The following is a 72,089-nucleotide window of genomic DNA, read 5'->3' as shown; positions in this document are numbered from 1 at the left end:
GGAAAAGTGTTGTGCATGAAAAGCAGTTAGTACGCTAGTAACACGTAATTGAAGAGACTATACAACATTTGCATTTTAAAAAACATCTAAAAAATAAATCATTTTTTGGGCACTTAATAAAATATAAAAGCCTGAATGTTAAAATAAAGAATCTTTGGGCATCTAATAAAATATATAATATATATATATATATATATATATATATATATATATATATATATATATATATATATATATATATATATATATATATATATATATATATGTACGAAACCGTGGTATGTGTACGTACCAGGAATTCGTGTTTGTGCACTAAAATTGTATCTTTACCAAGGTAACAAATATTTTTATTAGTTTCCGTATTATAATAATCTATATTTTGGACAAAGGTAACAACTATTCTTTAACAAAGTTACCGAATCATATGTATATCAGTATTTTTTTTTTTGTTGGTACCATATAATCGTTTGCTAGCAATGTACCATATATAACATCTGTATTTATCATGCGTTTTTTCTTTGTTTGGGGAATATTTGTTAAGTATGCATTTTTATTTTTTTAATGTGCCTATTTGAACATTCTTCCTCATTTTGTCATGGCTAAAGTATATATATATATATATATATATATATATATATATATATATATATATATATATATATATATATATATATATATATATATATATATATATATATATATATATATATATATATATATCCAGTCACACTCCTAGTAAATATATTTTGACGTATTGTTAAATTTTCAAAAATTTAGGTAGCTGACCGAGCTAATGTAATATATAGATATTTCTTGTTTAAAACACATGACCTACAGGTCACTGTGGAAGTAAGAGAAGTGTGAGAAATGCCATAGTCATATCATAAGCAGGATGCAAATGCCAAACCTCAGCAATGTAACATTTTTCATGTAGAGTAAACACAACCAAGCCCGTGAGTAAGAGTTGTCTATGAGAACGGAACAAGTACCTTCCGGTATTAATGTTGTGTTTACTATAATCCATTAAGTGCTGAGATAACTAAGTAAACTTTAACGTGCATATGGATATTTGTGGCAGTTCATTTTGAGATGTCATACGGAATGGTCATCCGACCAAACCATCTATACTCCTGTGATGGAGATGTTAATACTGTTTTTAAAGAATAAACTATTTTAAAGTTAACTTACCTAGACTTTACTTGAAGATGTAACATACCAAATCTAATATATAACACATTGAAGATGACATTTGAAGGGAACCCAAATGTGTGTTAGTAACAGTAGCACACCAATAACTGTACTTGAATGGTTGGTGAGATTGTTCAATATGTGTTTTGTATTGTCAATGGTACCAGTAGATTGAGTTTGTGCATGTATTCTACCACTATATAAGGGTAAGCTAGATGTGCATGAGTGTTGTAATTCAAGGGGGATTAGTTTGTTGAGAGTAGTTGGAAAAGTGTATGGTAGAGTACTAATTAATGGGATTAAGGATAAAACAGAGAACACAGTCTTAGAAGCCTATGATGATTTTAGAAGAGGAGAAGAGGCAGGGGTTGTATGGATCAGATTTTTACAGTTAGGCAGATATGCAAGAAATGTTTAGCAAAAGGTCTGGAGGTGTATGTTGTGTTTATGGATCTGGAGAAAGCATATGATAGGGTTGATAGGAAAGCAATGTGGAACGTGATGAGGTTATATGGAGTTGATAGGAGGATGATGCAAGTGGTGAAAAGTTTCTACAAAGTTAGTAAAACGTGTGTTAGGATAGGAAATGAAGTGAGCGATTGGTTTCCGGTGAGAGTGGGGTTGAGACAGAGATGTGTGATGTTGCCATGGTTGTTTAACTTGTAAGTTGATGGAGTGGTGAGAGAGGAGAATGCTCGAGTGCTTGGAAGAGGATTGAAACTAGTAGACGAGAATGACCATGAATGGGAGGTAAATTAGTTGCTGTTTGCAGATGATACTATACTGGTTGCAGAAGCGGAGAAGAAGCTTGGCTAATTAGTGACAGAATTTGGAAGGAGGTGTGAGAGAAGAAAGTTGAGAGTAAATGTGAGTAAGAGTAAGGTCATAAGATGTACGAGTAAGGAAGGTGGTGAAAGGTTAAATGTCATGTTGAATGGAGAGTTACTTGAGGAGGTGGATCAGTTTAAGTACTTGGGGTCTGTTGTTGCTGCAAAAGGTGGAGTGGAAGCAGATGTTCATCAGAGAGTGAATGAAGGATGCAATGTGTTGGAGGCAGTTAAAGGAGTGGTAAAAAATAGAGGGTTGGGCATGAATGTAAATAGTTTTCTGCATGAGAAAGTGATTGTACCAACTGTGATGTATGGATCGGAGTTGTAAGGAATGAAAATGACATACAGACAGAAATTGAATGTGTTTGAGATGAAGTATTGGAGGAGTATGGCTGGTGTATCTAAAGTAGATAGGGTTAGGAACGAAGTAGTGAGGGTGAGAACGGGTGTAAGATATGAGATAGCAGGTAGAGTGGAGATGAATGTGTTGAGGTGGTTTGGCCATGTTGAGAGAATGGAAAATGGTTGTCTGCTAAAGAAGGTGATGAATGCAAGAGTTGATGGGAGAAGTACAAGAGGAAGGCCAAGGTTTGGGTGGACGGATGGAGAGAAGAAATCTCTGGGTGATATGAGGATAGATGTGAGAGAGGCAAGAGAGCGTGCTAGAAATAGGAATGAATGGCAAGCGATTGTGACGCACTTCTGGTAGGCTCTGCTGCTTCCTCCGGTGCCTTGGATGATCACTGAGGTAGCAGTAGTAGGGGATTCAGCATTGTGAAGCTTCATCTGTGGTAGATAACGGGTGAGGTTGGGCTGTGGCCCTCTAGCAGTACCAGCCAAGCTCGGTTGAGTCCCTTGTCAGGCTGGGAGGAACGTATAGAGGAAAGGTCCCCTTTTATTCATTTTTTTTTATGTCTGCTAACCGCAAAAATTGAGGGGAAGTGCCCTGGTATATATATATATATATATATATATATATATATATATATATATATATATATATATATATATATATATATAATTATTATAGCTCATTATGGGATATCAGAGATATTTTGAAATATAAGAGAAAAATATCAATGTGCTCAAAATTTTAAACGGAAAATATACTCGATCCTCTTCCATTATCAAGCCAAAAGAAGAGGCATCAACAGTAGCTCTTCATTTTGAATAGTGATATTGTCTTGGACACAATTTATATTATTTCTTTTAATATACTATCAGGTAAAATCTGGAATAGATTTTCAAATAATAATTACATTCAAAAGGAGCTATACCTCATGGATGATCTAAGATGACGTTCACCAAAACGTTCCTTTTATTTATAAACGTTTAGAATTTTAGAATATATTTTCTCGCTCACCGATAAAACTAAAAAATATCATATTGAATTTACTTTCTAAAAACCTTCGTGTATTGCATATATGAAATAAGGAAAACGCAGATTTTCTAAATATATAAAAAAGGTTCATAAATATTTCTAATTATATTTTAATTAAATTAAATTATATAAAGAGAGGAGAACCAGAAACATCATCTTGGAGAATTGTGTTGTTTTTGTAGGAATTATCCCAGTCTCTCTCTCTCTCTCTCTCTCTCTCTCTCTCTCTCTCTCTCTCTCTCTCTCTCTCTCTCTCTCATTAGTTTCAATAAAGCAGGCCTTGTGCCAATACGGGTACCTTCCCAAAAATATGCCTTATTCCCAGTAATTGACACAGTGTAAACTTATAAATTAGGCCTAAAAAAGTGAATACCTCTCTCTCTCTCTCTCTCTCTCTCTCTCTCTCTCTCTCTCTCTCTCTCTCTCTCTCTCTCTCTCTCTCTCTCCCGACTAGCAAATATTAAATCTTGGTAAGAATGAAGTCTCTATCTGTTTTAAAAAATTAAAATTGATCGTATTGAATATAAAAGAACCTTTAGAGTTTCTTCTAGGTTACATCATCATCATCATCGTCATCATCTCCTACCATATACCTATTAACGCAAGGGGCCTCGGTTAGATTTCGCCACTCTTTTCTATCTTGAGCTTTCAAATCATTACTTCTCCATTCATCATCCCATATTTAACGCTTGATAGTCCTCGGCAGTTGAAAATTTAACTTTCATACTTTCAAAAATGTTACAATAGGGACTGAAATATCTACACAAGAACTCAGTGTTCATATTGTTAGATACAAAAACTATAAACGTAGAGTTTCCTTGATGATGATTTATAATACTTTTCCTTTGTGTCAAAAATTTAATAAAGAAATAGTGGCTATTTTGTGGCTCCTAGCTTCCATAACCTAAAACCACAAAATTCCTCAGTGTTATTCTTACATTAAAATTGTTTGTATTTTCAGTTGATTGGAGGTTAAAAAACGGGTATGATTTCATAAGTTATCTTTCAATATTTCTCTTTACCACTTCTCCGATAACTATCAGTTATGTAGTATATCTCCGTTTAACTCTGTATATATAATATTCCCTTTTATATCTTCCTAAACTTCAAGACATATTAAGATTTATTTCAAATTCGTTGCCTTTGTTTCTTGGCTGGCTTATTCAGAATTTCGCTCTCTCTCTCTCTCTCTCTCTCTCTCTCTCTCTCTCTCTCTCTCTCTCTCTCTCTCTCTCTCTCTCTCTCTCTCTCCAGATGATGAACCTCGTTACGGGCTATTCAAAAGAGGGATGTGCAATATTTATTCAAAGGTGCTGAAAGAGATTGTAGGGAGAGGGGTTGGGGGGTAACTATATAAATCTTGAGATGAGAAAAAAGGAAAGTAGGTTTTGAATGTGGAAGTAATAGAGCGAAACAGAAGTAACACTTTTATAAATATGTCACCATTAGCTCTATCTTTTTTATCATAATTGAGAGAGAGAGAGAGAGAGAGAGAGAGAGAGAGAGAGAGAGAGAGAGAGAGAGAGAGAGAGAGAGAGAGAGAGAGAGTTAAAAGTAGTTAAAAGGATTTTGGATGTCTCAAAGACTTTTTAGTCGATCCACGGAGACGCCATTTGCTCTTGGAGATGTGTAACACTAGTAAAGTGTCTCTGCTTGTGTATTTGAATTGTCTCTTTATGTAACATATTAGGATTTGTACTTCCTTTTCAGCTTTTATGCTCTGTTTGGTGAACTTCATATCCTTGCTCATAAAAATACCGAGATCATCTTCCTTGTTCAAACTTTCTATCACATTACTCAGCAGTGAGTAATCTCATTGCGAGTTACTATAAGCTACGTGCATGACTTTCCATTTCCCACAGTTAAAAGGCATTTGCCATTTTCTGTACATTCTTGTAGCTTCATTACATCCTCTCTTCAGGCTTCTACGTCATATGAGTTCGCAGCATTTATTCCTAGTTTAGTATCGTCGGCAAATCCTAAATCTATGCCATTAATCTGAATCAGAAACAGCAATGGGCCAAGGACGGATTCATAAGGTACACCGCTTGTAACAGCTGTCCACTCTGAAGCTTTTCCATTGATTACAACTCTGTGTGTTTTGTTTATTACCCAATATTCGATCCATTCAGCTGGCTAATCAATGATGCTTAGTGCTTTAATTTTGACCATTATTTTTGTATGAGGAATTTAGTCAAAAGGCTTTGGAAAGTTGAGATATACAAAGTCTATTGCCCTGCTTTTGTTATGAATGCTAAACCTGTGGTAGAAAAATCCCAACAGATTTGTCACACATGATTTCTTTTGTCTAAATTCATATTTGCTATCTCTCAGAAGATTGTTTTTCTCTATATGTTCTAATACTGAATCTATTATAATTAATTAAAAAAATTTGCAAGGCACTAGAGTTAGACACCCAGGTCTGTAGTTGCCGGGTTCTTCTTTTGGTCCCTTCTTGTAGGTTGGAGGAACATTATCTAGTTTCCATCCCTGAGGTGCCTTTTTTTTTTTTTTTTTTTTTTTTTTTTTTTTTGTTGGCTGTCTTTCGGAACATTTTGTAAAAGTGTAAGGTATCTTTTCTTCTAGTTTCATAGTATCTCTTGGAAGAATATCTTCTGAACCTGGTGCCTTAGATTTACTGAGTCCTTTTATTTGTTATAAGATTACCCTCCGATTCTCTTTTTGGGATAATGTGGTTTTTGATTGTTTTTCTACAGTTTATATACGCAATTTTTTTTGTGTTTTCTTTACTAAAGCCACTCTTTTCTATTAATTGATCTAGGCCTTTCTAACTACTCTATCTACTTTTCGGCTTAACTTCTTGTGCTTGGAAATTTCATGAATTGAATGCCATGGACTCGTTGATTTATGTCTCCTGTCTCTGCTTCTTATTGTATTAGCTATTTCTCTATTGAACCATTTAGGTTCTTGAGTTCCATTTGGTAAAATTCTTCTATGCGGTATACATTTAGCCTTATTCCCCATATATGTTTTTAAATATGAGACTCATTGTGTATCTATGTCCTCTCTTTTAGATGCAGAGTATTTACCTGAAACCTAACTATTTAGTGGTAACTTTTGCCAATATTTTTGCCTACTGAAACACTGGATACTAAATTTTCATATATTGTTAGCAAAATGTCTAGTATGTTGTTTTCCCTAGTTGGTTTATCGACCCACTATTGGAGGCATTCATTGTTGACAAATTTTAGTAGCCTACATCCCTCTGTGTTTGATGTGGAATTCATAGTGTTCCAGAGAGAGAGAGAGAGAGAGAGAGAGAGAGAGAGAGAGAGAGAGAGAGAGAGAGAGAGAGAGAGAGATTATTACAAGGTGTTGCAAGGATTCGGGATGTCTCAAAGACTTTTTAGTTCATCCGTGGAGAATCCTTTTGCTCTTGGGTAAAGCCAATTATTTTCAGTATTTAGAGAGTTTTCATGATCTTGTCTAACATATTCTTAAATTTGTTTACCGTGTTAATGTTTATTACCTAGGCTGGAAGCCTGTTCTATGTAATATCTATTTTGTATGTAGAGAAATTACCACTTTGAGTGATGTTATATCTTTTTCTTTTTAGTTTGTATCTGCTGCCTCTGGACTGATTTGTGCTAAGAGTAAAGATATCGTTATAGTCTACATTATTTATCCTTTTATGAATTTTGAATGTCTCTTATTATCCTTCCCCTGTGTCGTCAAGTTTGTAGAGCAAATAGGTTCAAAACGTTTCAAAAGCATGATGAAAATAATGCTTTTCCCGTAGTAAATAATGTGTACCATTTGAATTTGAAATTAATTTCAGCCGCTTATCAACCATTTTCCTGTGACACGCAACCCTTGTCAACTGGCCAGATTGGGAACCAGGAATCTAAGTCGGTGTGAAGAGGAAAAAAACATGACTATTGCCGACTGAAATAAGGGAGAACACACGATTAAATCTAGCAAAACCCGTTTCTATGATGGTTTCTGCCTTTCCGTTGCTTGCTTCACTGGCAAAGAACAAAAACATAGCTGTTCCTATGTACAGGCAAGTGGTACTTACAGAGCTGGGATCTCCAGCCCCATGGGTCATTATTTCGGGGATATTTTTAAAAAACTCTAACAGTGTTTCCTTAAACCTAAGAAAGGACTCACCTTATGTTTGAGACGTGGAAGTTTGGGGATCATTGGGGTCTTCTGCCAGTTGTTGGTGTAGTTAACGGTAGAGACGACTGGTGATAAGAAAAATAAATGATGCAACAACGCCTCTTTTGGGTAGTGGTGCATAAAGAAAAATCTAGAAAAGTATTGCCTAAAATACTTTGTTTTATAATGTTTGTAGTATAACACTATACAATTTTAAGATACTGATATATACACTTTGGGTACCACTGTAATTGCCATGGAATTTTCGTATGGGTTTCACGTACGAGTAACTATAGCCAATACACATTTTTAAAGGACAATCCATATGTGCACTACTAAACAGTTTGGCACGGACAAAGAAACTAAAGTATGCCCACCTAAGGTGGGGCCTTGGACAGTGGTTACAGAGATAACAAACGAAGGAAAGCATAGCCAAAAATGGTAAGTTTCCGTATTTCACGCTGTAATTGAATAACGGGAAACTCAGACTTAAATAGAACAGTGTCTTCTGAGTAAACTTGTCAAAAGCAGTTAGTTATAGTATGAAAATCAAATATAATACTCGAACCACGGAAAAAACTACATGAAAGAACTTTAATCGTTTGACGCTTATGACCTTAAAAAAGTCGGGTGAGGTACAGTTAGAATCAAAAGAACGCTGACATATGGGGGAAATCTTTCGTCAGATGTTACTAGTGTTCCTATGAAAAAACAGACAAGGAGTTGCTCTTCTTACAACTTCTAGGAAATGGGCGGAGTCTATTCACACCTTAGGGAATCAAAGACAGTAAAGGACTGTCTTTGTTAGCAAAACCATACAAAAGTTACAAATCGAGTTGCCATATTTCATTCTGTGTTATCATTTGACTTCTCAAATATCCACTATAAATACTGAATACACAAATATGCACATGCACAAACACAGATATATATATATATATATATATATATATATATATATATATATATATATATATATATATATATATATATATATATATATATATATATATATATATATATATATATATATATATATATATATATATATATATATATATATGTATGTATGCATATATATATAATCATTAACCCACAAAATCATGTAAAAAACCTTTGAGTGTCGTAGCTAAGCAATTCCTTCCATTAACAGCTACATTTGATTATTTTGACATTAGTCTTCTTCAAGTTACTGATGAAAGAAGAAGTAGTTTTAATTATGATTCAATGTTATAGAATATTAATAAAAACACCACACATGAGTTATACACACCTAAAGGACATTCAGAGAGAGTGTCAAGTTACATACAATTTAAAACAAAATAAATTTTCAGAAAGGGGGTAAGACAGTGATTAGGCTGCAATTCAACTAATTGTATTTAGGTAAAAAGTTACATAGTTTTCTTGAGCACACTTAAGTTACTTGAAAATTCAGCAGAGTCTTTTTTTCATAATAATAAGTGCTCTTTTTCATTTCAAATATCACAATACTATTTTTGGCCGAACAAGCAGCGAAGAGACGAAAGTAGATATATAAAATCATATTATTATTACACACACTTTATCTGTCTACTTTAAAAAAAAACAAGTATAATTTTACACAAAGTTCTTATGGTGGTGGCCTTGAACAACAGAGTAATTACGAGCCCTTTTACTTTGACAGTGGCTCCATCCCAACTGACTGCAAGGCATGGCACACCGCTAGACGTGGCAAATGGCGTCCATGGAGAGATGACACTTGTCCTAGGGGTATCGAGGTAGTACTCCATTTTGTCACTAACCAGATGCTTATCCAGAAGGCCTTCGTCTCCTGGCTGTTGCTCTCCCAAGCAATCTGTTAGAACAACGAGGTGACAGAAAAAAAACCCTTTGTCCGCAGATTGACACGGTGACAGAATCCTGTCGCCGGTGGAAGCTGAGACAGCATGCTTTCCCAGGCAAACCAGCAGGCAGATGGCATGTGCATGACCTCCAACAGGGGTTTCAAGTGGGGTCTACGTGACAAATCCCCCCTACCAAGTTACAGTTACTCCTGTGGTAAACTAAAAAAAAACAGTACCATCAAAATTAACTTCAAATTCAAACCCCAACATTACTATTCTGCCGCAGTTCGCTCTGGGTGCACAAAATCTCAACTTCTCCAAAAAAAAGCTCAAACAGCAACAAACTACATTTCTGAACAAAGCAAGTTCACATATTTCATTACAGTAGTTGTGCTTCTAATTATGAGTAAAATATGAACTATAACCACATAAACACACAAGATATATAATGTGATTAAATGAAACCAAAAACTACTCAAAAGGATTACATACTCAAAAAAGATTATATATTAAAAAAAGATTATATACTCAAAACAGATTATATACTCAAAAAAGAAAAAGAACAAAAACGGCAGTAATTAACTCTGAAAACCAATACATATGAGTAAATATGAGCAAACAAATTAGTGAAAACGGTTACATAGGTATAAAGCAAAAAACTGTAGCAAGCAATTCTGAGAACAAGCAAGAACTAAGAACCAAAATATCCAAAGGTTACACATTAGCAACTGAAATCCGAAGACTTCCTTGAGTAAAACAAATCATACAAAAAAAAAAAGTACTCAACCTAGGAATTTAATCCTCAGGCTCACCTAAGCGACAACTTTGCTACTCTTAGGTCACAGGGGATGCGTTACATGTCTCAGTCTCACTCTCCCCCCTGGATTCTGCAAATAGAGACATGGTATAATAACAGTTGACAAAAAATCACAGTACATAAAACCAAACCATTCCCTATGGAAAAGAAAAAATATATAGATTCACAGAGACATCAAAAATAAAAAAGGTAAAATGAAACATACAGGATGGCCATCACATATAAAGGAAAAAATCACCAAAAAGATTATCAATCATAATATTCTCATATAGCTGTAACACACTAGCAAAGTGTTTACAAACCAAAGTACTAGTATAGAAAAACAGAACACATCTGTGTGCGCACTCAACCTACAGGCGACACCAACTGGGCTGTTACATCTTCAAACCGTGCCTGTGACGGTATGTTCATCCGTACACCTGAAGGCTCATTTGGACACACCAGAACCCCACCCTGTGTAGGAATGTTCCCTCGACCTTCGCCAGCGTGAGACACCTGGCAGGCGGTCCTCCTTGGAACTTGTGTTTCTACAGACAAAGTTTCCTTTACCGGTGTAAAGGATTCAAGTTACCCCCAGTTTCAAACTACCCCCCGGTAACTTGAAACCGGTTTCAGATTACCGGGGGGGGGGTAGTTTGAAACCGGTTTCAAGTTACCCCCTCTGTTTTCTAGTTACCCCCTCATCAGAATGATAAATAATTCATGTGACATCGCAAATATGTATCATGCATTTTGTTGTTGGCTTCGCAGCAGTAGGAAAAGTAGTTTAATCTGGTATTTAAGACCAAGTATTGTGTATAAGTGAATTATATGACACGTTAAAAGTCACAGACTGTAATTCAAGGTTTTGTGATAAAGGAGAGGTAAAATTTTATTTTATTTCTGTTCGTGTGATTGTCGACATTTTCGTATTTAAGAGCTAAAGTGTCATATAATTCCCTAATACACAATATTTGAAGTTACAGACTTTCATTTAAGGTTTAGTGATCACGGCGAGGTAAAACTTTATTTTATTTCAGTGTGCGCATGATTGTCGAGATTTTATTTTTTTTATTATTTTCTATCTTCTATAGATTTCATTCATGTGCTTTAGGTGCATGAGCTTCGGGCGGCAACATGCCTGGAGAAATTGACACAAAAATCACTCAGAATATATGGTGTTGATTATTCTATTACTTATACATATATATATATATATATATATATATATATATATATATATATATATATATATATATATATATATATATATATATATATATATATATATATATATATATATATATATATATATATATATATATATATATATATATATATATATACACGTCTTTTGAACAAGATAATAGTTAACAAAATTAATGAGTAGTTGGAGTTCGTTGTCATTCTTGGCAATCAGGGGTGACTTGGGTCCTGTCCACAGACGGTTTCTACAAGAGAACGTGCAGTCTGTTTATCGGTCTTGGTGCGCTTCTTGGGTGTAGCAGCTGGGTCGTCGGTCTGGCACCTTGATATCATCTGCGGTTCATTGTACCTCACCAAATTGGCACCGTTGACCTTTTTCTTCAGTTCGACGTTGTTGTTTGATAGCTTATAAGTGTTCTTTCCACACACACCTGAGATGACGTATGGCCCAGCGCGCCGTTCCTGGAAACGGCCACCTTTCCTGTCAACTCTAACAAGATTTTTCAAGAGGACTTTGTCCCCTACATTGTATGATGTGTGTTCGCGCCGTTTGTCGTACTGCAGTTTCTGCGTCTGTTGTGCGGTGTTGATGTTTACTGTAACCCTTGACAACATCCTGTCTCGAATCGATGTCATGGCATCAACGGTCGCAGCAATCATAGCTGCTTGGCAGTCGTCCGGATTTTCCTCGATGACCTCGTCGTCACGGGGCTAACAGTGTTGTAGCTCAACGGGAAGGACGACCTGCCGATTGTAGACTACCTTGAAGGGAGTAAGCTTTGTCGAGGCGTGTATTGACGTGCGATATGCGAAGAGTACTGCATGTATACAGTCTACCCAGTTCTCACGGTTTTCAAGGCATTTGACGAGAGAATCCTTGATGGTCCGGTTATGGCGTTCGACGAGGCCGTTGGCTTGAGGATGGTAGGTGCTAGTAACGTGCTGCTTCGTGCCTGGCATGTCATGTAGAGCAGATGATACCTGATTTATGAATTCACGTCCTTGATCGTTGATCTGGATGTTGACACACCCCTGACGGCAGATGATTTCTTCGAGCAAGAATTTTGCAACGCTCTCGGCTGTGTGGTCTTTAAGAGCACGTGCCTCTGGCCATTTTGAGAAATAGTCCACGGCGACAACAACACAGCAGTATCCGTCTTCTGTCTTGGGCATGTTAATGATGTCGACGCCGATTTGCACCATTACCTCACTCGGGACAGGCACAGGATGCAGTTCAGCAACTTCCGTTTGCTGAAGGGGGTTTACTTTCTGGCATCTGTCACATGCAGTGACAAAATCACGGACATCGGCGCTCGCGTTTTTCCAATAAAAACGTTCCAGGATCTTTGCTCTGGTCTTGTGTATGCCGACGTGACCGCTCATACATCGTGCCGTGTCGCTGTTGCCAGCACCTTGGTGAACACTGGCGATGATTCTGCGCTGTTCTTCTCGGTCTCGGATGACGAGGAGTTCTACATCACCAGCGTCAGACGTAAATGATGATCTCACAGTTCTGTGGTGGTAGTATAGCTGACCACAATTAGATGAGTATTTTTTTGCTAGTCTTCGAATATTGGCTTTTTCGTTTTTCGAAGCCCCGTGTGGGTAATTAGAATTAACTACGTATTCAAAGATGATGTCGAGGTTGTCGGATTTCCGTTCAGCAGCCATACTGACGACCTTTGGACAAATGATACTGTGATTTGGTTAAGTTGTAACATAGAAACATCCAACCATAACATAATGATTTCATAATCAAACATTCACAAGATTTATTCACATATCAGAATTACGAAGAAAATAAATACATATATACTTTTTGTTATTTAGTAGAAAATAGAATATACTACATATCTATATACATAATATATATATTTTAAGTAAAAATAAATCATCTAACAAATAAAAAAACAGCTTGAACGAATATTTTTTGACAAAACTTCTTTACTTGAACATTTTAAGACAAAACGTCTTTACTTCAACAAATATTTTATGACAAAAAAAAAATCTTTCAAAAGATGTTCTTTTTGATTTCTTATTATTCGCTTTGTGCTGGTATCTTTTTTTATCTATAAGTTTTTTTTTATCTAAATCGCATATTCTGAAGAAAATACTGATTTTAGCAAAGATTTCTAAATAACTTAAGCATATGAGGTGTATCTGCAAAAACAAATATTTCTCTATTTGCTGTTGAGTGTTTTAAGTGAAATTCTATTCGAGTTGATCGGGTTTATAGAAAAATGCTTCCATATTCTCATATTAGAAGGTCCTAGGCCACAAACAATAGCATCAATGAATTAATTGATGGCACAGATGTGCTCTTTAAGCATTTTGGAGGAACTCCACGTATCTGGGACTTTACATCATCTTCAAAATGTTGGAAATGAAGGGAACAAACTCGGGCATGTTTTACGTTACTTTTGTCGAGGCGTCTGCAGCGAATTACCCAGCTGAGAGGTTCCATTAAATAAACACAAAAATATCACAAAATATGAAATCGGGAAGAACTACACACGCACTATAATTACCTGTTAATGGCGATAATGTTGAACGACTGTAGGGACTCAGAGTCAGGACGGGTAGGCCTATACTGTTTTGCTTGATTGCCGTGAGCACACTACAGCAGAGTCAAGTTCAGTCAAGTTGGGTCAACTGTAGCTATACTGTCTATTGCAAAATTGAAAGAGAAAGTAAGAAATGTAGACACCAAAATGTGGAAGTCGGAAATATAAGAGAAAGAAACACTAAGAATATATAAGCATTATAAGAAAGAAATAGAAGTTAACTGGTTTAATAACATGTTAAAATCCAAGCTGTTGATAAAGGCAAGAACAGACACTTTAGATCTAAATTGGAGAGGCAGATACAAAAATAAAGATACAAAATGTATGTGTGGCCATGAAGAAGAAACATTGGAACACTTTATATATTACACTGCAAGATGTACACGGAAACAAGCGAATTACCCAGCTGAGAGGTTCCATTAAATAAACACAAAAATATCACAAAATATGAAATCGGGAAGAACTACACACGCACTATAATTACCTGTTAATGGCGATAATGTTGAACGACTGTAGGGACTCAGGAGTCAGGACGGGTAGGCCTATACTGTTTTGCTTGATTGCCGTGAGCACACTGCAGCAGAGTCAAATTCATTCAAGTTGGGTCAACTGGAGCTATACTGTCGAGTACCTACTATATATATATCTCTCTCCCGAGAGAACTAAGGCGGATAAAATCTTTATTTTTAAGGAAAATTTGACCTTGTCGATCTGAGTAAGCTTTAAGTTAATCCTCTGTCATTTATAAACATCTGGTGTTTAGAGGACCCTTCATCAGTAAAGGATACTAAGCCAGGAACGCTAATCCAGGTGTCTGTGACTTGTCGCATTTATATCTTTCAAGGACATACTTCTTGAAAAACATTTAAGAACACATACCATCATTTAGCATCACACACAAATATGAGGATAATGTACGGTATATCTTTTTCTATAATGTATGGTATATCCTTTTCTATATTATACGGTATATCTTTTTCTATAATTAGTCAAGCACCGTATATTACCTGGCATGCTCTTCCAAATGAACAGTTATAATACCAACAATAGATTTTTGCTTCCAAAAAAACACAGTAGAAATCATGACGAACATTCAGTTTTGCACAGAAATATCAAGCGAATGAATGTACGGTATGTGTATTTCTATAATAAATAAGGCAATACATTAACTGGCCTTATCTTTCAATTAAACACAAACTATGACGCATCTAACTTTATACAAAACAATTATTAAGTAAAAAAAGATAGATATTACCCGTAAAAATATTTGAAATCAAAACCATCATAATGAACCCTGTTTTAGCATTACATGGAAAAAAAATATTTACTAAAATAAATATTAAGAAAAAAAATGGGAAAATGATAATGAAATTGTTAAATTTGGAATTGACCAAACAATCAAACAAGCCAACTTATAAAAAACGACTGTTTCAGATTTGCAAGTTAAATTGGGTCAAGGGTAATAAGCATACTGATAACATTATAAAGGAAGACATGAAAATGGTCTGAATGAACTAATTTATTGAATCTTTTGTGATAGCACTAACTTCATCTGACGAAGTCACCATAACCACGTTTGCTAATATAACCTTTGTTGTAAAGAAATTAATTTTGTCGATTAATTAAATAAATTCTAAAACAATACAATCACCTACGTAAATATACCATATTAAACATAGTTAATTAAATCCTTTTTAAAGAATCCTGTCTTTTAATAATCAATCAGAATTGAGAAATGAATTAATTTGATATCAAAATTAAGATTATTTCTGTTAGTATGATAATCGTTTTATAACAATTTTGCTATTTGTTATATTTAAGAGTTTCAACTTGTCACCACGTGGTTGCAAACAAAAAGAACGAAGGAAACAATTTAGGGAGAGTATCAAATTAAAGGATTATATTCTTAGACCGTTCAAATCCGGGTGAATGACTTATTAGTTGACCCTTTTCTCCTATTCTTGGCTCGCCCATAGATTAAAGGCCGATGCACACGACCCGTTTTCTTTCCGACAGGCTGGCCGTCGGTTAACCGGCGTCTAGCTTTCTTACGTGTATTCAAATGCAACTGTTCACACGACCCGTTAGGCAGACGGCGGCCCTAAACGTCAGCCTTCCGAGTCGGCTCGGCTTTCTTTCCAAGAAACCTCGTCCGGTTTGACGGACGTTAGCCATCAGTCGCAACCAACGGGTGGATGATGTTTTGTGTGAATGAGGACCTGTATCGCACCCGTTCGTTTTGTGGCCTACAACCCCGACTTTTCCTCATAGTATAGAGTCATAGAAATTAGTTATTTTGTTGTTTACACCATGTATGAGAGGTTAATTGAACCTTTTCAAGGGTATGAGGAGATATTTGACATGGCAAACAAGATGTATAGAAATAATTTACATAGATAAAAGATATGGAAAATGACTGGAGAGGCATTAAATAAAACAGGTGAATTTATCATAATTCTAATATTCTTGGCAGTGCATAAAGTATAATGAAGTTGCATAACTTATTTTATCAAGACAGTTATCAACCAACATCTTATAGTGTCAAAATTATCGTAAATTACTCGGTGTTCACGTGACAGATTCTAAGTATACAATGAACACCGAGCGCTGGTAAACGGATACGGAACGCCTCGTGTGAATGTACAACATTTTGACGGAGGTTAGCCACCACCCAGCCTGTCGGAAAGAAAACGGGTCGTGTGAATCGGCCTTAAAGCGGTAAAGCCAGGTGTGCTTTGAAAATGACCCAAGAGAACTGGCAATGCCGCTATTGGGCTCCGAGTTTGCTCTTAAAATGGTTTGACCATACCCATAGTTGCAATATAACAATAAAACTCCTTGTGTCCATATATCTCTTTGTTTATTCATTTATTCTGTCACTGATAATGCATAGTAACTTCGTAGTATTTGGATGCTATGCACGGGAAAAAATAAAAGCTCAAATATAAATTACCAACATGCATGTCGTCGTGCAGACAGAATTAACGTTGTGTAAGCTACTGTTAGCTCGATTCATTTTAAACCAGAGGACATTAAAGAGGGTATGAAGTCTCGATTACTAGGTATTGCTGTTTTGTCATTTAATGAAATGAGTAATAAGAAAGAATGGAGCTATGACAAAGGGGCAGAAGTGTTATATAAACCGCATGGAAATGTACAGGTGACTATGTGGCGAGGTCTTTTTTTTTTCTTTATGATATATTTCAGGTAAAATTCTTAAACATTTTATGGAACAGTTTTTCAATAATTTTCCATTTTGAGATCAACAACAGAGAAAAAAAAATTCATACACGAATCCATCACTTGCTATTCTGGAAGATGGTTTAAATAGGATTTGATTTAGCCCATGATAACACACATTTGCCTGCCTTTAGGCTAAAATCAGTAACAACAGTTGTGAGATTAACACAAGCTGTGTTCAATGTCATCCATAGAGGGCTATAAAGTGTAACGACTTTTCCGTAGTCCAGGTGTTTTCGTATACAAACAACCAATGTAAGTACAGTAGAAGCAAACAGCATGTACTATATTATGTTTTATTAAAACTGTTATAATTGCTCACAATCTTGCTTTATTAAAAGTGTTCATTATTTACAGATATCATGAATGATATAGTATTTACAACATACATACAAATACATATACATGTATATATATATATATATATATATATATATATATATATATATATATATATATACAGTATTATTATTATTATTATTACTATCCAAGCTACAACCCTAGTTGGAAAAGCAAGATGCTATAAGCCAAGGGGCTCCAACAGGGAAAAATAGCCCAGTGAGGAAAGGAAATAAGGATATAAATAAATGAATAGAGCAAATTAACAATAAATCATTCTAAAATAGGTAACAACGTCAAAACAGACATGTCATGTATAGACTAATAACAACATCAAAAACAAATATTTCATAAATAAACTATAAAAAGACTCATGTCCGCCTGGTCAACAAAAAGGCATTTGCTCCAACTTTGAACTTTTGAAGTTCTACTGATTCAACCACCCGATTAGGAAGATCATATATATATATATATATATATATATATATATATATATATATATATATATATATATATATATATATATATATATATATATATATATATATATACTTATGATCAATATGTTGATTATACTTTATATAATATTTGCTTGCAATATAATTATGAAATATTTCAAATAATGGAAAAAATAACCGTCAAAATCAAATTTCACCTCGTCCTCCTGTCTCGGTCAAATATGCGCCCATGACTGACAATGGAATATCCGACATTTATTAGCTAAGATATAAACATAAGACGGATAAAGGCTGGATATTAATAAACGATACCAATAGGTGAAACAGTACATGTATATACATATTACCTAATAATTGTGTTGACCCTGATCAAAAGCAATTTATTAATATTCATAAATGATGATATCCTGCGCAAAAACGAGGGGGGTAATTTGAAACCAGGGGGGTAGCATAAAACCGGTTTTAAATTACCCCCGGGGGTAGCTTGAAACCGGTATCAAGTTACCCCCCGGTAGTTTGAATCCGGTTTCAAACTACCGGGGGGTAAGATTTGGAGGGGGTAATTTGAAACCGGTACACCAGCAGAGGATCTGTCAGCATGACTGCTCCGAACCCTCTGCCCTCCGCCATCGGAGACAGGCAGGACCACATACTATTGGCCTACAACATATACCCAGTCCAATCAGGACGAAAAGAAGCACACATATACTAGCTAAATAAAAGCCTACGCCTAAAGTCCTATGTGACGTTTTTAAACCCACAAATTGTTCGTAGAAAGGGAGGTGATCTAAGGACATGGTTCCGAGTCTAGTCAGATTAAGGTGAACTAACACGTGAGACACATTCACACCTGGCAAGATGACAGAAGCATTCAACACAGAAATGTCCCTAACTGTCACGCGTTCACTCTTTCTTTTCCTTTGGCCAGGTAGACGGTACCCATCCCCTTAAACAGAACACCAGTCCTGATGTGTCAACACTTTAACCACATTCCCCGAGTCGCACATCACCTTGTACTTTGATTCATGTCTCACATACACAATCCAATGATGTCCTAAATTAACTATTTCCCTTTCATAGTCAGCCTTTACCTCGAACCTACAACTATGCACAAAGCTAGGCTCTTCCAGGTACATATCAAACAAACAAACATGCGCGGCAGGCGCGAAAAGTGCATACACAGGTTGACACAACACATGTGCTTTCCCTATCCTACACCTATCTAAATTAGGCAAAGTCACAGCCAGTGTCCCTCAGATTCACAGCAAAATATGGCAGATCAACCGATACCCGAGTTGCGAATTCCTCTGTTTCGGTCTGTGTCCACATTGACTTTACTTCAAACAAACGAAAATCTGAATCCCCATTCATAACAGGTATCTCTACGGAAAAATAAAAATTGCCCCTTAACTTAGTAACAGTCACGGATGACATTCGATAGAACTCCGCTAAATTATTCTCTACAGGAGGAATAAACATTGGCACTGCCTCATGAATTTTCTTAATTATTCTCAAAAATTCCCAGGGGGGGTAAAATGTCGGATGGGATTTCCCCCGTGTTTGCCACTTGTTGAATCTGGCTTGCCACGTTTTCTAAGTGTAGAGTTAGCTCACTAGCTACAAAAGCTAATTGTGTAGTGCTTTCTACATAAATCCCATCTCTTTGGACTTGTTCTAATTTCTCCCTGAAATCAATAATCCTCTTCTCTAAAACGTTCAGTGCCTCCTATCCTTTAGCTACAGCCATAAAAACTGTCTTCAATTTCTCATCTACGATACGGGTATGAGATATTACTTTATTTATCATGACGTGCGTATTTTTTTCTTCCGCGGTTAAGGCGGTCTCCAACTGATCGAGTTCCAACCGGGTAATTAGCCCAGTCCTACCTCCAATCAATTCGCCAATCCAATTAGCTGCACGTTTCTTTCTATCCCCTTTTGAAACCACGAAGTCTTCGAAGGTATCCAATGAGTTACTAAGGGCTCTTTTGACGTTATCAAGAATCGCTCGCAGTTTAAACACAGCAACTTCTTCTTTAACCAGTTTCAAATGATCCTCTAACTTGTTAATCTGACCCAGAATCGTAACTAGTGGACTCGCAACTTTAACGGGATCATAACTAATTAACAACACATGTACGTCGGACGCGAAAGACAACCTAAATCTCTCATCAAAGACTACACCTTTACATCCTCTCACTTCACTGTTCACACACACACACGCAAGCAGTTAGCAAACACGCTGCCGCAAAAAGTCGGACACTTCCCATGGCTAATTAGTTAACCTAAGCCTATCGCTAAATCCTGGCTAACTAACACCAAGCCTAGGCTCACTGCCTTTTAAGGGGCGGTCGCCTCTCTCTCTCTCTCTCTCTCTCTCTCTCTCTCTCTCTCTCTCTCTCTCTCTCTCTCTCTCTGACATCGTCATCGGAGCTATGAACTCTCCAAGCCCAATCATTCAAATTCCAAACTGGGCAAACTGCTGACACATTGCTCGCATCACAACAGACAACAAGCTTTTTGGCAGAAATTTTCACAACAGAGACACAGCCTACACACATCGCTTACACAACAGCGACATTCCCATCTTGTGTTGTCTTATCTCTTTTGCTCGAACTCAAACTAAGCCGAACAAACAACAATCATTCTAGGACGGTTATTCATTCTAGCTGATCCACATCACGCAAACAAAGGCTCTTGTGTTACCATCACATCATTACCTACTTCGCACTTTCACAGCCCTAAGCCATGTAGGCCTGAGTCTTCCAATTCTCTCAGTGCCTTGTGGAGCCCAACCAAACGCTTGGTGAACCAATCTCTCTTGGGGAGCGTAACCACTCATCATAGAGAACTAATCTGAAACCGAAATTTCCCAACGCAATTACTAATAGGGAAAACCATTCCAATCAGATCTACATTAATTCTCAAACAACAAAAAACACAAGGCGGAAAACGTAAATTTACGTTAAAACTAAACGCCACAGAATTTCTTCAGTCAAAACTGATCCCAAGTTACATTAAACTTCACTGAGGTCAACAAAAAAAAAAAAAAATAACATAAAATAAAATCTCCTTAATCAATTTCCAAAGAAAAAGAAAAGACCTTAATGAAAAAACGTTTTTACTTCCCTACCTTAAATGGACAATCATGAAAAAAAGAAAAAAAAAAACATTCTCTCATCTGTTCTCACAAGGAAACAACTCTCACTCAGCCATCTCCACACTTTTCCTTCTCTTTTTTGTTCATTCTGCGAACATACTGACGCCGCTCCTGCGCGTGCGCAGTCTTGCACCCCCCTCCCTCTCTCTCTCTCTCTCTCTCTCTCTCTCTCTCTCACACACACACACACATGTACGCGAACCCAAACATTCGCTCACGCAGAAACTGAGATGTGTCAAACTCTTTCTCCCTCGCATCTTTCAGCGAGTAACGAACTTAAAGCTAAAAACATCAGAAAAAGAAAATAAACCAGTCTTCTTTGGCCTTGGAGATAAGTCACTGAGACTTACATAACTCTGAAGGGCAATTTACTAGACTCTTATTGGGTCTGTAAACGTACACAACAGCCACAAAAATACTAGGCTTTATCTCGTGGATTCACCAAATTACTTAATTACAATTAAACCCACTTTCTACGTTATACCTTGACACCAAAAACATATCCTTTCCTCTTTATCACAATCTGACATAAAACATAACTTTTTCCTATCAGACATTAATCAGCTAACGGAGGCAACGGTATGGCTACTCATTGTCACCTTCTAACCCAACGTTTGTTTGGTTGAGATGATTCCCTTGATACTTAAAAATAAGTAATTAACTTAAGAACTCATTACATGAATCAGAGTTTATTGTTTGACAAAGCTGTTCTTCAAAACACAGGTTAGCCTATCAAGTCTTGCAACACTAGGCCTACTGTTCAAACTATCGTGTCACCAATATCTGGTTTTACAATCATTCCGATCATTTACTTTCCTTTTTTCCACAAAAAAATCTACGGCAACTTGTTCGCCATTTCTCAAAATCTTCACATTACTTATTTGTTCTCGCGAGTTAACTAGAACTGACAATCAGTTAAGAACTCAAATTCTCTGCTCTATATCAGGTTGTCAATTATTACCGAGAAACAACCAATTCTTGTTAACTTGTCACGATTTTTCCAAAAAACATAACCCTCTGCAGAGTTAGAAAACAAAGACTTAATTCTGACCTTTAAGCCGAAAGACATTACATTACTTGTCAAAATCTTGGATTTCTTCTCAATGCGCACACACACACACACACACACATAAAAAAAACTTATTCAAGATGTGCTCTTTAACAGTGGCTGTGACATCATGATGCTTGCTCAGGGAACTCACGCGTCATCGCATTTGTTTCATTCATTTTCACTCATGGCCGGCCTTTTAACACAACACATTCATGCTCCCTGCTAAATCATTTGACATCACTTTCTCAATATAATCTGTTAACAATGCTCGATGTCATCAATCAGACCGAACACTTGGCAAACAAATCACTTATGACACACTGTAACTATAAGAAACCAAACGCAAAATTTTTAAATCTCCGACGTGACATTACTAATTACCTAACAACTGTTAACAACTAAACTCGCTTCTGTTATTACGTTAACAAACGAATCTTCATCATTTAGGATAATCTCAGGCGAAAACCGACAAACAACAGCTTAACCCTTTCTTTGAAAACATTTCATAATGATCTAAATAGGTATGAATGCCAACACGGAATATGACGTAAGAACAAATATTATGACAATAATTTCCCAAATTACCAATGTACCTAACTTACATTTTTTTTCTCCATAGTTTTATTAAGTACACTCTCAAAAGGGACATTACAAAGAACTTCATAACTTACGTCTTAACTCGGAACTTACAAACGTTCTACATTTCCTCTCTGGAATTAAACAACTTATTATTGTTAACACAAAGTTATCTGAACATGTGACTATTTCTTTTCCAAAAATCACATTTAACATCTTTGACCACAAAGGTCTCAAAAAAAAAAAAAAAACTCAAAATACTATAAATCGAAGAAACTATGCAACGAAAACTTATAGTTCATACAGCATAAGAAACAATTTCTTATTTAACAACACAGCAACAAAATCCATCTGATTTTCTTCTTTTGTAAACAGAAAAGTTAATCTTTACTCGAAGCTTTAACACCGAAAACATTTTACTCGATTAGTTACTTTCTTCAATTAAACGTGTTTTTTCATCCAAATGTTAACATTACGTAAAGAAGACGTGATGATAGCTTCGTTACTCTACACACTTTTTACAAAATCTCAAAACATATTAGTTAACCATAAAACTACAGATTTTGTAACATGTTACTTAACTTCTGTGGGGGGTTGATTGCTGTGGGTCACCTTGGGTCCCTCGTCCTATAGTTGCTGTCTGGGACCTTTTCCACCTTTCGGGATTGTCCTTGACCTTTGTGGGCGTCCCATTTCTACCAATACGCCCGCTGCTGTTGCTTGGACGACGAAATCCTCTATGACAAGGATAATCAAACACACTCCAACTGTTGTTGACGTGGTCCTGGATCGCCATTTCGGACGGCGATTTTCGATGGTGTTGCTCCCGCGGCGGGAAACTGAATGCGGCGACGATTTTAGACGTACATGAGAGGGTACCGTCTTCTCTTCCAACAGGAACATTGCCTTGTCATCCTCTCTAAGACGAATGTGTTTCCTTACAGTTTCCTCTCCTGGCCGCCGTCTGTTTCGGCCCTCTCGACTCGGAGTAAGGGCGCTAAGGTCTCCTCCCCACAGGTCCTCCGTGGGTGACTGATCCTCAAAACTCCTGGTTGCTTCCTTCTGGATGGGAACAAAGTTATTGGCGGTACCTAGGCCTAATCTCCGTTGTAGGTGTCTTCTCAGATGTGCCCATGACCTGGGTTCCAGGAATTCGAGATCTCTCCTCACTTTCCTAAGGTCCTTTCCTCGAATTCTCTGTTTCACCACGATGATTTTCTGACGATCACTCCAACATTGCTCCGTCGTCGTTGCTTCCAAAGAACTCAGAAATGTTTCATATTGGCTGTATCGTCCATTTCCTCCGAGCCGGGGTTCGAACCCATCTTCCAGTGAAGGGCTGTTTTAGTATTCTTCCTGCTGTACTAGTCTCTCTACGCCCATCGATGTTCCACTGTGTACAGGTTCTCCTTGTGTCCTTACGAAATGCCGTAGTCCTCCGACAATTTCGTCGATTTCAATGTACAAATCTTGAAGTCCATGTACACTCATTTTGTAATTTATTTTTTTTTCACTAATCGTTCAATCTATCCCACCGCAAAGCTGCCAAAATTGTCATGTTACAGACAATTAAAAACAAAATAAATTTTCAGAAAGGGGGTAAGACAGTGATTAGGCTGCGATTCAACTTATTGTATTTAAGTAAAAAGTTGCATAGTTTTCTTGAGCACACTCAAGTTACTTGAAAATTCAGCAAAGCGTCTTTTTTTCACAATAATGATAAGTGCTCTTCTTTATTTCAAATATCACAATACTATTTTTATCTGAACAAGCAGCGAAGAGACGAAAGTAGTTACATAAAATTATATTATTATTACCCACACTTTATCTGTCAATTTAAAAAAAAAACCAAGTATAATTTTACACAAAGTTCTTATGGTGGTGGCCTTGAACAACGGAGTAATTACGAGCTCTTTTACTTTGACAGTGGCTCCATCCCGACTGACTACAAGGCGTGGCACACCGCTAGATGTGGCAAATGGCGTCCATGGGGAGATGCCACGTGTCCTAGGGGTATCGAGGTAGTAGTCCGTTTTGTCACTAACTGGATGCTTATCTGGAAGACCTTCGTCTCCTGGCTGTTGGTCTCCTAAACAATTAGCAAGAACAATGAGGTGACAGAAAAAAACTCTTTGTCTGCAGATTGACACGGTGACAGAATCCCGTCGCCGGTGGAAGCTGAGACAGCATGCTTTTCCAGGAGAACCAGCAGGCAGAGGTCATGTACATGACCTCCAACAGGGGTTTCAAGCGGGGTCTATGTGACAAGAGAGAGAGAGAGAGAGAGAGAGAGAGAGAGAGAGAGAGAGAGAGAGAGAGATCAAATTGTTTGAGATTACTCTACCCAATGAAGTAATATACCAACACATAAACTCCTTTTTAGACATTTATGCATATTAAAATTTTGATTATCATTATTATCGTTCCTATAGAAATGATTGCATTATACTTCCAAAAGCTCGTCGTTATATCTCAGATGCTAGAATGACTGCTAAAAACTTTTTACAGCCTTTATATATTCATAGATTGCAACATTTTGTGATACGGAAGAATACTTTACTGTAAAATATTTCCCTAGTTATTCAGATTTAAGGGGATGCGCCGTGTTAGTCTTTATACCCAAAGCCACTTGCCCTTTATTCATCATTTTTTTTTCCTGTTTTTTACATTCCCTTTCGTTGAACTTTGCCATCTCACCGGCTGTGATCTTGGCCTAGAATAGTTAGCATTTACATTTTAACTGAATTTTAAACATATACAGTGAAATTTTGCTACATTGCTAATTCAATCTTTATCGCAAGAGCTTTATTCGGTGGATTATTATCAAGGCCGTATGACAAAATTGGAGATAATTATTACAAGGTATAGATAACGGGATTATTTTGTGAGATTCAAATGCCTATCCAAATAATGGGGAATTTTGGGGAAAAAATAGCTGTAATTGGTGAGTCGTCCTTTGGGTTTTTGGAGGATTTGCTTGCTTAAGGATCCGTATACCAACATCTGTCTGGGTTGATATAGTTACATCATTATATTTTGTAGTCTTCTATATACCTTAAATGCTCTGTAGGAAAATTTACCCTTTTGCTTCAAAATCAACCAAGATATTTTAGTTAACTGGAATAATGATAAAGGAATGGGATATATACAGTATAAAAAATCTGAATGACAACACTTATTTATGGAAGCATGCTTCACAATGCAAGTTTTTTTTTTTTTTTTTTTTTTTTTAGTTTGATGGTTCGATGAAATACAGCGCACTAAATGCCTTATTTGTGAATCCAGCTACTGAATATCTTGTCTTGGCTTCACACATATATCAAATAGTTCCAGGTTTGAATGGTAAAGTGAAGGTGATTCATGCCTCCGCTTTGGAGAGATTTCTTTTATGGAGGGACAGTGAGAAGCTAAGAACCAAAATTGACGGCCCAAGTCAAGCACCGAATCGAATGATAAAAAGGAACATAAATGTTAAATGATGAAACAGAGGAACACAGATGTTAAAGAATAAAAACCTAAAGAATGAAAGAAAGGAGCACAAATGTTAAGGAATAAAGACCTAACACGACATGTAAGGGGATAGAGGAAGAAGCTCAGAAAATATAATATTAAGAGTGAGAGAAAATATTTAGGGATCCAAGGGTATCGCTCCTCAGCTGTCTGATTTAGTGATTAAAGGGACAATAAAACATTTATTTCCGAGATATTTTAATATTTGGTGTTTCCCTCTCCCCACTTACTGCATCAGCTTTAAAAATTGTGGTTTAACTACTAGATTGATAGGCTGAGGAGCTGGTATGAATAGCCATTGCTCGAATCATCCGAACTAGATCTTCAAGGATAGTAATATAATATATTCACTTGTTAAGCACCCATCTTCCTGGAGTAATTCACCCGGTCAAAAGACCCACATCCAGCACCATATAGCTATGCTAATTCCGGCACTTGACCACTGTAAATAGGGACTTTACCATTAAGGGTTAATCCTATTGAATCAATATTATAAGACCTTTGTGCAGCAAATTGATGAGAAGTCAGTTTGATAGCCTAGCTTCGTAATTTTTAAAGATAAAGCTACTAGCAATTATATAATAATGAATAACTTACAATCAGGGTATTGGCAAGGGGAATCATTTTGTGTTTATGCTACTCCACATGAATTCTTTTTTTCGGGTAAATTAGAGAAGAATACATTTTGGAAAAATAAGTATATCCTAGTTTTATTACAATATTTCGGAAAATTTCGTCGTTCTGCAACTAAATAGCATTTTTTTTATGATTTGTCAATAAAACAAATTTCTGAAAGCTTTTGTCAGAATGAAAAAGCGTCCTCATTTACCTCAATACAACTAATTTTCGTATTGAAATATTAAATTCTGATTATATTCAAGGTGCTATGCAGTCATCAGTACCTATTGTATCCATCATCGACTATCTTTTATATAAAGTTAATACTTACATTTCGTTACCTATCAACCTTCCAACACTACCAGCTACTTTATTCTACTGCTGCCATCTTTTACAAATCAACTAATAATGAATTAGGGTAGCCAATTTGTCTCTAACATTAACGCTTATCAAATAACATTTAGGCAATGATTCAGTATCTTACAGGCTGTATCAAGAATCAGCAATTAACCTGTTTTCACAACCCCCAAAAGAGAAATGACTTTGAACTTTCATATTTCCTTTGTGTCGGTGAAGGAGAAACTCCCCCCCCCCCCTCCCCCCTTCCCTGGAAAGTTTCTACTTGGTCCCTCATACAATACCTATCTATCTATCTATTATATATATATATATATATATATATATATATATATATATATATATATATATATATATATATATATATATATATGTATATAACACACACACACACACACACACATATATATATATATATATATATATATATATATATATATATATATATATATATATATATACAGAGAGAGAGAGAGAGAGAGAGAGAGAGAGAGAGAGAGAGAGAGAGAGAGAGAGAGAGAGAGAGAGAGAGAGAGAGAGAGCATTATTTTCGTATACTACTTTTTTGTATTTGCAGTGGATAGTTGGGATGTCAAATGACAAAACAATGAAATATGATATATGGCAACTGAATTTGTAACATTGCATACAGCCCTTTACTGTCTTTGATTCGGTAAGGTTAGAAAAGGCTCCGCCCATTTCGCAGAAGTTGTATGAAGAGCAACACCTTATCTGTTTTGTCATGGGAACTTAATTGACATCTGACGAGAGATTTTCCCTGAGTGTCGGCTCTCCTTTAATTCTAATTGTACAACGCATAAGGCCTTCACCGAAAAAAGATGTTCGTTAAGTTTTTTTTTTTTTTTTTTTTTTTTTAAATCAGTACTTCCAAACTATAAAAAAAATGTAAGGCTTTTGGTCTGTTGCATTATATTGGCGAAGTTTTCGAACCTTGTCCCAATATATATATATATATATATATATATATATATATATATACTATATATATATATATATATATATATATATATATATATATATATATATATATATATATATAAAATAATTAATGCTAAAAATAATAGAAATGCTTGTTGAACATGAAATTAAAAGGAGTAAAAACGTAAATAATTCATTTGGAATTCATAAAAAGTAAAATAACTACGTATGAGGATTTTTTTCTGATATTCAAATGTGTAGAAAGGATTGATCCTTCACGTGGATGCATCTACTTTCAAATAAATGCATTATTAAGCGAGGTGTGCATGAATAGAAAATAGGAGCAAAAATTTCAGATTTTCTCACCTACTTATGTTGACGCTTTTATGGTTACGAAGTAACAAAATATGGTAAATAAAAACTAAAGGTTAAATTGTAAAGCCGATTAAATTTCCAATAACATGAATAAATAGATAAAATATGCATTGCTGGAAAACAAATTTTGAGCAATTACTGTTAGAAATAAGGGAGTAAGTTTTACAATTATGTTGCTGGGTTTTGACGATAATTTATTTTTTGTATAACAGTGTTTAAAACTTTTATGTTGTTTTATATACCATATTTCTAATCAGGTATGAAACATATATATTGCAGATATTTACAGAAGCACAAACCCACCTATCAAGATTTTTCTACGAGTGTAAATTCACACATATTTCGGTGACTTGAGGAAATAAAGATGCGCTCACATTTAGCGTGATAACTCCTTTATGAATAAATACAAGAGAATAATTAAGAATAGCATCGAAAAGCTTATGAAATTTCCTATAATGTGGTCAATAAAATTGATAGATCGTATGGATAAATACATGAGCAATGGAATGTGAAATACGGGAGAATTTTTTTTTTTCACATATAAAAAATTATAATATAACATTTAACTTTACACCACATAAAGTTGTGGATGGCACATGTATGTTACTGTTATTTAAATACGCAAAACCCATCCTAGAAAAAAAAAATCGCCCTATCAATAGACATAAACTGGACTTATGCTTGCATCACACTTGCTCTTGTTTACTGTCGTAAGCAATTTTTTTTTTCCTGCTCTGCTCGGTAAACTTTGCTCAGTGTGACGTCAGAAATGGAAAAACCGCGAGCAAAGCTTCGCACAGGACTTCCTTAATGTTTAGCGAAGTATCAAGGCTTTAATGAATATTGTAAACACTTTTAGCTAAATAATTTTCAGTTGCACTTTTCTTTAATGTTGAAATATGACTAAAATACAATATTCTAAAACTTCATGCTAAACGGCAAAGAATAAAGAATAAAACTCTCTCTCTCTCTCTCTCTCTCTCTCTCTCTCTCTCTCTCTCTCTCTCACACACACACACACACACACAATTAAAATTAACCTAAGAGAAATAAGACCGAGATATAATCTGTCTTTACTGGCAACAACTTTACGCTTTCTGATTATCTGTCAAAGAACTTAATTTCTCCGCACCTGTGTGTCAAACCATTGAATGCCTATAGTGAGGTGGAGGAAAAGGGATGAACTACAGTATAATCTATCTTTATAATTAATGCCTTTAAGGTTTTCTGATTATTTTGTCAAATAATTATAGAATTTCGTAGGATCTTTTGATGAATGCTCCCTCTTTTAGAGACATGCTAATCCTTTCATTAATAGCGAAGGTAAAAGAATCATCAACCATGAAGGGCAGGGAAGCCAATTTGCACGAAATAATACCATTTAATAACACATAAGACGGCGGATCTTGACCAAAGATCAGTATTTGGCTCAACCTTGGTTTTAAATTGTTGACTATTTCCGGAAATATATTTGAAAGATTCATTTCATAAGTTTTTGATATTTGCATTATGCATTTGCTTCTTTTACTTATTTGTTTGTTATTTTATTCTGGTATTTTAAGTATCATTATCTCTAATCCGGTATTGATTCTTTTGAGTTATAAGTTTGAAATATTTAATTTCTTTTGGTGTTGCTATTAGTTTCATTATGTATTCACTTTAACTCCTTAATATAATAGTACATACAACAGCAAACACAACAGACAGAGAAACCAAGTCATTATAAGGAAATACGCGATATTGTGACACAAGTATAGGCCTACAACATAAAAAATAGATGCTTAGTCACTGAACTAGTGAACTGAATTATCTTGTGACCCTTTAAATACCAGCTGGTCCGAAGTTTCCAATATTTTCCGCTAGGGTGTCAGTCAGAAATGTTGCCAGGTGTACCCAGTCTAACTTACCAATCAAAGATTTACCCACCAAAAACGTACCATGCTTATATTTGACCTACATGCTATATACGTCTGAACTACATGCTAACGTCATTGTCTACGGGCCAACCAAGGGAAAGGCCCGTGCCAACAACAAGTGTTGGCTTTAATACCCCAACAACAACAAGCTAACGTCAGCAGGCCGACAAACCCACCAAAACTGTACACTCGCTCATGTACCGTGATTTACATCTAACAGGATACCAGACGGTACGTGCACCCCCTCCCCCCCCCCCAAAAAAAAAAAAAAAAAAAAAAAAAACACGTTGCCGTCAGGCATAACAACACCCTTGTGTTACTCGCAAGCCCAAGTTTGACGTGTTTAGTTGCCAACTACCATTAAATCCTCTTACGGTAAAAAAAACGGGAGCAAGATACCGAAATGTGTGATTCCAACATTAAGCTCAAAACAGCACTAGTCAGTTTTTGTACGATACTGAGCGATGTACAATATATACTAATTTAGATTTCCTGTCATAAAAGTTTGAGCAATTGAATGATATTGATACATATATATATATATATATATATATATATATATATATATATATATATATATATATATATATATATATATATATATATATATATATATATATATATATATATATATATATATATATATATATATATATATATATATATATATATATATATATATATATATATATATATGTTGATGCTTCATAAAAAGAACATTCGTGCGCTAAATGTATTTGTTGTTGTTATTATTATTGTGAAGAATTTTCTTCACTCTTCTTCTTTCAATCGTATTTTTAGCTCTCTTCTACTAATACTATAGCTACCCCTTAAACATTCTCTCCTACATCTAGTTTTCTTTAACGAAATATAGGGAAGACTAATCTAAACTTGTTGACAGTGGCGCACGCCAAGCTCGAGACGTCACAGCGTAGATACGCACAACAGATGGCCTTAGTGGTAACCCCGGCGTATGTTGGTTCTTTCCTTAAACTACATGGGTCGAGATTAAATTCCTAAACTGCACATTTTATATAAATTCCAATACTGCTGAATTAATGCATCTTATATTTCTCAATACCAATTAAGGTTTGTTAATTTTAAGATGTATGCCTATCGCACCAGTCCATTGCTAATCAATCATTTAAAATATTAATTTTTAGCAAGCCAGAATAGGTAGGATTGTTGTATATATAAACTCCCTTAGAGCAGCAAGATTTCTCTAAGTATTTAGTACAAAATCCTGCCTCCTCTGTACTCCTTTCAACAAGATATTGCCCTGTCCTGAAGTCCCGATATGGCAACCCCAATGGATTACCATGCGCATCAAGCTCTTCGCCTGTCTGGAAAGGTGAAGCCAGGTGATCTCTTCGACCGTAGTGTCGACCGCATTCTACGAGAAGCTGCCCTGGCTAGCTGACCTGCCTGGTCATTGAACCCATGTACTTCTGGCTCACCCCCCCCCCCCCCCCTCTCTCCCAAAACTCGACTCACAAAAGGTTGCTGCCGGTCGGAGAGATTGAGAAGAAGAGGACCCTGGTGTACCTAGTTGTAGCCACAGTGAGAATTCTTGGGGTGAGCCAGGCAAGAGTGCAGCGTGCCCATTAGTGCAACAACCAGGTCAACAGCTATCAAGGGCATAGGACTAATCTTAAAGGAGTGCAGGTACTACAACAATGGCCATTTAGTTTTCCCCCATTTTTTATTAGCTTAGACTAATTTTAACTTTATAGGGAACCTGGCTAATTACAATATTCGGACTGTGTGCGGTGGGATTGTGTGTAAATATTTTTCCATTATTATTTCTTGTTTGGAGACTAGCATAGTCTCTGGGTCACGTGGGCCACGTGCCAGACCCCATTTTGATTATTGCAGACCGCGTGTCTAAACCATCATCTTTATAATTTTGAATTGCTTTTAATTTGCATTCTCTTTATCATTCCATTTTTGTCTTTGTTCAGATGCCCGTTTCTTTTATGTAAATTTGTGAATAAATCAATATTAGGTTAATCAAACCTCCTTAGTATTTTTGCTCCCTCATTTATTTTAATGTGTGAAATGAATAGTTGATCACGGGACAAAGTACCCAATATTTAAAGAGAAAACCTGAGTAAGTCCATAGGTGGTAACAGCGAGGTACTTTGCATTAATATATTTGCTTCGAAGGTAAAGATCCTTATCTTTAAACTTTTAAACTACTTTACATCACTGCTCCCATTTTGGATTTTGTCTACCTTACATTAACGTAAAATAACTGTCCAGCATTTCATTGGGGTAGCTGGGACGGAGCCGGAACAGAGCCTGAGAATGAGATGACTATAGACCTGACAAAGCTAGAGTAGGCCATAAATTATTGTTAATCCTACGTGTGGAGTGCTTCGGCCTCTGGACAGTAAAATTTCCCCCTTTTGTATTTAGAGTGATGGTTAGTGAATTGTGACAGTAAAGTATTAGCAGGGTGTTTGTGCCCCGAGAGTAAGTGCTCATATCCTCCCCTGTTGAACTTTATGTAACTGTTATAAGGAGACTTTCCCGGACTAAGTTCCCACCCAGAACACAACCATCAAAAAATTCTCCACAATTATTGTATAATTATCATATAATGAATATGTTCAAATATAAAATCAAACATGCAACTGATACCTATTCAAATGCTATAAGTATATTTTCAAAAAATTATATAACAGAAATGAAAATAGATAACTCAAACATAAAAGAGTAAATGACACACGATTCTTACACACACGCAACTTTACACACGCGTATAAACACTTATATACACAAACATAAGCAACCATTCAATCCAAAACTTACAGTGGGGTACCTACTCCTTCAGTAGCTTCTCTTGGACTTTTCTTATCTATATATTCACTGTGCAACGTCATCTAATCATCTGTAACGCAGCTGGAATCAAATTAACCATAATTTCAGGAAATATTACGGAGAAAGGATGCAAAAATATACAGTGAAAATAAGTAGGTCACATTAGAGAAAAAGCAAAGTGAAAAAAAACAACAACAACAAGTACTCTTACTCTTTTCACAGTACTAGCATTTCTAAACAATTGATAACATGAATTAGGCAAAATGTAGTAAAAAAAGGAGGGACGAATGGATGAATATAAATCATCATAAAAAAAAATCATAACTCGGCAATTTATTTACACAAAATGATTAAAGAAATGAATTTTAATTCAATATAAAAGTGTATTAGTTCTCACGTCTTTATACCCAATCTCCAATGTCTTTACATTCTTATAATGCACTATTCACTAGAAAAAGGCGAAAATCGTATATTAAAAAAAAAAATCTCGCTAGTGGCTAAATATGTCACCAAACTGGGTCATGCGGTGAGATAAAGTGGAAGATAAACATAAGCCTGTGTCGCATGGGCAGCTAGTACATTGTTTTATTTTAGGCTCCACTTTTACCTCCGCCATCTCCCAGCTCGTTGTGTGAGTTTCGTTTTCCTTGATTGACGCACGTATTTACGCTGAATTTCCCCCAAAATATGTTGCGTATGACGCGCAATTTGCGCCATTGGATCACTCATGGCAACAAATATTTTCACGCATCAGTTTGTCATCGGATCAACCAGGTTAACAGGACGAATTAACCCATTGGAGCCTGGGCAAATGGATATTTATATTTTTGAGCTTGAGCCATGTCATCCTGTTGGAAGTTCCTCTAGGCAGCTTCTACTTCGGATATTTCCTACAAGTGATATACCGGAGAATTTTACCTGTAGGGGTATCACAGGGTTCTAACCCATGGAGCGAATATCCAGAGAGATATCGTGTTGTAACAGGGATGTGTTTAAAACAACAACAGCTATCCTTTCCCGATTAGAGTTAACCTTGCCGCATAGGATATGGGATAGGATTAGATACGTGGGAGAGCCTTTACAACTCCGATCCCAGTGTTTTACTGTAAACATGTTCGCTGGTTCTCCATTCCTTATTGCAGTGCCATCTTGTTAGATCACTTTGGGAGTTTTCTGCTTGTTTCGTCAAAGTTTTTTAGTGTATTTGGGATTATGGATGCTTCTGCTTCTGCTTCATTGGTTAAGTTGAGTACATTATTCTTTTTTGGTAGAGAATCTCCCCCGTCCCCTTGTTTTTTCTTTATGCTTCCATTTTTATCCTAGGGCCGTTGCATGGCTGAAGCCTGCAGCTCATGTTTTCAAATCATTCAGTGTTTTATAGCGTCATAAAGTGTTTTAGGATATATATATATATATATATATATATATATATATATATATATATATATATATATATATATATATATATATATATACTTTTACAACTGTGGTATAATTCTCGGAAAGACATTCGCTTTTTTTCATGCTTTTTTCACCAGTCTTGGCCTAGGGTAACTATTTACCCCTAGCTCTTGGCTAAGGCTAGCTAATATTTACAAGCCCACCTTCCCCTTCTTACTACGTACCCTTAGGCCTGATTCACACCTGACACTCACGCTCACGCCCAAGTCACGGTCAAGCTCTCACTCAGCTGGTGTGTTCACATATGGCGCTCAAGCTCTCCTGAGCTCAGTTTGTTTTGTGTTGGCATTGGTGAACCATGTGTGATTTTTCGGCTCTAGAATTGGCGGATATAGCCATAGCGCAGGGTGAGGAAGAGGGAGAGAGGAAAAGGAGGAGATTTTAGGTGCATCCTATGCTAGTGAAGAGTGAAGGAGAATATAACACTTTATATACCCATCTTATAGATGACGAAGAAAAATTCTTTAATTATTTCCTCATGCCAAAAGGGACATTCGAGTATATTTTGTCCAAAACTGGATCAGATATAATGAAGGAAGACACCTCTCGCTCAAGTTTGAGCACGTTCAAAATATCTTTTGCTTTGATCGTGAGCTTGACTGTGACCGTGACTGGAGTTGAGCGAAAATGATTGACTGGATGGTTTGAATACTCTGCCTGTTTATCATTAAAGAATATTTGAGCGCTATCTATTGCCTGCACGTGAGTGTGAGTGTCAGGTGTGAGTCAGCCTTTATGGTTCTTGTGAAGCCGGCACACCTCTGTGTCTACTAAAACGTCATAGCAGGGAACTGCTGCCTTAAAACGACTCCCTGGTAGCTGTATATAGATTTTTCTTATGTCAAAATCTCTTATATACAGTAGAGGGGTAGAATGGTTGGAGACATTGATAATGAATTATTAACATGAGGTCAAGTCCAAAATAAGTATTATTAGTATGAAAATTATTCGAAATGTTGTCACAAGGAAGAAAACAGTGTAAAAAGTGAAACAGGACTGTGTAACCAGTTTAAACTTGTGAGGATTAAAATTATATACATGTAGGTATTGCATCAGTGTATACATACACACGGAAATATCATGACCAAGTCAAGTAAAATACTTCAATGTGCATGTGAAAAACGTATAGAGCAGGAGCCCGCAGTGGTTTGGGTAGCTGAAAAGCGAACCAATTTTCTTAGTCATAGTGATGTTGTATGTACATCACTGTTTATGAAAACTGAAGTCTGCCGGGGATCTGGTGGTGGGTGTGGCCCTCAGCGGCATGAAAGTGATACGGAAAAATTGACCTAGATCAGCTGGAAAGTGAACCACTTGATAATGGTGTTGAAATGTCCCTTATACCTTCAGGAACTGGGAATGGATACTGACAGACTTTTTGTGTGGTGGCGTGACCCTGACAGACTTACGTAACTGCCACGTCAAAATTGACCTAGATCAGCTGAAAAGCAAACCGAATGAAACTTGTTGTAAAATCATCAGTACCACCCCAGGTATAGTGAATGACCACTGACAGACAGTTTCTGTTGTGGGGTACCCCTGACAGACATGCCCAAATGACCAGACCCCATAAGTGACCTAGATCAGCTGAAAAGCGAACCAAATGAAACTTGTTGTAAAATTATCAGTACCACTCCAGGTATAGTGAATGACCACTGAAAGACAGTTTCTGTGGTGGGGTAGCCCTGACAGACATGCCCAAGTGACCAGACCTCATAAGTGACCTAGATCAGCTGAAAAGCGAACCAAATAAAACTTGTTGTAAAATTATCAGTACCACTCCAGGTATAGTGAATGACCACTGACAGACAGTTTCTGTGGTGGGGTACCCCTGACAGACATGCCCAAGTGACCAGACCTCATAAGTGACATAGATCAGCTGAAAAGCGAACCAAATGAAACTTGTTGTAAAATTATCAGTACCACTCCAGGTATAGTGAATGACCACTGACAGACAGTTTCTGTGGTGGGGTACCCCTGACAGACATGCCCAAATGACCAGACCCCATAAGTGACCTAGATCAGCTGAAAAGCGAACCAAATGAAACTTGTTGTAAAATTATCAGTACCACTCCAGGTATAGTGAATGACCACTGACAGACAGTTTCTGTGGTGGAGTACCCCTGAAAGACATGTCCAAATGAACAGACCCCATAAGTGACCTAGATCAGCTGAAAAGCAAACCAAATAAAACTTGTTGTAAAATTATCAGTACCACTCCAGGTATAGTGAATGACCACTGACAGACAGTTTCTGTGGTGGGGTAGCCCTGACAGACATGCCCAAGTGACCAGACCTCATAAGTGACATAGATCAGCTGAAAAGCGAACCAAATGAAACTTGTTGTCAAATTATCAGTACCAATCCAGGTATAGTGAATGACCACTGACAGTTTCTGTGGTGGGGTACCCCTGTCAGACATGCCCAAATGACTAGACCCCATAATTAATTCCTTCAGGACCAAGATGTAATGATGCTTTGTAACACTGGTCACTACATCCAAGTCCAGAAGGGGTTAAAGCTAGATTAGCTTGTAAGCAAAACAGATGAAATAGAATGAAACGAACATATAAAATTATCATGTTTACTCATCACTGGCCAATGTTGAAGTGAACATTGTTTCCCATAGAACATCTATATCCCTGACAATGTAATACATAAAAATATTGAAGAAGTAAATATAAATAAAATTGAAATTATGTTTTCTGAAAGACACCAAAGTAAATAACGCCATCCTGATAATAAGTGCTTATCATCGAACAGTTACAATGGATTAAGTGCATTTCCTTAAACATATATCTAATATCTAATATTTAATATCTAATATCGTACATGCACAATAGAATTGATCAGACTGAATGAAAATATAATCCATAATAATTCCTTTCACATCATTGTGGATGCTGAGAAATAATAGTAAAAAAGAGGGATAGATCCGGCTGGCCATATGTATTACATCGTTAAATGTTTTGTGCACATACTATAACCTTGCATTAAATACATTGTGTCAATGGAGGACCAACTATTAAATATACTAATCCATCTCTTCAGTATCAGAATCTGAGTCCTCACTCCATGGCTCATCCTCACACTGGTCATAGTCACTCAGTTCATCAAGGTTATCTGTTTCCATCAATGTTTCCTCTGATTGACTAAGAATTTCCTGATCTTTGTCACTGTCATTAGCAAATAAAGAATCAGGAACGGCTGGTCCGTCAAACCAGGTTGGCTGCAACAAGTCACCATCTACTGCCCAACCATAATCAGTGGCGCATAGGCCTTGATCAGGTGATTTTGTGTTAGCATGACTCCACAAAACTGTCACGTAGTGTGCCCTCAGTAGTTTTTTCTTAAGTGTCCGACGTGTTGGGGGCAACAATGCGCAGTCAACCTTTTTTATATGAAGAAGTGGGTTTTCCTGAAAGGAATGTGGAATCATATGACAAAATACTTCAAAAGAGAATGTTCTTAAGTTAGATTAGATTGAAATAATTGAGTAATGCACTCTGAATGCTTTTTGTGTCAAAATAAATGTGGGTTGTTAAGACCCTAGAGTGAGAGACAGAAAGAAATATCATAGAATGTGCATTGGAGGTTACGATTTGAATACATTGTTACTCTCTTAAGTCAATTCAAGGGAGACACGTTACATCCTGAAAACCCAACACATTTCATACATATATACCTTATCTACTGTGCCCGACATCTGCATAATTTTTCTATAACGTGCTTCATCTACATCACGTTCTTTGTTTTGGCCATATTTCTTGCAAACAAACTCGGATGCCACGTCTATGTCCACTTCACCGTCAACTTCACCCATGTTGGAGAACAACTGGAGAAAGCTTCCAGTTGGGTCCTTCTCAAGTATTTCCAGAGGTTTGACTTTGCCTTTCCTGAAAGGGATTATGAATCATGTAGGTAACAACGGCATGACTATCTCTTCAAACTAATTAACTTCATTTTGTCATGATTCTAAATCTTTGCTGTATAATGAGTATGCCAACTCAATCTGTCATTTGAAGGTGGAACAAAATCCTACCTGTAAAAGGCTGATGTGAAGTCACATCCAGTGAATGCGTGGTACCCCGCCAGTGCTTTTGGGAGTCCTGATTTTCGCTCCTCAAGGACCTCTACAATATTGGTGACATTAATGTATCGCCTGCTGTTTCCGCTGCCACAGTCCATGAAGATATTTTTAGAGGACCTCACTTCTGGGTCTTGATTTCCAAGTATACCAATAAGTATAATGAGAACTTCTGTATCGGATGCTCGTACAAGGACCTTGCTTCCTGAGGTATTTTCCAGGTGGAATGCTATAAGGGTATCTGCCTCCTCGTGGTTGGCCTGGAGGTGAGCTGGGCTGGTCACTGAGATCTCCTGGAAGTCATTTGGCGTATATTGGAAACATTCACCGCCATAAGAAGCATACAGTGTTTTTCCATTTAGGATGTTCCAATAGTGATTTCCCCCCCATTCCTTTAGCAGAAATTTTCCAAGGTCGTTTTTGAACATTCCATTCTTGAGAAGTTTTGCTCCTTTATGTCTCATTGTTTGGTTAGGTCCAGTGATTGTGTAAACAGAATCTTCTGCACCACGCAATTTTCTCTCACTGTCCTTGACTGAATTTTCGACGTACTTATCAAGGCAGACATGGATTTCATCCCCTCCACCAGTGCATACTGTAGATAGGATGGTTCGGGCAATAGCTCCATACGATGTTCCAACATTCATAACTGACAAGACAGAATGAATAAGCAGGCCTCCATCATATATCCGAACACAAATACCTTGATGTACCTCTGTTGGGATTGGTGTGTCTTTCTGGAACTCTTCCAGCCTATTCAGTAATGTATGCTTCCTGCTCTTCAAGAGTGCTCCATCAGCATGTGCCAGGGAAAGAGGATATGATGTGATTGGGTACGTGAGAACGTGCCTGAGATCGAAGTTGGTATTTTCGGCCACAACAATGATGATTCTTATGAAAAAGTCCCTCAGACTTTAAACCCTCTTTGCAGTTTCTGTAGCAGGAGTCGTCCCTTTTTTTTCTTCTTTTTGTTTTCAGATGCGAAGTTATTCACCCTTATCCTTTTTACTGACTTCAGAAATCTTGCCGAGTCCTTGTGCCACTCTCTTTCGAATTGTTGTCTTGCTACCTGCCCCCTCTGCAATGTTCCAAGGAGATACCTCTCAGTTTCTTTTGTTGCCGCCCGCCCAGTTGCAAGGTTCACCATTGTGTCTGGAGCTTCAGGACTGAAGGGATTGCAGAATTCGTCTATTTTCTCACTTAGAGCCTGCATTTGCTTGTTGTCTTTTCTTATTCTGTATGAACGGCACTGTGCTGTGGCACTCTCTCCCACTTCAAGTCCAGCAAAAGCTCTCAGCTCCAGTACGGCCATGGCTCTCTGGGTCATGGTCATGGACCATCTTCATCTGGCATTTTCAGAATTTCTGAAGGCTACAATCCCTTTCATACTGGACGCTGCATCCCGATTTACTGTCTGTTCAAGTGAGAGATCAACTGCCGACCTGGAGTAGTTCTTCTTTGTTCGCCGTATTGAGAAAGCCCCGTCTGAAGTATTTCTCTGAGTTGAGGGTGGGAAGATGTCAGCTTGTGTAGAAACAGTGTTCCCCATCTGGCGTAATTTGGACGATTTAAAGAGAAGAAGACATCCAGTATGACAGGGAAAACATCTATGTATCCATCTACATCATTTTTTTTAACACAGCGCTGTAGCTCACGGTGTACCCTGTTTACCAGGAATACATATGTTCCCCAGAACTGAGCCATTGGACCAATGGTTCCCTCCATGACAGAATAGAAGAATTCTTCATATTTCAGAAGGTGCTGCATAACAACTGGATCAGAGAGATGGTCTTCAACTTGATTTGATGGAATCGTCATCATCACATCTTGAAATGCTTGATACTCCTCCTCTGCAAGGTCTTGCACGAAACGGTCATACAGCTTTTGTTCCATTACATTAGCCAGAAGTTCATGAATTCTTATACAACGATTGTAGAACTTCCTCTTCATGAAGCCCATCATCGAACCCTCTGCCAAGACTTCTGCTTCATTTAGGATAAATTCTATTCCACTTTCGTTGATCATAGTTCCGATTGCACCATAAAATGCTAGCTCAATGTGAAAATTGCCTAACATGATCAGTAACTTGTCAAAGAGAGGGGACTCGAGAGCTTGGATAGAATAAGCTTTGAGGGCAACAGCCTGATCATACGTCACGACTGCATAACTTTGTCCGGTTTCCTTTGCAACATTAAGAGTACGAATCATAGTCTCTCTCACAACTGCATTATCTGTAGGAGATTTTGGAATTGGGTCCATATAGCAGATTCGTTGCAGTGGGAGCATGTCCTTCACAAAATTGCTGATGAATCCTGCATAAAGTGGAGTGTCACCTTTTTTTCAGTTGCAAAAACCAGTACAAATCCAATGGTTTCAGCTGTAGCCCTGGTCTTTGATGGAGTTGTAGAGATGAGGCGCTACCACTGCCTTGACTCGTGATTGTTGCGGCCGTACTGGTGAAGATGGCTGCCTTCAAGGATTTTCTAAGTGGAGGAATTTCCTGCTCATTTCTCACAAATGTTCTTCTATTTTTTCCATCACGGAACTGAAAGGAAGAGTTACTAAATTGCCCCTTGTCTTGCTCAGCTGTGTTTTGATACGTGTGACCAACAGTGGAATGAAGTGTTGCTTTTCCATCTAGTGTCTCCACATTTGCATCATTGTTGTCCCATACACAGGCTGTTGCTCTATCTGCGAGTAAATAAATACCATCAGGTGCAACATGACTACCTGATGAAACTGAATAAGCGAATTCAGTTTCAAGACCTTTAGCGTCACAGTAACTAATGCTATGACCTGCACGGTTCAAAATCTGCAATGTTAACTTCGATCCCGTCAGTGAAGCTACACCCAGTCCCATTGCAGTGTGTTTCCATGGCTTAACTGTACCATGCGTAGCATTGAACACAGCATCAGATGCCATCGATGCTTTTCGGTCAATTGCCCCATTTTGAGGCCCTTGTAAGTTTGGTGTAAGGCCACCTAAGAGGCTTCTAAAAAACAGCTCCAGTTGCTTTGGTATATCCGGTGCACTTTCTTTCAGATTTTGCACTGTGGCTGGATCAGGCACTTTGAATTTTGGCAACTGCATGATCTGGGAACGAAGATGGAGGGTCGCCCATATAAGTTTTTCATTTTCCTCGTGTTCCTTTGTGTTGTCATACAGATGTACTCGTGCCTGTTCTTCAGTGAGTGATGCGGCATGGATGAAATTTCCCCTTCTATTGTCAGCAAGCTTCACTCGGACTTGGTCACCAAATTTATCTTAAACTTTCCTTATCAGATTTTGTGTTGTGTATGCGTCAACATCTTGGGGATCACCTCCATTGCTTGTGTATTCAGCTTTGTACTTATTCAACAATGATGTCACCATCGGAGACTTTTCATTTTGGATGATTTGTTCTGTGATGAAACCACACAGTGATTTGAACGCCCTTTTATGGATATCATGAGGTGTTGCACAACTTGTTTCTGCCACTTCTGTCTCATGCATGAAATGCCATCTGCACGACTTGTGGTATTTACCCTCTTTGGCAATAAGATCAATATTGCCCATGATCAAACTTTTGAATTGTTCATTTGTGGATCTATGGGCCCGCTCCAATAGTGTATCACAGCCACCTTTAGTTGCAATTGATGTAAGTGGTTCCTCTTTTCCCCGTTTCTTTTTCCTCTCCTTCCCACAGAAGATACACTCTCTCTTTAAGATGCCATGTCTCTCAGTCTTTGGCAAGACACTGCTTGACCTTGTATCTCTCTTTGATGGACCCAACTCATCTTTCGGTCTCTTCACAGCAGTGTATTTTCGGTGGCAGGAGGGATGGTACATATCACCACAAAAGTCAGAGCACATAATCCTTCTTGTGACTTCTTCATATTTGTCACTCATCAGGATGGAACGAATGGATGCTGCATTCTTCAAGGAGTGTCCTGTTCTCTCAATTCTCTTCAACTGTTTATCCTCTTCAGTTAACGTTTTGCAGATGAAACAGATGGAGGCCACCGCACCATTTTCATTACCCTAGAAAAAAAAACATCCACAAATACCAAACTTCTTAATACCATTAGTGCTTCATACAATAACAAATGTTTGTTCTGAAACGATCTGAAAACACCACTAAAACAATTAGAAGTTGAAATTTTCATTACCTTCCCGTTTACTCTTGGTGATGTACAATTATTATCATCTCCAGTTTGAGAATCTTTCCAATAGATCTTCCACCTGGGAAGGAGATTTGTCTTGGTCCATTTCTTCAATTACTTTGAACCTGAAACAAATTTAATGTTTTAAAGCACATTGAAAGATTGATTGTCAATCACTATACCTGGAGTGGTACTGATAATTTTACAACAAGTTTCATTTGATTCGCTTTTCAGCTGATCTAGGTCACTTATGGGGTCTGGTCATTTGGGCATGTCTGTCAGGGCTACCCCACCACAGAAACTGTCTGTCAGTGGTCATTCACTATACCTGGAGTGGTACTGATGATTTTACAAAAAGTTTCATTTGGTTCGCTTATCAGCTGATCTAGGTCATTTATGGGGTCTGGTCATTTGGGCATGTCTGTCAGGGGTACCCCACAACAGAAACTGTCTGTCAGTGGTCATTCACTATACCTGGGGTGGTACTGATGATTTTACAACAAGTTTCATTCGGTTCGCTTTTCAGCTGATCTAGGTCAATTTTGACGTGGCAGTTACGTAAGTCTGTCAGGGTCACGCCACCACACAAAAAGTCTGTCAGTATCCATTCCCAGTTCCTGAAGGTATAAGGGACATTTCAACACCATTATCAAGTGGTTCACTTTCCAGCTGATCTAGGTCAATTTTTCTATATCACTTTCAAGCCGCTGAGGGCCACACCCACCACCAGATCCCCGGCAGACTTCAGTTTTCATAAACAGTGATGTACATACAACATCACTATGACTAAGAAAATTGGTTCGCTTTTCAGCTACCCAAACCACTGCTGGCTCCCGGTCTAGTATCTCCCCTTGCAGAATACTTGAATTTTCCCCGAAGAATGGAATCTCATCTCGAGTTGGAAAAAAGTATAAAGGGGAAGGACCAAGTAGAAATATAGGAACACAAGTAATCCCATTGCCTGGGAAAAAGTGAAGGGACAGTTCATGCTCAAAAGGGTAAAAATGGTTAAAATACAACAAAGGTATGCACAGACAAAGAAACACGAGTAAATGCGCAGAAAGCTGAAAATGGTTAGTGCTCACCAAGGCATGTACACGCGAATGCACGGGAGTGAATGCGATCAATGCTCATAAGGTCAACGAACGAATGAGAATTATCACTGTTTTATAGAATGTATATAATTTTGGTAGTTTTTAATGGATTTGTTATACGTCCCAGAAAATAATGTATAGATAACAAAAGTTTTACACTACCATTCTTTACCGTTTTCCTATTATATTTCCCCGTCTTAAACACCCGGTTCCCACTGGGTGTCCACCATTATATGCTTATATATTATGGTATATCTCACTAATTGTTTATTAGCCACAAAATAAAACGTCATTTACGAACAAAACGTGAATTTTCATATTGGAAACATATTTTTTTCATAAGTTGTCGTTGCGTTGGGACTAGTTTTGGCCAAGCATGTACTGCTCTAAGTCAAATTATATTCTTCTGAATACTTGGATCCTAAAATGGGATTTATATTCTAAATGTGGTGTTATTAGTGTTGTGTACAGCTGTAGTACAATGTCTTTTCTTCTGTATTTGAATTCTTTCCTAATATAACCTATTAGTTCTGTGCTTTCTTTTGAATGTTTATGCTCTGTTTAGTAAACTTCAAATCTTTGCTAATAATAATGCCAAGATCTTTCTTCTGGTCCACACTTCCTATTCCATTACTCAGTAGTGCGTAACTTTGCATTTCCCACAGTTTAAATGCATTTGCCATTTTCTGATCCATTCTCCCGTTTAATTAGATCCTCTTCTAAGACATCTACATCTTCTGAGTTCCCAGTGTTTATGAGTCGATTAGTATTGTTAGTAAAATTGTCTTCTCTACTAAATAATCCTAATTCTATGCCGTTAATATAAATCAGATATAGCAATGGGCCAAGGACGGATACTTCAGGTACTCTGCTTGTAACATCTGTCCACTCTGAGGTTTCTCCATTGATTACAATTCTATTTTCTGTTTGTCAGTCAATCTTCAATCCATTCGGCTGCCTCATCAATGTTGCCTAGTACTCTAATTTTGACTATTAATTTTTGGAGGAACTTTGTTTTGTCATATTTGCTAAACATGTGTAAGAATTACGACCGATTTGTTACAGACGATTTCTTGACTAAAACCATGTTGTTGTCTGTCAGATTTTTTTTTCTCCATATTTTACTATTGAATCTACCATGATAGCTTAGAAAATTTTGCAAGACACTGAAGTTAGGCACATAGGTGTGTAATTGTCAGATCTGTTTTTTAAGTCCTTTCTTGTAGATTGGAGGAATATTCCTTAATTTTTATCCTTATGGTGCCTTTCTTTCGTTGGCTGTCTTATGGAAAATTTTAATTTTTTGGTTATTTCTTCTAGTTCTATAATCTCTCTTCTATGACCATCATCTGGACCTTGTGTCTTATTCTTACTAAGTTACATTATTTTTTTATCAACATCTTCGATTAAAAAGGTGACTTTATTTAGTGGCTGCGGCCCTTCATATTTGATGGGTGGTTTGGGGATGGTTGTTGATTTTTCCCTAGTGAATAAGGCTGTGAAATATGCATCCATCAGTCTGGCTTTTCCAAATCATTTATTAAAAGATTACCCTCCTAGTCTCTTAATGGACCAATGTTGTTTTTAATTGGTTTTCTACTGTTTACATTTTGAAAAAAAAAAAAAAACTCATTTCGGTTTTTCTTTACTAGCTGAAGCAACTCTTTTCTTTTCATTGATATTGATATCTCTAACTAGTTAATCTACATTCTTTCATAACTTTTTGAGTTCGAAAATTTAACAAAGTGAAGGCTGTGGACCCATAGATTTATGTTTACTTGTCTCTGCTTTTTTATTGCACTGGCCATTTCTCTGTTCAACAATTTGGGCTATGGAGTTCCGTTAGGTAAAACCTTTTTTTCTACAAAAGTGTCCCATTGTGAGAATATATTCCCTGTTACGTTGTATTTTAATTTTTGGGTGCATTCATTCAGCTGTACCCAGTTAATTTGCCTGTAGCCAAGTTTCCTTATAATTTTCTTTTCCTTAGGTGCATATTTACCTCAAACACAACCATTCTATGGTAAATTTTTTTTCAATATTTTCTCCTACTGAGACACTGGATACTATGCGGTTTTCCCTATCAACCCACCGATGGAGGAATTAATTTTTTATAAATTTTAGTAACCTGTTTACCTCTGTGTATGATGTAGAATTCTTAGTGTCATAGTTTATTGCTGCATTGGAGTTTCTCATTCATACATTAAGCTTATTATTCACTACTTGTCAAAATTTCTAAGCAGTTATTCGTCCTTATCTTGCAATTGATTTGTTGGTCTGTGTAAGAATAGTTTGGACATGTTTTTTTTTTATGGCGTTAATATTTGCACCTGACACTTCAGCTTTTGGCTTTAGTCTAATTTCTATCGGGTTTAGGTAATTTTTAGCATAGCGCATTAGCCTTTTTTTTTTTTTTTTTTTTTTTTTTGTAGGGCTTGAAAAGTTTGTAACCTAAGATTTCCCACACTCCGATAAATTTATCTTGAATCCAGGGCTCAGTAATACGTATGACATCTAGTTTCTCACTAGCTATCATTATCCTGAAGTTTTCAATTTTGTTTCTAATTGCACATTGAACTATGCCACTGAGAAAATTTTCTTTTTTTCTCTCTCTTATTCTGTGGCTTTGCTAGTTTCGCTAATTTATTGGTGTTTTAATTATATTTTTATCTTAATTATCTAAATTGTCTTACACTTTTCCTGTTTATTGTTGGAGGCTTTTCTAAGGGTCGAATTATTCTTTTGGCTACTGTGTTCCTTAAGTACTTGTACATGTTGAAAATAAGTTGGCTTCCATATACTCTCTTGTCCTCTTCACTAAATTTTATTCATTCTCTTTTACATGAATTTCTCGACATAAAAAGTGTACCAAGGACCCAGAATTTTTACTTTATTTTGCTAGATATGGACGTCAGTCTTTCAGTTATCCTTACGACCTTACTAAGGGTTAATTGGCTAACACTGTGTCTCGGGAAAATACCTGTAAAAATTATATTATTTGTCTTGTTTCTAGCCTTTTTAATAATTGTTTCTAGTGGTTTAACCAAATATTCTGTTCGTTTCTGGTAGCCTGAACAATAATATTGGTCTTGTTATTCGTTGTAGTTTTTCTAAAAACTTTTTCTATAATCTATGTGGAGGACCTGGCCTTTCTGTTATTTTAGAGGTCGAAGTACTCCCCTTGATCTTTTACTATGGAGTCTCCGATTAGCACAGTCACGACTTCCGTAGTAGTTACATTTCTAGGCTGTTGTTCCGTATTGCCTTTTGAAACCCTTCCTATAGTGGGTGTCATTAACTCTTTGTTTTTGGTAATGTTTTCCTCATTAAGTTCTGTCCTTGATTTTACATTATTTTCTTTCTATTGGATACTAATCCAATTTTTCTGCAACAGTATCTATGACTCCTTTGTTTCTTATTTCCAACTGTTGGAACTTGAACATAACCTATGTCATTTGTCTTCTTAGTTCTAGGTTTTAATATTAGAATTTTTAACTTTCCAGTTCCTGCTACAGGAACAGGCATATACTATTATGGTGCAGGTTCACAGTGCACCCTTCTTTAAAGTCAACGCACTATTTGTTTATATATCTGCCTATTTGAGAATCTATGCCTTATCTTCGGTTTTTCACTCATCTTTAAACTCCCTATGTTATTGCCTAATATCTATCTATTCGGAGATCTTTGCTTATTAATTTTATGCTTATTTGCTTTTTGACCACTAATATGAAAAGGGAGGACGGCTGATTCTTACCCACCTGCTGCTGCATATGTGTAGTCTTAGTTGACTTTTCATCTTTTCTGTGCCAACTTTTCTATTACTGCTGTCAAACAAAGAGTTGATTCTCCTCAATTTGGTGCTGACCCTAACATGTCGCAGGTCTCTATGGACCAGCATAAGGCAGAGGCCTCTTTTCTCGCCAGGATTTACAACGGAGAGCTAGTGATTACTAGGAATTTCGGACATCTAAGAAAAGCCAGTCTCTTAGGTACAAGTGAGTATTACTAAGAAGCAATGACTGTGCTTTTTAGTTGGGCCTGATTCCAACAAGGCACAAAAGCTCTATGAACCTCAAGAGAAGTTGAACCTATTTCCCTAGGGCTTCATTTACAGGAAGTGTTCAAATATTACACATTAGGAATGTGCAATCCTGTTCCTTCTGCAAGAATAGGCAAACACCATCACGGGGAAGGTTCGGAGTTCACCCTTCTTTGAAGTCGATGCACCATTTATTTACAGAACATATCTGTTACGTTGAGCATCTCTGCTTAATTTCCGTTTCTTGCTGATCTCTAATTTCTTTATGGTATTTTCTCATATTTATCTATTTGGAGAGAGAGAGAGAGAGAGAGAGAGAGAGAGAGAGAGAGAGAGAGAGAGAGAGAGAGAGAGAGAGAGAGAGAGAGAGAGAGAGAGAGAGAGAGGATATTCTATTAGTTTTCTTATTAGTGGAATATCAAATTGTTTATTTTAAGCAAAGTTTATTTTAGAAGAAAAATATTCTACATGAAATCATATGAAAGTATTAAAGGAAATCTCCAGACAAGCCTACAATCTATACCAATCTTGTGTCCCCTGGCGCCAGGGATTCTCCGTTCTAGTTTCTGTGCTTAAATTCAGTTTCTAGCTGATCTTTAATTTCTTTATGGTATTGTCTCATATTTATCTATTTGGAGAGAGAGAGAGAGAGAGAGAGAGAGAGAGAGAGAGAGAGAGAGAGAGAGAGAGAGAGAGAGAGAGAGAGAGAGAGAGAGAGTATTCTATTAGTTTTCTTATTAGTGAAGAATCAAATTGTTTATTTAAAAAAAAGTTTATTTTAGAAAAGAAATATTCTGCATGAAATCATATGAAAGTATTAAAGGAAATCTGCAGACAAACCTACAATATATGCGTCCCCTGGCGCTAGGGATTCTCCGTTCTAGTTTCTCGGAACCTGTGAGTGAGTTCCTAGCATTAGTTATAGAATTTCAAAATCCACTGATTTGACGCATAAGGTAGCTGTCAGCTCCTTAATGTCTGTTTGTAACGTATATAGGCTACTTATAAGTTGCGAAAAATCCTTTATATCTAATTTTTTTAGTCTGAGGAAATTGAAGTTGAGGTATTAGACAACAAGGTTGAGGAAAAAAAAACAGTTTATAAAGGTGTGGTCCTATTATTATTAATATTATTATTATAATAATATTAATATTATTATTAGCCAAGCTAAAACCCTAGTTAGAAATGCAGGATGCTATAAGCCCAGTGGCCCCAACAGGGAAAATAGCTCATTGAGGATAGGAAACGAGGAAAAATAAATTATTTCCAGAACAATAACATTAAAATAAATATCCCGTATATAAACTATAAAAACTTATCCAGAACAAGAGAAAGAGAAACAAGATAGAATAGTGTGCCCGAGTGTACCCTCAAGCAGGAGAACTCTATTCCAAGGCAGTGGAAGACCATGTTACAGAGGCTATGGCACTACCCAAGACTAGAAAACAATGATTTGATTTTGCAGTGTCCTTCTCTTAGAAGAGCTGCTTACCATAGCTAAAAAGACTCTTCTACCCTTACCAAGAGGAGAGTGGCCACTGAACAATTACAGTGTAGTAACCCCTTGGGAGAAAAAGAATTGTTTGGTAATCTCAATGGTGTTAGGTGTATGAGGACAAAGGAGAATATGTAAAGAATAAGCCAGACTATTCGATGTGTGTAGGCAAAGGGGAAATGAACCGTAAGCAGAGAAAAGGATCCAATGTAGTACTGCCTGGCCAGTCAAAGGACCCCATAACTCTCTAGCTGTTTACCTGGCACAGCCTACTACCAACTGTACTTAGAGCTGGTCTTAGCGGAAAGGTTAAATCTGCCAGTTTGGAGGAAACCTACCCGCTGCCATCGCCAGACTCTTCATCACATCCCCCTTCACAGAGTGTCGGCCACAGAGAGAGAGAGAGAGAGAGAGAGAGAGAGAGAGAGAGAGCCTTACCTTATTGCCTTATTCGTTCCCCCAGGTCCCTCAGTGTGAGGCACCTCGTATATCCAACAGAGAGTTGCTAATGCATCTTCCGGTGTATTTTGCATCTTCCAGTCTTGTATGGTCTGGGATGCATTTTAGGTGTTTATCGAGCTTATTCTTAAAAACACATCTACGCTCACTCCTGATATGTTTCTTAGATGAGTTGGCAGCGCATTAAATAGTCGCTGTATTATCGATGCTGGTGCGTAGTGGATTAATATCCTGTGTACCTTCCTTAGTTTTCCTGGTATAGTTTTGGGCACTATTAATCTACCTCGGCTTGCTCTTTCTGATATTTTTAGCTCCATGATGTTTTCAGTAATTCCTTCGATTTGTTTCCATGCTTGTATCATCATGTAGCGTTCTCTTCTCCTTTCTAGACTGTATGATTTTAAAAATTGCATTCGTTCCCAGTAGTCTAGGTCCTTAACTTCTTCTATTCTAGCATTAAAGGACCTTTGTACACTCTCTATTTGTGCAATATCCTTTTGGTAGTGTGGGTACCATATCACAATGCAGTACTCGAGTGTACTAAGTACATAAATTTTGTACAGCATAATCATGTGTTCAGCTTTTCTTGTTTTAAAGTGTCTGAATAGCAATCCCATTTTTGCTTTACATTTAGCCAACAGTGTTGCTATTTGGTCGCTGCATAACATATTCCTGTTAAACATTACACTAAGGTCTTTAATTGCTTCCTTGTTTGTGACAGTCTCGTTATTAGGTCCCCTGTAAGCATATACCATTCTTTCTCTGTTTCCATAATTTATTGATTCGAATATATCGGAGTTTAACACCTTCCTATTTATCTCCGCCCATTCATATATTTTGTTTAGATCTCTTTGTAATGAGTTCCTATCTTCATCAAAAGTAATTACTCTACTTATTCTTGTGTCATCGGCAAAACTTCTCACGACAGAGTCTTTAACTTTACAGTCTATGTCTGATATCATAATAACAAACAGCAGTGCAGCTAATACCGTACCCTGTGACTTGCCAGATATTACCAGAGATTCATCTGATTTCTCGTCATTTGCAACCACTATCTGTTTTCTGTTTTGTAGAACTTTTTTTATCCATTTTCCTACCTTCCCATAATATTATGCTTTCTCATTTTTTTCTCTAATATATTATGGTCTACCTTGCCAAAGGCTTTTGCAAAATGTAGATAGACCACATCTATGTCTTTTTCAATTATCATATTTTTATACATGTTTTCATAGTGTGCTATCAGTTGGGTTTGTGTACTTTTCCCGGGCACAAATGATTCATTATTTTCTTTTTTATTACCCTTCATACACTTTCATAATATGTGATGTTAGACTAACAGGTCTATAATTGCTCGCCTGTAGTCTTGATCCACTTTTGAAAATAGGGTTTATATAAGCTAATTTATGTTTAAAATATATATCACTCATATCTGCACTTTGTCTTAGCAGTATTGCAAGCGACTTCGCGATAGTGTGTGAAGTTTTTTTTTTTTAACAAAATTGCTGGAACTCCATCTAGCCCGGTTGCTGATCCATTTTTAATTTCAACCATTTTTAATTTCGCTTATAGCCTGCACAATATCTGCTTCATTAATATCTATTTCCGTTAGATAATCAATATTTTCTTCTCTCAATCCTTTTTCATTATTCTCATTCGCAATTCTTGGCGTGAATTCATTCTTATATTTTTTGCTAATATGTTGCACATTTCCTTTTTTTTATTCGTTAGCCGTCCTTCAATTCTTAGAGGGCCTATTTCTAATCTCCCTCTCTTCATCTTTTTTGCATAGGAGTAAAGTACTTTGGGGTTTTTCTTGCTATTTTGAAGTGTCCTTTCTTTTAAGTCCTCTTATTTCTTATTTTCTTTCGACTGAATAATCATTTTTTCTGCATTTTTTATCTTACTTTTTATTTCCATAATTTTCCATACATTCTTTCATTTACAAGATTTTTGTTCCACTTTCTAATTTTCTGAAATAAGATCCTTCTGTCTCTTGATATGCATGTCTGATGTTTATTTTTTTTTCTGCACACATTTTTCAACAATTTTCTCCAGTATTTTGTACAGTATATCCGTATTTACCTGTATATTATCACTTACTAATACATTTTACCAATCTTTGTTCAATTCTTCTTTTATTTCTGACCATTTTATATTCTTTTTATAAAAATTATATTTTCCATATCCTTCCCATCATTTTGTGCTTTGTTTATTTCTCTGTTCACTTGCTTTGGAATACACTATTAATTGTATGACATTGTGGTCTGAAATTCAGGTGTTATACACTATTATTTCTTTAACATAATTCACCTCATTCACAAATACTAAATCTATCACATTGTCCTTTCTTGTTTGAATGTGGTTTATTTGTTGCATATTATATTTTAATAGCATATTTTGAAGCTTTTCAAACTGTCAATTATCTTCTGCACTACTATTACTCTCCTTTATATATATATATATATATATATATATATATATATATATATATATATATATATATATATATATATATATATATATATATATATATATACATATATATATATATATATATATATATATATATATATATATATATATACATATACTGTATATATATATATATATATATATATATATATATATATATATATATATATATACATATATATACTGTATATATACATATATATATACTATATATTTATATATATATATATATATATATATATATATATATACATATATATATATATATATATATATATATATATATATATATATATATACATATATGTATACATATATGTATATATATACATATATATACATATATATATACATATATATATACATATATATATATACATATATATATACATATATATATATATATATATGTATATATATATATATATATATATATATACATATATATATATATATATATATATATATATATATATATATATATAAATATATATATATATATATATATATGTATATATATACAAATATATATTCATATATATATATATATATATATATATATATATATATATATATATATATATATATATATATATATATATATATATATATATATATATATATACAACCACTTTCTTCTATCCGTTCTTTCCAATCCACGAAAGGAAAGTTGAAATCTCCGGATAGGGGTATATTCCAGTCTTTATGGTTTCTACAAATATCATCTATTTTTTATATCGTTATGTCAAACTCCTTAGTATTTAGGGCTCTGTAAACTACAATATTCACTAATTTTTCATATTCAAATTCTACCGCAATTAATTCACATTCTGTGTTGCTGTATTTTTCCCAGAATTTTCCTTGATTTATGTCTCTTCCATATATTGCGGTTCCCCCTTGATTCCTATTAGTTCTGTCTGATCTATATTATTGGAGACCCTTTATATGGTCATTACTGCCAGTTTCTTAGGAATACCATGTTGCACTTATATTTAATATATCCATTTTTTTTATTGGGGTTAGTTCTTCTAAGAACTCTATTTTCCTTTTAGAGTTACTCATGACTAAACCCTGTGAATTCATCACTATGATGATTTGTATTTCATCCCCATTATCTAATATTGGTGATAATATGGATCCATGTTTCCTTCCTGGGCGGAAAATATTAATCCAAACGTTCGAAGGACTAAGCGGAAAAAAAGGGATGATTTAAATATGTAAATATAAAATAAATATGAAATGACCAGGATCATATCATTAAACTTTGCATTTTTAAGTGAAAAGGTAGAGATGGAAAAATGCATTTTCAATATTTAATGAATTTAAATTTAAATGGTTAGACAATTATGAATACATAATTCAAAATGAGATAAAGTTCACTGTAGCAGCTGGTGGTGGAATGACGTAAACGAGTCTTCGAAATGCACTTTTGTACGAGATATTAAGGTTCACAACTACGAGGGCTTAACCTTCTTCCTTTCACTCATCCGCTAAAAAATACAAAGTAAAGGAGAATCAACCACGGGAAAAATCGGAACAAAGATACAACACTAACAAAAAGTAACTAAAATAAATCAACAAAAATTCACCACGAATCAAAATATCAATTACCGCAATTGCATAACAAAAATCTACAATTTTCATATAAATCAATAAAATCTTGAAATCAACGAATCACCGAAAACAGCAATTAACTAATCACGAAATCACCTCACGTAAATATTTGCTTAAATCAACACTAAATCACAAAAGCTCTCAAATCATCAGTAAAACAAATAGCAAATTCAACGAGTAGTCAAATATCTAAGAAATAAATTTATAGACTGCACTGAAATCATAGGTTCAATCTAGCCAGAATTTAATAAATCAAAATACTTGAAATTATTTTCATAACACTGGCATATAGAATATGTGACGCAAGAACAAGCATTAAAGCCCCTTATGCTTATCCTGTTGCGATAGCAGTTTTGGGGAGTGTGGAAAAAATCTTTCAATAGATGATCATTGCCAAGCAGCGTCCGGATCCCATCCTCGATGAATAATGTGTAATTATGTCCATGGTAGAGGAAAAATCCATAATAGTTAATCCAGAATTAAATACGGTAGTAATCCAAGACAGTCATAAATCCAGCGTGAGTGTATAAATCCTAAAATCCACTTAAATAATGAGAGAGAGAGAGAAAGAGAGCTGCTCCTCCTCACTCCCGTGTAAGCTTGCTGAAGACTGAGTGACTGTGTGAAAAAACTTCACAAAGACATTAGCGGCAGGCAGATATAACTAGATATAACTACTGTAAAGTAGTTACTATTTAAAAGCAAAGGGGCAATTAGCGACACTTCTGTATGCCAAATGTATCAATACTGAACTATTCAAATTAATAATTTGAAGTTTTTTCAATCTGCCCCCCCCCCCCGCGGATTTAAATTTAAATTTCTATACAAGACCAGATTGAGCTAGCTGCTTATTCTTCTCAGAACAAATCAAAGCAGGCCCCCGGTGAATTCTTGCAATATTGTCATTAGAAACAACATTAGAATCACTCTGAGGTACAAGATTAAAATCTAACTGATCAATATGAGAATCACTTAACCCATCATCTTTAACCAAAAGAATAACAGACGATATATCCCTAAAGACAACACTTTTATTACCCTTGACCAATTGTACTTGAACAGCCTCACCAAGAGAATTATAAATAACATCAAGAACTCTAGCTAAAGGGTAATTGAGAGCCTTAACCATTGAATCCTTTATCAAGACTATGTCACCTTTTGAGATCTTAACGTGCTCCCTAGGGTAATATTTACCTCTGTATTTAGTTGCCTGATTTTGCAATCCAAATAAAAATTCATTGTGATAACTATTACGCAATTTCTCTTTAATGTGAATTAAACGCTGAAAGTCCTTACCCAAGTCAGAAGAGTCATGATCATCAAGTTGACTTTCTTGATTTATACATTCCATAACCTGTGTATCATATCCAAATTTCAAAAACTCTGGTGACAGCACCTGAAAAGCATCATTCACATTATGTTCCCTCAATGCGTCAAGTTCAGAAATGGGTTTCTTATTAGCGTAACATATGCATTGTTTAATTACATGAGAGAATTCCAGAAAATCTAGAATATCATTATGGATTGCTCCCTGTATTAACTTTCTTACCAGACCAACTCCGGACTCTATGATACCTCCAATATCACCATTCAGAGAACCACGAGGATACTGTGAAAATTCAGTGACATCGACACCCCTCTGATTGAAGAATTCCAGCACCTCACTTGCTTTCAGACATTCCTCAATCCATGTGAATGCACCACCAAGATTTGAGCCAGAATCTGAAAAATACTTTGTTAGGTAAACCATAGTTGTAAACATGATTTTGAAAAGCCAATAAAAACCCTTTAGAATCAGGTGAAGTCACTATTTCAACATTAATCATGTTAGACCAAATACATTTACAGATTACCCCATAGGTTTTAACTTTGTCACTTCCATACCTTGTGAAATATGGCCAAAGTAATCAATGAAACATACAGAAAAAACCCTCTTTATGGAATTCACATTTCATTCTCTATAGTCATTAGCCTTAACTTTAACTGGTCTACTATTAAAACGTTTACAGTGGTAACATTGATTCACAACCTTCTTAAGCGTTGAAAATCCCTTAAGTAGAAAAAATGCCGGTTTCAATTTATGTAGCACATAAGTGATTAAACTTTAAGTGAGTGTCTATTATCAGTATTCTACCGAAATCACTATTATTACTAATGAGTATTGGAGTTCTCGACATCATACCTTCAGACATCTTTCCCATCTTACATTTTACTCTAAGGATACCATCAGTCACAAACTACATTCATTCTACTAACTAGCTCAGGAAAAGACTGTTGCTTTCCGTTTTGAAGTGAAAAAATCTTGTAAATCTGGAGAGTAATTTTGTTGATCAAGCTTTAGCAAATCATTACTGCATTTTTGGTAGCTTGCCTCCAATAAGGCAATAGACTGCTGGCTCTTAGAATTTATTCTTAATCTTATATTGTTTATGAAAAGCTTAACTTTCATTAGTACTTTAACCACTTTGTCAAGTGAATAATACTTAGTTATATCAACAACTGTACCAATTGACATATCTTCAACACTTGCCTTATTTACAACCAGCTTGGGTATATCCACATCATTAATCATGCCTGGATTAGGAATTACAAGCCATTCCAGTAAACTTAAATCTTCCCGTAACATCTCTGGTCCGGTCAAGTAACAAGAGTTTCTCAACTTTGAGAAAGATACTAATCTAGTAGTGAAATCTGCAGCATTTTCATTTGATCCTACGTGAGCTAACTTCACCGAGTGTGTAGATTTACAGAGGTCGACAATATTTGTGATTCTATTATTTACATATACACTTCTCTTTTGAAGCTTTGTTCTCAAGTTCTCATAATCCGCTAGCCAACTTAAGGCAATCGTAGAATCTGAAAACAATATTATGTCATTAACTGCAATGGGCACAATAAAAGAAGTGAGCATTTTATACAGATCAAAAGCCCTTTGCAATGCATACTCTACTGCAGTGAGTTCAAGTACAGGCATATTTCACCCTTGCAGATTTTTATTCAGAATCTTATTATGGGCAGATACAAAGGATATCATCTTTGAATCTCTCTCCTGCAAAGTAAATAACACATCCAATAAAGATTTTACTCGCATCACTCATTACAATTATATCAAAAGTAGACTTTCTGCTACCCATATATCTTGGTATCTCTAGCCTTTCACCATTATTGAATTGCGAAGCTATGTTTCTCCATTCATTTAGCTGAGCACCATAAAGAGTAGTATCCCATTTATCTACATAATCAGACTGTAATTGCCTGAGGAAAATCTTACATCTGTTTAAAACAAGCAAGTTAGCATTATTCAAGTCAAATATACTCATTACTGAACTCAAAATCTGCCTAGGAGTATCAGCTTCAACATTTAATTCTACACATGTGGCCTTTAGTACATCATTATATCTGTCCCAGCACATGCGAAGAATTTTAACCTCTTGTGGAGTCTCTGTGCCAGCTTTACAGTCAATCTCCTGCTGAAATTGAGAATAATTAGTAACATACTGCTGCAATGGAAATTTACGCTGCTCAAATATTGTACTGGCTTCCCTGTGAACCAATTCAACTTCATCTTCATAAGTGCAGCCAATCAGAAAATTATCAACATAACTGCCTTGGTAGAGTCTTTTTTTCAATTCCTGAATCTCTTCAGTATCACCATCTGTCTCCAATATTAGCATTTTATAAAGACTGCACTGCAACAGATATGGAGAAACAGACATCCCAAATATTACTCACTTTGAGCGATTCACAACTGGTGTAAAATCTCTGGATTCAACATCCTTAAACCAATAAAAGAGAAATTTGGAGGAATTCTCATCATCAGTGGCCAATCTGAGAAAGGCTTTTGAAATATCAAATCCAAGTATAAACTTGTCAAACCTCATCATGGTCAATGCATCACTTATTTTAAAATTCTTGTTGTAACCTGGGTGAATACATTGATTCTGACTAATGCCTTTACTACCATCAGGTTTCTTTTCTGCAAGATTCGCCATGTAAATAACTCTTACTTTCGTAGTATCTCTTTCTTCTTTAATTACAGGACTGTGGCTAATGAAGTAATATTTTGGAAATTTCCTTTTATATTCTTCAAAATCTTCAACTTTCTCAATGATTCCCAAATCAATTTGTGGCTGGAAAACTTCATCAACTCGCTTTAGAACATTAGTGTTCATATATTTCTTCTTCAGACTGCACAGAACCTTGAAAGCAAGTCTCTAATTTGATCCAAGAAGATCTTTATATCTAGTCAACCAAGGAATTGGTACGACATAAAAATTTTCAGAATCTCTGTAAATGTGGTATAAAATAAAATCTCTCACTTCTTGCTCAGTTTCATTAGTAACACATTCAATTGAATTCTCTTCTTCCATATTTATGAATATCTTACAATTATGACCCAACTGAGAATAATCCGCAACCTCTGCTATATCTGGCATGCTTTCAAAATTACATATTCCATCAAGTGTTGGCACTTCATAGTCAAATCCATCAGAATCAATCTCCATAGTGCCAATGTATGAAGTAGTAGATTCCATTTCTTCAGAAATCTTCCTATCAGACATCAAAGATGTATCTACTGCATCGGAGAGATTCTTTATCCAGTCAGAGATAGAACCAATTAATATTAGTTTATCATCAATTCTGTAAAAAGAAGTCAGTCTGTCTTTTTGACCTAGTACTCCACTCTCCATGCTCATCACACAATGCCAATCCTTTGCACCTATCAGTAGCTTTATATCATCAATGTCATGAATTCTGTTTACGCCATTGAATTTATCATAAGCAACCTCTTTACCACTCTGCCTTAGAAGTTCTATTAATTTATACATATGAGGCGCTTTCATCTGAATTTTAATATTAGGAATGCAGATGCAAGTAATTTCATAACTTATATCACCAATCTTAAAAGGAAAACTCACTGACTTGGTAAAAATCTTTTGATTAGTATTAATCCCCTTGATAATCAAATGTATCTTAGGATCTACAACCTTTAAGTTCAAGAAATCTGCTAAACTTTCCTCAATAAAGGAATTCTGGCTACCCGAATCCAAAACTGTATCCACTTTTACGCGATCATGTTCAGTCGTCACTGTTAGTAATGGTAATAAAGAATCAACAATATCCAAATGACTGGATGCTGTAACAGTTGATGGAATCTCATTAACACTCTCGACAACATTAACCACCTTTGTGGTAGTTTGTTTACTATTACTAGAATCGGTTTGCTTTGAGCTACACAAAAAACTCCAGTGTTTACCCTTTTTGTATTTGAAGCATACACCCGATGTTTGAAATATGCACTCATTACTATTATGACCTGCTTTTAAGCATTTAAAGCACTTTTGCAATTCTTTCAATCGCTTTATTTTATCAGATACTACTAAGTACTTTGTACAACTGGCAATTTTGTGATCTTTAGCATTACAAAGCATACATAAACTCCTTGTAAAACTAGTATTCAAACTAGTAGCCAATACTGCGGTCTTACACGGACTTTCTTTACTATTGTTTAATTGAGAGTTATATCTGCTGCAAGCTTCCAAAAATTTACCAGTGACATCATCTAAAGTAGGTTGAGACTTATTTGTGATCGCAACTATGATATCTTGAAATTTAGTAGGTAGTGAAGACCACACAAAATAAAGCATAACAGTGTCCAAAACAATAGCATTATCTTTCACTCCATCAATCACCTTCTTAATACGAGCATAAAAAAATATATGGATCATCCTTGCCCAAAACAAACCTCAAGTCAGTTAACTCTTTAATGAGGACAAACTTCTGAGGCATTTCATCAGCAAATGCTGAGATCAAAATTTGTTTAGCCTGACCAAAAGTTTGCTGGGACACCTTTATAGAACTAATCATTGCCTTTGCTCTACTATGACATTGCTGCTCAAGTAAATTATACCTCTCGACTTCATTTAAATTATACGGAGCAGTCAAGTGTTCAAAGACTTCAAAGAATCGCTTGCATATAAATTTATCTTCCTTAGAATTGGCATAATACCGAGACAAATTCAACTTGGGCAAATCGATTCTAGTTCTGCAAGGAGTTTTGTTATCAATCTGTAAGGAGAGATTATCAAGTCTAGATTGCATTTTATTTGACAGTAATTTAATTTTACAATATTATTCCTCACATTCAGAATCCTGCCTATCCAAAACCTCCTGCGGAATCAAGGAGTCCAGTCTAACTCTATTCAAAATCAAATCATCTAAGCTCTGAAATCTTTGACTGTACTCACTCAGAAAACTCAACTCTGTTTGCAATTCAGCTTTATCCGAAGAATCAACAGCATTACACAATTTATCATATAATACAATAACCTTACGGCGTATAGTAGTACGTTCACGCTTTTCCGATTCCGCCATCTTTAACTAATAGACAACACACCACACATAAATCAACTTTCAAATAAAAACTAACACGTATAACGCGAGATGAGGGGGACCCGGACACCGCCCAACTAGACACGACCAACATTCCACACCAGTGTTTAAAAATATTAATCCAAAAGTTCCAAAGGACCAAGCGGAAAATATTAATCCAGAAGTTAGAAGGAACAAGCGAAAAAAGTGGTGATTTAAAAATGTAAACATAAAATCAATGTTAAATGACCAGGATCATATCATTAAACTTTGCATTTTTAAGTGAAAAGGTAGAGATGGAAAAAATGCATTTTAAATATTTAATAAATTTAAATTTAAATGGTTAGACAATTATGAATACATAATTTAAAATGAGATAAAGTTCACTGTAGCAGCTGGTGGTGGAATGACGTAAACGAGTCTTCGAAATGCACTTTTGTACGAGATATTAAGGTTCACAACTGCGAGGGCTTAACCTTCTTCCTATCACTCATCCGCTAAAAAATACAAAGTAAAGGAGAATCAACCACGGGAAAAATCAGAACAAAGATACAAAACTAACAAAAAGTAACTAAAATAAATTAAAAAAAAATTCACCACAAATTAAAATATCAATTACTGCAATCGTATAACTAAAATCTACAATTTTCATATAAATCAATAAAATCTTGAAATCAACGAATCACCGAAAACAGCAATTAACTAATCACGAAATCACCTCACGTAAATATTTGCTTAAATCAACACTAAATCACAAAAGCTCTCAAATCATCAGTAAAACAAATAGCAAATTCAACGAGTAGTCAAATACCTAAGAAATAAATTTATAGACTGCATTAAAATCATAGGTTCAATCTAGCAAGAATTTAATTAATCAAAATACTTGAAATTATTTTCATAACACTGGCATATAGAATATGTGACGCAAGAACAAGCATTAAAGCCCATTATGCTTACCCTGTTGCGACAACAGTTCTGGGGAGTGTGGAAAAAATCTTTCAATAGACGATCATCACCAAGCAGCGTCCGGATCCCATCCTCGATGAATTAGTGTGTAATTATGTCCATGGTAAAGGAAAAATCCATAATAGTTAATCCAGTATTAAATACGGTAGTAATCCAAGACAGTCATAAATCCAGCGTGAGTGTATAAATCCTAAAATCCACCTAAATAATGAGAGTGGGGGAAAGAGAGCTGCTCCTCCTCACTCCCGTGTAAGCTTGCTGAAGACTGAGTGGCTGTGTGAAAAAACTTCACAAAGACATTAGCGGCAGGCAGATATAACTAGATATAACTACTGTAAAGTGGTTACTATTTAAAAGCAAAGGGGCAGTTAGTGACACTTCTGTATGCCAAATGTATCTATACTGAACTATTACAATTAATAATTTGAAGTTTTTTCAGTCCTGTTCTGATATGATGTTCTTTTCTTCATTTCCAGGAATTCTGCCATGAAAGAATCTAACTTTTCCATTATATTTGCTCTTTCGCCTTCATATCTATTTTTGTGTGTATAACTGCAATTATCCCCAAATCTGTACCAACCCCCGGCATTATAGATACATTTTTCGTAGTTTTTGTCTTATTGTGCATATTTTGGTTGAAAGGCATCATATCTTGGGGCCTTTTGTACATAGTACGGTATATACTTGGCTTGTTTTTTGTTTCATTTTTGCTTTAATTTTTCTTGTCTGTTTGCTTTTGAAATTTCTGACTTTTAATCATGGTTGCGGGATGCATATTTCAATTTTTTGTTTATTTTTATAATTTGCATCACTTTCCTTCTTTCAGGTTTTTGCATATTTTTCGATGGAGATCTCTGCATTTGTCTCCATATCCGTCTAAATATGCACATAAACCATATGTTTCATAATTATGGCATATCTTTGGATGCTTGTAGTAGCATATTTCGCCAAATCTGCAATTCCCTGTTTTCAGTAAATTGCAGACTATATCTTTGTTGCTGAATAGCATCATATGTTGTATCAATAATTTCATATACATCCTTACACATATCCTGTTAATTTTTCTCTTTTTCTTCTTTTTCTTTTTCTTCTTCTTCTTCTTCTTCTTCTTCTTCTTCTTCTTCTTCTTCAACTATTTACAGATTCAGTCTCGACTTAATTATATTTTCTATCCAGACTAAGCATGTTGAGCAGAATACCTTTGTGTCTATATTATATATTTTTGGTTGCACTTCAGTCCAAGTAGGGTATGTTGGTACATGACATGCATCACATCTCCTTTATAATTATTGCGGATTAAGAATGCTGTACCACATCTTACATGTATTGCACCATTTTGGCTTTCTTTTTCCCAATGCATCAATCAGCATATTCACCATATTGGACTTTTTATTGTTCTTGAATGGAATGTGCTGATAGATGTAAACTTGCTTTATAAGTCTTTTTATCACCTGGATCTTCTTTGGAATTTCTTCTATTATTTTGATGATGTTTACCGCAGACTTGCTCCGGTTTGTTGGATCATATTGTTTCAATCCGTTTGAGAATATTTTTCCGTCACAGAGATATAGAGGGAGAAAATCATGAAAATTGTCTATATATTTTCTTACAAATTCACATAGAGAGAGAGAGAGAGAGAGAGAGAGAGAGAGAGAGAGAGAGAGAGAGAGAGAGAGAGAGAGAGAGAGAGAGAGAGAGAGAGAGAGAATGGAATAGCTGTTTCATAGATTTTCAGAGAATTTCACTTGAAAGATAGATAGATAGAGAGAGAGAGAGAGAGAGAGAGAGAGAGAGAGAGAGAGAGAGAGAGAGAGAGAGAGAGAGAGGGAGAGAGAGGATGTTCTAACTTTTTTATTACTGTAATATCAACTTTCAAAATCTGCCGAACTGACTTTCTACGGTAAATGATAGTGAAAACCTTGGCTCTCATAATAGAAGGAATCCAGCGGTTAATAGAAGGATACAGTGTATGAGAGGCCAAAAGACTATTTGCTAAATTAATATAATTTCTTCATCTATTGTTTTCAGGCATGCGTGTGATATCTTTAAAGTAATCCTACAGCAGACACATTTATGTTATAGTAATAAAAAAAAATCTGAATATAATATTAAGATATATTTACTCATATCAATTGTTTTCAAATACTACATAACGATGTTTCAAAGTTCCACCAAAAATAGAGGGGGCAACTAGCCTCGCTTTATGGGAAACACGATTCTTGTATGGCTATAGGGCCCTTTACCAATAGAGAAATATGATAAGGTTTGCCCTCAAATATATGTACTGAAAGAATTTCTAACCTGTGATTACGAAATTTATGTGTAACTTTACTATTAAATCTTCGTTCATATAATTTTTCTATAAATAAAGAAATGTACACCCTACAATAATCAGATTTTAGTGCTATGATATAGCAAAAGGTGAAAAAATTAATAGTACAGTTACCTTTTATATTTACCAGGTAAAAATTTTAAAAACAAATAAGACGGAAAAATTACTAGTTATATGGAGAGCACATAAACATTATTTAACTAAAGCACTACAAACACACACAGGATACAAAATATTCAATTACAAAGGGGAAACATTATAATTTCCATAATAAAGCACTACTATCGCAATTACATAAAAATAAATGAACAGTTAAAAAATATTCAAAACGAATGTAATAAAACACCACAAACACATACATTACATTAAAATATACATGTAAAGTAATAAGAAGATCAAAATAATTCTTCTAATACAAAACAAACATGAGATCACATATATATATATATATATATATATATATATATATATATATATATATATATATATATATATATATATATATATATATATATATATATATATATACATATATATATATATATATATACAGGTATATATATATATATATATATATATATATATATATATATATATATATATATATATATATATATACATATATACAATAAAAAACAGCACCATAATGACTATAATGAAACACACCAATCACGTACAGTAAATTAATATTTTCAAAATGACATCAAAAGATAATTAAACCTGTTTATCCCTAAAATTCTTAATTATATGTAATGAATATGAGGTAGTGGCAGGTAGGCCTTTACGTCAGTTAACCTGTTTTGAAATATATTTAATTCAATTACATTTGAGATAATTACAATTCTGATACAGTAATCCTAATTTTAATGTTAGATTTACTAATGTTCATGATATTGATTCAATGACATTATGAATGGCGTGGCAATCTTCAATAATCAGTAATATCCCAGGAAACCGGAAGCAGCTGTACTAAAGATGTGAAGATGATGTACATTTCAAGAAGAAAGACGTCCAGCAGAGGAAGAATTTAGAATACCAGACAAAGTACCTATTGTGTGAAGCAGAGACGGGTCAAATTTAACTTGAGCTGTAAGCCATCAAGGAGTAAACAAATGATAAACCACCATAGATAGGAACAGATGTCCAGGTCATCGTCAAGGAAAGTGGATAAAAAATATGGCCATGTTGATAGAGAATAACAAGGGGAATATTCCTAGGTTTACCATGTTAAAACCTCTCTCATTTTATCAGTGAACCGTCATACAATTTCATTGTTCAGAGGAAGATATAGAAACTTTTTATGAAGATCTTGAGATATCTGCGAAAAAATAAGACTCTATTTACATTTGTTTTGGGAGATTTCAATGCTAAGGTAGGTGAAAATAAGTCTGCAGTAGGAAAATTTGGAGTAGGAACTATAAATGACAGGAGATATGCTTGTAGAATATGCTGAAAGAGAAAATCTTAAAATAATGAACAAAATTTTTATTAAAAAGTAACATTTAAATTGTAAATGGAGAAGGTTACTGGCTGTCCTAAGTTTGTATATTCATAAGAAATCTTTTAGTGTTTGTCCATAAGTCTTATTGTCTCTACATTTTCATTGGAATATTATCTTAGTTTTACGCATATTCATTTTCAGTCCTACATTTCTGCTTTCTCTGTTCAAATCTTCTATCATCTTCTTGAATTCCTCCCATGATTCACTAAACACAACTATGTAATCTGCCAATCTTAAGTTATTAAGGCATTCCCCATTAACTTTAATTCCTACATCCAGATTGGAAGAGAAAAATCTAAGAAATTTTATAAATAATCTAGGAGAGAGGGAGTCCTCCAGTCTAACCCATTTCTCAATGGAAATTTCTCATTATTTTATGTAGTTATTCATAAAGACATTTTATATAAAGTTATGCTAGTTTCAATACTATGAAATCTCCTCCATCTATTATTAAATCATTTGTTAGACCAAATTCTCCTGCAGCTTTACATTTTTTCATACCTTTTAATGCTTTCTTTATTTCTCCTACTGTTACCTTTGGCACTGGCTCAGATTTTTCATTATTCCTATTGGAAAAGTTATTTCTTCTATCACTATTGTATAGCATTGTATATACTGTGAATACTCGGCTTTTTTCATAACTCCTTCTCTATCTTAGATATTTTAATTTTCATCCTTTCAAGCAAACATCTGCTTGCATCCTCTTCCACGACTTTTTTTTTTCATCAAATTGTTGCTTCTTTCTTAAATGTTTCCCTCGATTTTGGTCTAATTGTGTTTACTAATGTCTTGAGTTTCAAGTTAGTTTATTGTCCTGGATAGTTCTGGTCATTCTATTTCATCTATATTAGATTTTCGTCTTATATCCAGTCTTTTTGTATTTGATTTTTGGTAATTTCTTCTATTCTTCCTTAACACTGTTTAGGAATATTTTCATTTATATCTTGTGGTGATTTGGAAAAAAAATGAAAAAAAAAACCATTAAATTACTGTTCATTTCTACTTTACATGATTCCATTTTATCATGTAGCTTGGACTACTTATTCTGTATTGCCAATCTAAACTCTTCAGATTTTCTTCCATCTAAAATATTATTTACTTTCATTTGTAAAATTGTTTTATCTCTTTCTTACTTTAGATCTAAAAAACATTTCCTTCTCACAATTCTGTGATCGATTGACTTCCAATTGTTTAACACTTACATCTTTAACTAAATTTGTTTTTCACTTGTGATGAATTGTATTTAACTTTTGGTTTCTCTATTTAGGTTTCAAATGTCCATTTTTTTATGTTTCTTTGTTTTCTAAAAAGGTGTTTATGATTTTAAAATTGTTTCTTATAGTAAATTGTACAAGTATGTTTCCTCGGTCATTCCGACTGCCCAGTCCAAATTTACCTACTGCTTCTTCTCCTCTCTTTTTTGGACATATTTTGGCATTGAAATCACCAAAAAGAAATGAAAATTTAGTCTTTTTCACAGATATTTCCAGAACTTCATAAAACGTTTCTATTTCTTCCTCTCTCTGGAATATTGTTGGTATATACTTTAAATGATCTTCAGTTTATACGTTATATTTAGTTTGATAATTAATCCTGCGATTCTATCACTAGAATTACAAAATTTTCATGTAACATGAGTGGTTTTTATTAATAAGAAAATCCACTCCATCTTATTTGGTTATTTTAAGTCCTCTGAAGCAACATATATTGCCTGTTTTTAACTCCATACAAGATTCCTCAGTTCTTCAGATTTCACCCAATCCTATTACATTTCAATTGATATATTTCCTCTCTTTTAGTATCCTCGAGATCTTCTTCTCTGGACAGGGTCCTAACGCTGTATGATACAAAGTTCAGCTTACAAAGGCCACCTGTTCTTGTCCAGGGATCTTTAGCACCCCCTGCGGTGGGATGTAACTGCTTGCCACCTTGGGATAGTAAATTATTTTTACTGGTGCTTGGAAGGGCACCCGAGATGGGGTTGCGTTATTCATGTCTAGGTTTTTGGCCAGTTTTCATCACCACACTAGCCACTCAGGATTAGTGACAGTGGGAGATTTTGTTCTGATCACTAATAGCAAACCAACCTAGTATGTGTGGCCTCGACTAGCATAGTTTTGTGATCATAGTGATGCACATATCCTTTCACCTTATTAGGGTATCCTCACATATACAAACATATGCATGCTCACACACATACACAACCACGTACACATATGCATATATATATATATATATATATATATATATATATATATATATATATATATATATATATATATATATATATATACATAAATATATATACACACACACACACATATATATATATATATATATATATATATATATATATATATATATATATACACACACACACATATATATATATATATATATATATATATATATATATATATATATATATATAGATATATATATATATATATATGTATATATATATATATATATATATATATATATATATATATATATATGTATATATATATATATATATATATATATATATATATATTTATATATACATATATATATATATATATATATATATATATATGTGTGTGTGTGTATATATATATATATATATATATATATATATATATATATATATATATATACGGGTATATATATATATATATATATATATATATATATATATATATATATATATATATATATATATATATCTATATATATGTGTATAAATATATATATATATATATATATATATATATATATATATATATATATATATATATATACATATATATGCATATATATATATATATATATATATATATATATATATATATATATATATATATATGTATATGTATATATATATTATCTCCAATCATTCTTGACTTTTTTTTTACTTCACTATCAATACCGGAATACTTATCTTGTTTTACCTTGTAATTTTCATTACTTCCTCGAAAACTTTCAACCGTAAATTTTTGCCTTTGTCCCAAGTATCGTTTGATATTCATAGTTTTCTCATTGTAACTCTATGTTCCAAAACTTCACTATCAACTAACTGATATATGTTCATAATATCACACCATTTTTCATCAATTGCCTACTCTTTGTCTCTTAAAGTTTCTAAGACTGCAAATCGATTCCTACATTCAATTTTGGAGGTTTCTCTGTGCTCATCTCCTATAAGCTTAGCTGTTTCAAAAATAGGTATTCTATCTACAATTTTTTGGGGTGCATTCAGTTTTAATTTCAGTGTGGCAATGAGGAGCTAGTAATCATTACCAATATCTGCACCTCTATAGTGTATATTCCCCAGAGTCCTCCTTCTCTCCTTATTAATGGCTGTGTAATTTATTTGACTTTTTTCATTGCCACATCGTAAAGTCATTGTATATTTGTGGATGGACTTGTGTTGCAAGTACCTCCAATAACAAGAATGTTAGTTGAACAAAAACATTATCATTTGCAATGTCAACAAGTCCCTAAACACCATCACATTCTCTGTACTTTGATTATTCCTTAAAACTTTAGCATTGAAGTCACCAATCATAATTTTAATATCTCTACTAGGAACTCATTTATTGCACTCTGCATTTCTTCAATGTATTCATCTTTCTTTTCTTCGGGGGGAATCATTTGTTTGTGCATAGCAAACTATAATACTCATTTATAGTCAGTTCCTTGTGATGCATAGTGCCTCTGTAACAAAGGCAAGTGACCACTGCCAGTCCATACCAATTCCAGTAAGGTCATCTTCCAGGCATCATGAGTAAAACCCGAAAAGATATCTTGTCCATAGCCTTAAACCCAATCCGTCACCCTGCTGCAGGTGACTTTACCGAGATTTCGGGAACATTTCCCCTATATCAAAAGTTCTCGTTACTCCACCAAGTTGCTTATGAGCTTATATATTCGTTGACAAACATTTATTGCTAAGATATACCGCCTAACACTAATCTGTTGAGTCAAAAGAAAAGACAGGAATGTTTATGGAAAATATTTAAACAGGAAAGCAGATGAAGTTCACAGATAAAAGTGGCTATGGTGTAAGAATTTATCATAAAATTAATAATATAATTTTTACTGTTGCAAAAAAAGAAGAAGCATATACCCATCAAAAAGAGGTATTGGTCTATTATAACAATAGAAGATAAATAAAGGCAATGTTAGATGGAATACTTTGGTGAGGTCGTGAATGGGAGATATAAAGGGACAAATTTTATTGATATACCCGAAGCTAAGGAAGACATTGATGTGGCAATGAATGAACTCAGTGTGTTTGAAATCGAAGCTGTAAATAAAAAACCTAAATAGATGGAAAGGCCCTGGATAAGATGGAATAACTGCTGAGTTGATATTAGCCGAAAATGAAGTGACTCCCATAATACTCACAAGATTATTTTGTAGAATGTGGTGCGAAGAGGCAACACTTACATGAATGGGAGCTAAGAGTGTTGGTGAAAATGTCAAAAAAGGAGATCTACCTGATTGCATAGGCTTCAAACTTAGGTCAGTTGTAGTGAAAAATCTATAGTATGCTCATTCTATAGAGACTAAAGAGAAATATTGATGAAAAGCCGAGATGTGAACTGTCAGGATTTAGAAAAGGTAGAAGTGGCAGTGACCAAATTTTCATTCTAAGACATGTGGTACAGCTATGTGTAGGATATAGAAATTCGTTATGATAGCATTTTTGGACTATGGAAAAGCCTTTGATAGGGTGCACCAGCCAATTTTGTGGAGAGTCCTACGTTATTATGTAGTTCCTCTTAAATATCTCAATTTTATTAGGTCTGTTCATGAGCATTACAAGTGCTAAGCTATTGTTATTGGAGTCCTACCAAAGGAATTTCCAGTGAACAGCCGATTACTCCAAGGGAATATGTTATCACCAATGTTGTTTACCCTCCTCATGGATTTATGATATATAGAACAGTTAGGGATGGGGAAGAGGGATTTGACTGAATTGGTAACAGGAAATTACCTGACCCAGAGTATACTGATGATGCTGTCCTTATTAGCAGAGCACCAAAGCACTTGCAAAGCCTACTAACCGGAATGCATGAAAGATCACATGAGGTTGGGCTCAAGATAAATAGAAGGAGAACAGATGATGAGAATGGTAAATATAAAGGAAGAGGAAATATCATTGGAAGGAGGAAGGATTAATGAGGTGGAATCATATAAATATCTAGGATCTATGATATCTAATTAAGGATCATTAAAAACTGAGTTAAATAAAATATTGTATAAGGCAAATCAGACAATGGCCAGGTTAAAACAAATTTGGTAATCAATTCGCCGGAAACTGCATATAAAAATATGGGTACAAATCAGTTTAGTGAGAATGATGTTACTGTATGGACATGAGTTAGGGTATGAAAATGAAACACTTTTAAAGATTTGAGAACAAAGCCCTCTGAAGAATATTGGGAGTTAAACGGCAGGAGAGCATTATAAATGAAGATATAAGAGAGATTATCAGATTGCCATATGTAAATGATATCAAGGTGAGGGGTAGATGGAGATAGTTTGGGCCTGTTCTTCGCTTTCCCCAAGAGAGATTAGTGCACCAAACTTTCAACTGGGCTCCACAAGGCACTAGAAGAGTTGGAAGATCAAAGAGTATATGGCTTATGACTGTGAAACATGAAGTAGGAGATGATGAATGGAGAAGTATTGATTTAAAAGCTCAAGATAGAGATGACTGGCGAAATCTAATCGATGACCATTGCTTCAGTAGGCGTAAAAGGAGGAGATTGTGATATATATATATATATATATATATATATATATATATATATATATATATATATATATATATATATATATATATATATATATATATATATATATATATATATATATATATATATATATATATATATATATATATATATATATATATATATATATATATATATATATATATATATATATATATATATATATATATATATATATATATATATATATATATATATATATATATATATATATATATATATATATATATATATATATATATATATATATATATATATATATATATATATATATGTATATATATATATATATATATATATATATATATATATATATATATATATATATATATATATATATATATATATATATATATATATATATATATATATATATATATATATATATATATATATATATATATATATATATATATATATATATATATATATATATATATATTTATATGTTATAACGACTAGCGAATTATATAAATTCCCAAAGTTCCAAAACTCACCTGTATTATATTACATAAGTCTGATACACACTCTAACCACCTCCTCTCGTAACATTAAAAAAAAATAATTTTAGTCGAGAACCTTCAAGCCTCTTCCAACCACGTGGAAACAATACATAAACCCTAGCATTTCATACCTAGTGTGTGTCATACAGCATACCTTTTAACAAGTTTACATATGACTTTGTAACAAAACTACGTGAAATAAAAATTAGATTCTTTACAATAATGTAAATTTACAAATACAGAACCTAATGAAAATACAACTAAATGAATGACGACAGTCTTATGTAATTTATAAAATTTACTTAATCCTACATGAGTGGGGCCCACTTTACAAGCTGGCTCTTTATCTCTCAAATACCCAAATGAAATATGTGAAAAAAATAATCTACTCTCTTGTTAGATCAGCTTTGCAAGATAGCTCCCCACAAAAAGATTATCCATTCTGGGGCTGAATCCACCGATTCAACCCAAGATTAATAATCTGCAACCATGT

At 35.1% G+C, this 72,089-nt stretch overlaps 1 pseudogene; it reads right to left on the bottom strand.

Moving 5' to 3' along the window:
* Positions 1-37,767: 37,767 nt before the first annotated feature.
* Positions 37,768-40,405, bottom strand: LOC137656574 (uncharacterized; annotated as a pseudogene).
* Positions 40,406-72,089: the final 31,684 nt, after the last annotated feature.

Source organism: Palaemon carinicauda, chromosome 17 (genome assembly GCF_036898095.1).
Source record: "Palaemon carinicauda isolate YSFRI2023 chromosome 17, ASM3689809v2, whole genome shotgun sequence".
NCBI lineage: Eukaryota > Metazoa > Arthropoda > Malacostraca > Decapoda > Palaemonidae > Palaemon > Palaemon carinicauda.
This window is presented reverse-complemented; position numbering and strand designations above follow the sequence as displayed.